This window comes from Solanum pennellii, chromosome 6 (genome assembly GCF_001406875.1).
Source record: "Solanum pennellii chromosome 6, SPENNV200".
In the NCBI taxonomy this organism is placed as follows: domain Eukaryota; kingdom Viridiplantae; phylum Streptophyta; class Magnoliopsida; order Solanales; family Solanaceae; genus Solanum; species Solanum pennellii.
In genome coordinates this window covers 54,535,080-54,603,782 of record NC_028642.1, presented here as the reverse complement: position 1 = coordinate 54,603,782, position 68,703 = coordinate 54,535,080, and the positions used below count along the sequence as shown (strand labels likewise).

Below are 68,703 nucleotides of genomic sequence, written 5' to 3'. Positions count from 1 at the left end.
TGTCTGTTGGTTTTTTTATATTCTTATTGAAGTGCAATTTTAATGATTTTTATCGAGATGCAGAACCAAAATTTGGACTTGCTAGGTTTTGTTCTTTGAAGCTCTTAGCACTGAATTTACTGACTGTTGAAATTCTAGATACAAAATCTAATCTTTTTGGTTAGATTTTAGTTTTCTTACTCATGTATTCATGTTCCGTATTTGAAAATACTGAGTTTCTATTATCTATATCTGCCACTGGTTTTTATCTGTTATGCTGTATAGCTTTGAATTCATGTTTGTTTAGAGGAAGTGTTTCTCTTGACCTGTGTGAACTGTTAGACATTCAACGGGTATTTCGTTCAGGGCCTCTTCATCCACAACCTAGGGTAAGTTCCTTATATTAGAAGAAATTGAAAATGGGTTCTTCTGGGATTTTGAATTGGTGGAATTAGTTATGAGAATTTCTACTTGTATCATTTTGTTTATCCAGTTACATTTATAGATTTTATGCTTATGTGATATTTTCCTGGTCGACCCATAGGGATCGTAAGCTTTAGTATTTATTAGCATAACATGTTCTTATGCCAAATACCTTATCTATGGAAATATCTCTTCGTCCAAGGGGAAAAAGAACTTTGAGTTTTATCCAGTGATTTCTTTGGCCTTTTTATGTTTCATGTTACTTCTGATAGAGTGTTTCGTAACCCCAAAGGTGCATAATCAACATAATGGGGGTTTGGTGAGGTAATACTTTAAGTTTTTCTATGTTTTATGTACCTTAAACAAAACCATCAATTAAACTTCAATGTGCCCTGATTTATTTGTACTGCAATTTTTATCCAATGGTATAGTGAAACTACCATTCCCCATCCTTATCAAGAAAAGAAAAAAACTAGCATTCCCGATGAAATGCCATTTCTGATCCCATTTCATTGGCAATTTCTTAATGTGATATTATCAGATATTACTACATCATTTTTGTGTTTGTTAATTTGATCATTTATCAGTAAGGTAGTTGTTAGGAAAAAAATGTGTCTTCTCTTGTTTTATACTTTAAAATTTGATTCCTTTTTTGTTATGTTGGATATGAATATTGATACTTGCTAAGAAAATGTGCTTGAAATTATGGCAGATATTGTGTCTGCATGGATCTCCAGATGGGCCGGGACAGTATGTTGGATCTTCACAGCTTCTACAATCTTCTCATTGTTAGGTTCTCTGCTGAAACATGTTCTTTTTTTGCAGATATGTTGCAGTCATGAATTCAATTTTCTCAGCTCAACGTTCGATGGTATATAGGATTTAACAATTCTTTCCTTCAATTTTCCTTCTTGATTAATTAGAAAGTTGTCACATTGTCTTCATAAATGTAGAATTTTCAAAATTAGGGATCGGGACTTAGATTTCCATATTGTGATCCTACTCTAAGAAATGCAATGCGTTTTTATTGCAGGTACCCATTGATTCATGTGTAATAGGATCTCAGCATTCTGCTTTTCTTCAGCAGGTAGCATTTCTATACCTGAAAGTTCTGGTTGAAAATCTATTCCTTCCCAGCATGAGTTATTTTCTGGCTCACTGATCTTATGGTGCATATCTATCTGGGAACAGGCTTCTTACATAAGTGGTGGTGTATATTTGAAACCCCAAGTATCAGATGGACTGTTTCAATATCTCTCTGTAAGTGTTATTAAAATTATTAATACTCAGTTTTCTCTCTTTGTAAAAAAAAATACTAAGTTGTCTCTAGCTTAGCATTTTAACTTGTCAATAGCATGGATCCAACATTGAACATCTACGGTTGTCTCCAGTGCTGCCTTCAGACATTAGTTTCTATCTGATGTGTAAGCATGTTGAACAAGTCACTATACTTTGATTTGTTTAGTGTATGCAATTTTTGTTTCCAAGGAGCTTACACTAAAAAGACCTTCCAAAAGTTTGACCTATTTTAAATCTGGTGTTAAATATTTAATATATGTGCTACTATTGTTGGTGTTGGAGATACAATGATCAACCAAAAGGCTATGACTGAAAAGTACCAATGTACTCTTTGTGGACTTAGAAAATCTTCTCCAAATGTCATCTGGACTGCCGCAGTCCGATGACTTCTCCTTTTGCCCTCTATAGTGAACTTCTCATTTGTCTATGTGAGTAGGAGATAATAATATCATGAATGAAGATGTAATTGTTGTATGACCTTATTTTCAACATTTCGTTCACGTTTCATGGAATGCAATGGACCCATTGCTAAAACCACTTCCACGACTAGAATACAGTATCTACACCAGAAGTTATATTGAAATTGATTTCTTATTCAAGATGTGCTTTCACATCAATATAATATCAAGTTGCATATTTCTGTCTGATGCGGTTGGTGTACCATGTGCTTTCATTCACCTGGTGTGATCTGTAAGATGGTTAAATGCCTTGTTTTATTTTTGAGATGTTTTATATGTAGAATGTCTTGTCTTGAGATCTAATTTTCCGTTTGAAAATACTGACAAGACTGTAATAAATACAGACAGTTTTTGCGACTGATTTACATTCTCGGAGCTTCTTGCAACTTCCCAGACCTGTTGGAGTTGACTTCCGTGCATCGTAAGTGATTAGTGTGTCTATTATTCAAGTTATGTCACATATGATGAACTGGTAATATAATAATTGGTATGTATCCTCACTAATATTTTATGTACTCTTTTTAATGGTAGTATTCAACTTTTTCTATTGTCAATGTTCAAGTTCGTTGTGTTAGCTTATCTCATTCTTCTTGAATCGTCTCAAATTACCTACGGAGCTTAAGTGTTTTATCCATCTAGCTCAATGTCATTTAAGAATGGTTGTACCACCTTTTCTCTTGCATTGTGAAAGCTCTTTCCTATTATACCTTTTTTTACTTCAATTAAACAAAAGCTTTCATCATCCACTCGTATTTTTGGCAGACAGAAATTCTCCTTGGATCTCCTTATTTGAGGTTGTTGTATCATCTGTTAATTTTGTCTTAACCATATCTTTCCCAACTCTCAGCTTTGAGTCATTACGAGTGTTACGAACTTACAACTAACTTTTGAGAGTGCAGCTTTTGATAGCATACTTATCCTGAAAAAAGAAAACAATGTTTATCAAGGAGACCTATTCTCTACTAATAGCAAAAGTAGAGTATTTATTGAATTTCCTCCTATCTGGACTCAAATAAATCTGTGCTCCAATTTCCAGTCTATTCTTACAAATTCTTGGATTTAGCCCCCAATTGGTATTGGGTACTCTTCACCCCTTCACAGTCCATTAAGTATAGCTGCTCATCTGATTATGTTGTGCGACTAATTTTCAGGTGCTTTTGCCATAAAAACACGATTGACATGGGTTTCATATGCTCTGTTTGTTTATCAATATTCTGCAAGTATCACAAGAAATGCTCAACTTGTGGGTGAGTATTCATTATAAACTTATTGAAGTGTCTCATTGATGAACTTCTCATTTTCTCATTAATTATGCTGCATTAAGAATAATGTTCCGTCCAAAGAGTTCACATGAACTTGTGATCATGTCACTGTTACTGGCAGTACTGGTTACTTTTTGATCAGTTAGGAGTTCTATTGCTGTACACACAAGGAGTTGAGGTATTCTAATGAACAGCACTCTTATATTCTAATAGGGAGAGTTGCCATGATTTACATGCCCTAGCTTCATTACATCAAGGTTTTAACACTAACGCTAGAAGATAAATACATATTTTCAATCTATGTACACTTATGTTTTCATTCAAAATCTCTAGCTTCTCACCTTCTAGACCGCCCACCAAATACGAGAAGGGAACTAGAAGTATTGGTTATTGGTTATAGTTTCATATTTTTTGCAAGGACAAGGGTGGTATGGACATAATAATGTGTATGCTAGTTATGTGATTTTCACTTATATGTTTTGCGACATAATATCTGCTAGTTTTCTGGAAAGGTTGAACTCTGAACAGCAATCATAGGGATAATAGGTGCAGTTAAAAGGCCCTATTGAAAAACATAGAAGCTGAGGCAATGTTACCTACCTTGCACTATGTTAACTATCTGAATTTCTTAAGAGAAGATACATGAACATCACTCACCTAGTAAGTGCTAATGGATAACTTGTCATTACATTTTAAGGATTCTTTTCTTGTTTCCTGAGTAAATTCCAGACAAAAACCGAAGACACAGGAAAAAGGGTTGCTTAATTCCAATTTAATATTGTAGAAGTTTATCTGTAGTAGCATCCTAACTGTTTTTTAACCACTCACTCCGCTGATAACTCAATTCATTGAGTTTGGGTATCCTAATTTTTTAGTTCATGCCATAAAATGCAGATCAAATTTTGGGGAGGCACGAAAGCAGGATCCCTCAGCCTCGGATCAGAGGAGGACTTCATATGGTAGTTGAATAGATAATCCTAAAGCCTATTTAACACCTCAGGCCATTGCCACTACTGTGTTTCAATAGATTTCTTATGATATGAACTTCCAGATGGTTATATTAAAGACGAGTCCAAACTGGACTAATGATACTAGACTATGTTTCAGCAGCAGGAAGAGGAAATTAAGGAAAGAGGGAGCTTTTTTGTAGCTGACCTTTTTCCAGTGTCAAGAATCTCCTTCTCTAGGTGAAGGAATACATAGGATGATTCTAATGAACTTGTCTGTATTTTATGAACTTCCAATATAAAAATGTTATTGTCCAAGTGAAAATTTGAGTAGAATTCCAAAACAAGTTAAAAGGTACAAATTGCAAATACATCAAACTGTTACCTGAACTCAAGATTTGATTATGTCTCTTAATGAAAATGTTTCACATTCACACTGTTCAATACATCATATAGATTTAACATATACCATATCCATAAGAATATATGCATATTTGACGTTATTTTTTTCACGTACTCAACAATACAATTTGCTCAACCGGATTTGTATACTTTATTCCTCTGCAGTAGGAGTGGGGAAAAAAAGAGATTAATTATACAGCTAAATCTATTTACTACATCTGTACAACTTCTGATCCACTAGGCATTAATATCTGTTGCAGTAATTTCTCAAAATTACACGATGGATGGATAGTTGTAACTCATTTCAAGATCATGAGGAACTACGGTTGCAGAGGCTATAACCAGATAGGATAGAGCTGAAGGCAAAAGCAATGAAAGCCAGGAAAGACATCGCAATTGATGCACTTGCCATTTCTGTGAATGCATCTTTTCCCCAATTTGTTGCCCAGTCGTCTACCCTCGTTGCAGAAGAAGATGATGCAGACATAATAAGATATGCCAGTATCTGCACAGGTACGAGAACAAAAGACTATCATCAGAGTATATATACACAGAACAGTAGCAAGACTAATAAAGCTAGATAACCAGCACAATAACAATAAACTAAACTGACCCAGAAGTTTTCAACTGGCTAAATAGAAACTATACAACTTAAGAAGCTTTGAGTAAATGTCATGAACACTGCAACATACCACAACACCTTAGGGTCCATACACACTACATACTAGGGCCAACGTATGCTTTGATAATTTTGGCAATTGAAGTAAAATTTCATTCTCAAATATCACTCGTCATCTTAGTTCCATGAAAAGTATCTAGTACCTTCCTAATGATGACTTCATCCATAAGTTATTCAGCCCCGAATTCTTGCTCTCCAAGTGCTGAAACCTCTTTATGGGAGGGTCCAAATATCTTTAGGAAGTTATGACAATGTGTTGTAATTAATTCTATAGGTTATCCGTTGTTGAGCTCATCTGCGTAGGTTTTCCAAAGCCTTCAGCCTAGATGAGGCACTGAAAAGTTTTTCTTCAACACTAGAGCTGAAAGAAGTTATCGAATAGCTCTGAACTAAAACAGTTTCCCATCTCCTAGTGGAGCTGAGCCATCTCTTTCTCTAAGACTTGTTCCCAAGGATCCAAATCATATGCCTCAGAGTGGGGAGGAAAATCTTTTTTTTTTTGACCGAGCACGACTCTAAACTAAAATCTACATAAAGATAAAAAACCAGGACTAAAGAAGCCATTGAAAAATGCTATTTTTCCTTCAAATAAGCAGCTCAATTGAATACATAGAGGTGGAATAATCCAGACTCTGCACCCTTCCCTGTTAGCAACATTCTAAGGGCCTATACGAATACCTAAAAGCAAACCATACCAGTTACCAATTTCACCTCAAACTAGAAACACACATTTATGGAAGCACACCAGTTGAAATGGTATTACTTGCCTGATCCATTGAGAAATTGAAATGATATCGCATATGGTAAGAGAGGAAGTGTTTCCCAGTTGCCAAATTTAGTGCTAGATCAAATGCTTGAAATCCAGCATATGCAAATCCAATAACATTAACAGCTACCAAATACCTGTGGCAAAAATTAGGTCTAACATTACTTAAAGCTGTGGAAAGCAAGGACACAGTTAACCAGAAAAAAAGGAAAAAACATGAGAAAGATATCAACTATGAATCCCTTGGATCAACCAAAACAGAATTACAGTCAGACCTCTCTTGGGAACCGACTTTCATATTACTCTATCCGTTTCAATTTGTTTGTCTAGCTTTGACTTGACACGAAATTTAAAAAATACAAAAACACTTCTGTATCTTATAGTGTCAAACTAAAGATATGTTGATTGTACCAAAATGTCCCTCAATCTTGTGATCCTAACACGTGAAATGTTAGAATTCAAGAATTGCCAAAAAATGAAAAGACGACATTCTTTCCGAACCGACTAAAAAGAAAAGTAAGACTATCAACGGAAAGAAGTATGCTATATTATAGTATGTTCTTTATAACAACCATGTTGTAATTAAGAGGTTTGACTGTATTTGCTTCTGATGAAAGGAAACAAAAAATTCACATTTCAGCTAAAATCTATCAGCTGTGGTGCACAGACTACTGCTTCTGTGCAAAATTTATTTCTCCACTTAAAAATGTTTTCTTTACCATTGAAACAAAAATAACAACATAAACAGAGGTATCGATATAAGCAGAAAATGGTCACCTGTATTCTTTGTAACGATCAAATGAATCACCAGTCCAACCTTGAGTTTTATCAGCTGCCATAACCGAAAACGAAATCAAGCAAAAAATAACCTCACAAACCCTAAACCCTAACGCCACCCTGTTCATCATAACATCCCTTTGCGACCTTTCAAGAATCGACTCTACAGCCGCCCTCGACCGCTTCTCACCTCCAACTTCTCCCCCTTCCACGTCAGCACCACCACCACGTACCGGACCCACCTTCGTCACCCCAGGTGCCATATCCTCCCTAACCGCCCTACTTACATAAACCAGCGGCGACCTCCTTTCCACCGCCGGCGGTGGAGTCGCCGGCGAACTCAAATTTTCCGACGAAAGTTTATGCGATGATCTGAGTGGGGAAAAGTACTTGTCTACTGCAACGATTGCCTTTGAAGGTGATTTGGGGTTTTGGGGTTCAGGGAAAGGATCATCAGAACGTAATGGCGACTCGGATCGAAGCGGTGAATGGAAAGAATCAATTTGACTGACCTGTGACTCTGTATCCGACATTGATAAATGACTACTACTCTGTTTATGAAGATTTCGATGATTTAAACTGAAATTGGGTTCTGGGTTTGGATTTTTCATGGTGGGATTCTTGAAAAATCTGATCTTTATTGAGAGATTTTTGAACAACTGTGAAGAAAAATACTTTGGAAAACAAAGTGGGTTGTCTTTGTCGATACTTTTGAATCACTGGAGATGTAGTGAACTACATATGGAGGTCTATAGGTATTATGGTGTTCTCTTCTATTAATCAATGTGAGAGTGCCAGGTGGAGATTTTTGGAATTTAGTGTGACGTGGCGAGTAATGATTGGCTGATGATAAAAAAAGTGTTCCGCTTAAGTTGTACGTGAATCTAAAAAGGAAGTGATTCTTTACGTGATATTATTGAAGGGTAATGCATGCTAAAATACGATGCTGTTCTTTTTTTCTTTTTCCATTAGAACTTTTTTATGTAAATTTGATGTCAAAATATGAAGACGTAAATACACGAAAAATTCAAATAAAATTCAACATCTATCATATACATATGATTTAATTTTCACTATTATGTAATGTGATTTTCCATTGAACGAGGTTTGGATGAATTCTCAATCTTATTTAGATCAGTCTATACTCTTTTTATAAGATTCTCTTTGTCTATATATACTTATCCATATTTAATTAAACGTCTCTGAAAAAATAAAAAAAATTACCATATTTGTAACTCGACTATAATCTAGAACACTTGCTACCTCAAGTGACTTTTCCTTTTTGGTGTTTATACCAAATTACCATAAATAAAGATAGCTAAATCATAAAAGTGAGGTAAAATGTTTGCTTAATTAATCACGAGTACTACTATAATTGATGGTTAAGTACTTAGTCTCGTGTTAATTCTTATATTTGTTTCTTGAGAGTCTAATTATGTGAATGTAGACTAGTATTTTAAAACATATGTTATTCATTTAACAAGAAAAAGGTTGTAACTAATAGTAATTGATTATCGTACAATTTTATGAATATTTAAATTTTAAATATACAGTATTAAGTTGATTAAATTCAATCTAACAAAAATGAGTCAAAATTGACTTTAACCATGACAACTAAATTTGGGTAGTTTAAATGCTGAAATTGAACTGTTAAAAGTTAAAACTATAGTCTAAAATTGTGAATCGTGATTCTTTAGTCCCAAAATTTGAACAAGAAAAAGCCAAAAAAGCTCATGTCATTTGTTTGTCCCACCTTATCTCTTTTGGTATGTTTAATAAAAGTTTCATGCTAATAATTTGCTACAACCATATCATATAAATTAAAACGAGAGAATATACTTTACACCATGCAATATCTTACACGATTTCCAAAATTCAACATTCACATCGTCTTTATAAGTGGTGGGTGATTGAGCTCTTTTTCCTTTTCTTTATGTTCCACGATATGACACCCACAAGTTTGACTCACAATCAGTCCATTCAAACAGACAAAATACCTAAAATTTGATGTATTTTCTTCAGATTCAGTAGTCTTACAAATTGTGACTTACAGAGTGTGTTGACTGCAACAAAGTGAAAGATAGTAGCAGGTGTGAGTAGGTATAAGTGGCCAAATCAAAAATTCATTAACAAACTCACGTCTCTTTGAGGGTCCATAAACTGTTTTAAATTGCCAACATGCTTTAAAATTGATGGATATTTATTTACCATTAACAGTCCCTTTCTTCAATTGATTTTAAACTTTTTTTAATTACATTTTGAAGGAACAAATGTCCTCTTCTTATTTTAATCAACCAAAGGTCAGAAACTTGTGACTCTTCTTACTTTCTTAGCACTTCAGTAGCAGTATCCAGCGGCAGCGCGAACAAGCAAAGATAAATAGAGTTTTGTCGGAGGATATAGACATACTTCAGGCCAGATATAGCATCATGTTAGGCTTTGTTGCAACAAAGACAGATTTTTGTGTATTCACAAAATATTTTTCTACTCCAAATGGAATCCTTCAAAACTATTGTCACATGAGCTCATACATAAGAGTGTCAAGAGGAAGTAAAAACTGAAAAAGTCTCTTAATGCATGTGATTCCTGGGACCTAGGTAGGTAGTCATGGCAGTTAAGCAAAGGATCACATTCTTTTCTCTCAAGTCTCTCTTACATTTCATTCTTTTTGCAATTCCAGATTGACCACGGTCAACGTTTGATCAAGATGACCTCGGATCAGTGATTTAATGATTCCAACAGGTGCATATGTGTGTGTGTATGTATATGTGAGTGTGAGTGTGTATGTATGTGAGAGAGAGAGAGAGAAGAAGAAGAGAACAATCCAAGAAGTTTTCTTTCTACAGAGTGGAAGCACAAAAGGGACTTCTTTTGAGCAAAGCTACCTACCTATATTGAAAAAAAAGTAAGCCACTAGAAGATGTGTACCACCATTCTGCCTTCCAGCTAGCTAATGTGAACAACTTTCTATGACCGTAGAGAAGAGGAACTCATTAATATATATGAATTTCAACTCCGCTAGAATACTATTATCCACATCATCTCTTAACAAAAAAAATGCATTACAAGATATGAGTTTTTAGTGTTTATGATGAAAACTGAAAGGATGTATCATATTATTGGACAGCAAAACACTCACAGCGGCAAAAAGGGAGGGGAAGGGTTGGCTTTTTTCGATCACATTGCAGGTTGAGTCCTCTCTGATAAAAACACTGCAAAAGTTATCTGGCAAAAGGGAAAAAACCTGTTGGAAGAAGGAATATGATCTTCTCCTAGCCTAACCACACAACTGGGTCCAAAGTCATACAATCAACTTGTATTTTTACTCTGGTAGTTTCAAGCGATTGAAGAGTACAAGAAAGCTGTGCTCCGGAATGACATAAAGAAAGCCAAGGTCTGCACCTTTGAGGTGTGGCCCCATTCCCTAATGAAAATTAACAAAGAAATGAATAGAAACCAGGACCTCTAACTTACACCTTTCAACAAGCTGTGAGGTAGAAAATAAGGACAAAAAAGACGAGCAAGAATTCCCAGCAGTTTTATTACCTTTCCATTGAGTTGTAGAAGCTCTCCCTCAACCCACCTTGGGTTTTTGAAACCATATTCAGCTATTCTTCCTTGACCCTTGTAACCAGCAAGCTGGAAGAAACAAACACTATGAGTCACACCTGTAATTCTGGAGCAATCTAAACTGGATCATTTGACTGTTCTAGTTCTCGATGCATAGCTGACTTCCCATATAGCCAAATTAGTTGATGCTAAGTCATGCTAAAACTAGGGCTCACCAAGAAGAGTTGCATTCATCAGTGTAATACAGTATCAAGGTTAACAACTAATGCTTTATGGGCACAAAACAAACAAACCATGCATATCGGAAACAGTCTCTCTATCTTCCAAGGTAGGGTAGGTCTTTGTACAGTGTAAGCACTACCCTCCCCATACCACACTTGTGGGATTACATTGGGTATGTTGTTGTAATAGTAGTAATATTTGTCTCCACTCTCCAAGCCACTCAATAAAAAGAATCTGGGACATCATACCAGTAGAGGTAACGGTCACCATTCACCAAGTCTTAGACGGATGGAAAGAATTCCTTTACTGTCATCTTTCATTGTATCTAAATTTCATACCAAGTAGATTTATGAACAATTTGAAATTTATCACTATGACATCAATTACTGAAAGAGACACGAGCACTTTTGAACGGAGAGTAAAAGCATAACCATCAGGAATCATCACCAAGTAGCACATATTGGATTGCTAGCTCCATCTGCCTATAGCAGTGAAGTAATTTTTGACATATTAAAATGTAGATGGTCTAAAGCAATTTCTCAAGCCTACTATGGAGGTTATTCCTGAGTCTTAAGGGTATGTCATGAACCATGCCTGCCAAGATCACAGAAGCAATCCAGAGTTGGGAGGAAGTAGGAAAGCAATCCAAGAATAGAGACAGATGGAGAATTGTCCCCGCTAGTATATGGTGGGCAATATGGAAGGAAAGGAACTCTAGAGCTTTTGATAGTGTTGAGAATAGTATGCAAAAAGTCAAACTAAATTGTATGTTTTTGGTGTATTCAATTATACTCAAATGACACTATCTCCATAATTGATGTACTAGACTCAACTTAGTAAAAGATAGTAGGATTTGAAGTACATGTTGTAAATACTGATCAGTATCAGTACTGACTTTTGAGGAATAGACAAAGTTACCAATTTCAAAAAAAAAAAAACAATTTCTCAAAACAATGCTGAATCCATTAAACAGTCTTCTTTTAGAATTACGATCACAAAAACTTTAACATTCTCTTCTTTCAAAAACAAAAATAAAAAATCAACATCTTCTATTAATAGCAACTATAAATTTCAGCAAGTATCTCTTAACCGTTCAAGGCAATCAGAGCATGGAACAAATAATAAATAGCATGAAAAGGGGGACAGTTGAAGATACTAATGGTATTTTTGCTCAACCTGGGAAAGCTAAAACACTGCTAACCACATAACATAAGAAACGTCATTCATAAAAACATTATCGACCAACTGTTACTTACCACACCAAGTTCATCTGGATACATCCCCCTGTTGGACAAGCGACTTCCTTTACTTATTTTAGCTCGAAATGTCACCTGAAAATCAAAAGCTTTACAACTCATTAGGCTTTCATACAAAAAAACAAAAAACAACCTTCAGAGTGAACAATCGAACCTCGCCAGCAGGCACATTGATATCCCCTGTTAGCTTTACCGCCTCAACATACTCAAAGAACTCCACATTAGAGGATTTCTCAGCATCATTTACATTCCAGTTACCATATTTCCGCCTTAATTGCACTACCTCAGTTCCATAAGGTCCAAATGCACCAACATATAGACCTAGAATTAAGAGAAAAAACTACATTACTGACAAAGTCCCACATATCTAGCTCTCTCCCCGTCTCTCTCTCCTAGTTTAGGATTTGATTTTAAAAAGACAAACAAAGCAATAAAGGCATAAAAACACATATTTACATGGAGGTCTAGCAAATATGGGGGGGGGGGAGATATTTAGCGCGGGACGTGGCTGTGTTTGTGTTTATATTTGTGATAACAAGAGAGAGAAGTGGTCACAGGGGAATGTCTTACCTTCAAAAGGATCTAAATCCCCAGGAGAGGTTATTCGACTAAAACTTGTGTATTCAGATAATTTGTATCGCTTCTGTGCCTGACTAACTGCAAGCTTTAGCATCTCCTTAACATCTCTAGAAACCTACAGCAAGTGTAAATTCTATGAATCAATAGGACAATACACCTAAAACTATCAAAAGCAATAAAATCTTGACAACACAAAAGCTAAATCTTAAACTAGAAGGAGAAACGTAGAACGGCTACAATCTGAAATAGACTGAGTCTCCTGACAACTTTTCTCCAGATATCTCTTCATATGACGAGGTAGCTGGTTGATTTTCCATCATTTTACTTTGTTACTGAACTCACTGTGGTATGAGATGATATCATCAAACCACAACTACAAGCAGAATGTAACGATTATATTTAGGAATATGTTTGCATACTTTTGAAGAAGCTTTATCAGAACTCCAAAATGCCTTGGCCACATCAGGAGGCATTAGTTCAGAGATACTCTGAGCTGCAATAGCTGCCTCATTAACGCTTGACGCAGTATTTTCTTCAGCATCATGTTCTCCAGGTCTCTTAGGGATGTGAAGCACAAAGGAATCCCTTGCCACATCTTTGATCTCAACAGGGAAACGAACAAACTCATCCTTTAATGGATTGTCTTCTTTATTATGTAATACACCCCCAACAAAAAGCTTGGTATCTACAGTTTTTCCTTCTTCACTTGTGCCACTATCTCCTCCTACTGTGACTCGGTCGGAATTCATGTTATCCAAATCAGTAGTTGTTTCATCTGTCTCCTCACTGGAAATAGTGTTCTCATCTTCTTCTTCCAGAAATTGCTTCACTGAATCACCATCATCTGTCATTTCTTCAGTAATATTGACTTTCATTACTTTCACTTTCAGATCAGGTATTTTATCTTTAAGAAAATTTATCACACTTCTTATTCCCTCTTCAGCAGCTCCCTCAAAATCTATGCTCTTCTCATTGCTTTTTTCTGCTTCTGCTTCTGCTTCATCTACTTTAACATCAATTACAGCTCTGTTCTCAATTTCAGCAGATGAAGGTCCCTTCATTGGCTTCAACTTGGATGACGGGCTTGAACTTGCTGCACTTCCTTTGGCTCGCTGCAACAACACCACCTGGCAGGGGTAACAGACATCAGAAGCAGCATTAACACAGTCAAGGTGACAGTATAACATATAGAATCAACCCTGAACAGCAGCAACATTTAGATAAAGTGCAAGACACTGATAGTTATCAGAGTACACCTAAATATGACTAGTAACTGAAAGCAATATTTTTTTTATTTGAATTTAGGAAAAGGTAACAGTGAGTCAGCTCATCTTGGAAACATAGTGAAACCTTCCAAGCACAATGTTCTGATTATCACGATGGATTGGTATAATGACACAAAACAAGCTATTACTTGGTGCACAAGTGGAAATCTGCTTATTGTCCACTTTATAACAAAAATACATTTAAGACTGTCAACATGAGGATTTAAATATCAAGAAATCTGAAAGGAAATCCTCATTTTCTTGGTAGCTCAGTGAAAGACAAATAATAGACACCAGCAAAGTTAAAAGATAAAAATTAATCACAGTTGCACATCACCTGCATGTTGTAAGTGTTATTTCCATCTTTGACAACAAAAATCTCAAACAGTGGAGTTCCAGGAGAGGCTTTGACCAACTGTCTGAAATTACCAACTCAATTCATCAAAAATCAAATAAATGACAGCAGCTTTAACTTCCAGCTTTGTATTCTTACTTTGGAGTAAAACTTCTGCCGATAAATCTGCCCACACCTGGAGTAATACGTATTAGTCTACCAAATGGATCATCTGAATCTTTTGAATACCCAACCCACCAACCAACCTGCAGTTTGAAGTGAAATAAGAGGTGAGGGAAGGTCAAGAATGAACTTAACATAACTATACAGGTGGTTCTAAAGTAAAAAGGTAATCTATCTCTATCGTATATAGAGATAAAAAGACTCAAACACAGATTTGATACATTATAAATAAATTTTAAAAATTGCATGCATTGTTTTATGCTAGTAATGTGGTTGTACAACAAGGCTCACTAAGGAGCCTACAGATTTAAGTGTTAGATGATAAGTATTACCAAGCCACTTCCCGTACTTTGGCACAATCTTGAAGCATCATGATAACGCTCTTCATCTATTGCATTCTGGAGGCAGAAGGAAAAAAGAAATCATTGACAATATCCAGATGCAAGTAAGGACCAGTGTCCAATGGAGACAGTTAGAAACTGTGGATAATGGGAACTTAATGCTATTTAACTGCAATTTATACCTTCAACATGGACATAATTTCAGCAACTGAGTCCTTCGATGTAGCTTCTGCAATAGATGCTTTCAATTTTGCAGCTTCTTCAAAGTCTTCCTTTTCTATAGCTTCTTCAAGTTGAAACTGTAAAACATAGTTAACATACAACCAGTTAGAACTCATAGGAATAGAGCTTCCTGGGACATTTTTAATTTAAAAAACAAAACCATCTGAATTTCTTTTACATCGGAACCACATGTTCCATAGGGAACCTTCTCAAAACATTTAAAAGAAGCATACTAAATTGCTATCAGTAATCAATAAACAGGATCTGCTCATGATAATATAAGAGGAAACATTTGGCGGTCGCTTATATGACGGAAAAGCAGCAGAAAAGAAAATCAAATATCAATTGAATATGACGACCAATCAGACAAGAACGTGTTTACCATTTTCTTGGTTGTCTAGAAGAGTTTCTTGGACCAGTGCATGGTGGATATACCAGTGGAAAGAATAGACAAATGGATCACAATGTATCTAAATTCTTCACTAGGGAACTGAAGTGTGATGTTATAAAGTACAATCAACTCGTAAGTTCCCATCTACCCACCTATTTCTAGTAATTGCAAATTAAAATATGGAGACCATATATGTGATGTCTACCTGTCCTAGAAACAACTGGAAAACAATTATTTCTCCTCTTTTATAAGAACTGAGGAGTTTCATCTGGACAAGAAAATAATGAAGAAGTGGCATGCCAACGCTGATTTGTACTGCTAAACTTGGTTTTAGAGAGTGGTTAAGCAAGATATTCATTCTTTAGGGACATATAAAGAGATGCATTGCATTATAAATTGCATGCAGACCAACTCTGTCAACTCCCTATTACTCTTTCTAAATTTTTTTTCCTGCTGCCCAGTTTCTAAAATGACACCTTTACACACTTCTAGCGGTTTTTCTGAATTGGATTGTCAAGCAGCTGGTCAGAGATAATTCAATATCTTGAATATGGAACTGTGAGTCCCTCTTTGTCAGTTGTTCATACAACAGGACCTTTTCCCATGTCCCACATTGGAAGAATACGACAGCCTCGGGTCGTTATATTCTATCCCCTTCTCTACTCCTTGAGGCAGTTTTTTTAGCACAAGACTTCCTGTCGATTCTTGCGTGAACTGTTGATATACCAACACTAAGTGGGTGAGGGAAGAATGCCTCACCGTACAAGAGACTACCTCCTCAGGGTACTCTTGGCCTTGATAGATCGGTTAGTCAACAACTTAAACATAGGACACAGCTAACTGCCCAAAGTATACAAATTCCATAACAATCAGCTGCTGAAGTTTTTTTTCTGTCCTTGGTGATATACTGGTTTCAAAATCATAAATGTGAAAGTTTAATCATAGCTAGTTAGTTCTAGATTCCTTCTTAATAACAGAAGCAACAGGAAATAATAAAATTTGTTTAATCATAGCTAGTTAGTTATAGATTCCTTCTTAATAACAGAAGCAACAGGAAATAATAAAATTTCCGAAAGCAAAATGACGAGGTGAGGGATCAGATAACTCAACTTTCTTTTAGCTAATAAAATAGGAAAAGAAGAAAGACTTGTCTTCTTGCTTTCTAGCTTGTGCATTTATGATTGTCACAAAGGGTATAAGCAGAAGGGACCAATCCAGTAGTCTTTTACTTTATTCTTCCATCAACAGTGTGGGACATATGCAATGGAGCGTACATGAATTAGAAAGGTAGGATGCACCTATTAGCGCCACTCACATCTATTAAGCTATGAACAGAAAGCATAAACCTTTCGTAACTCCTCCTTATCTTCCTATGAAGACGGCCAAACTACATTTCTCTATGGTCATTGCTCATCCTCTTTCTTTGTTTTATAAGCATGTCTAATTAGCAACAAGCAAGTGTGAAGTTCATCTCCACAAACTATGAACCATATACTTGATTAAAAACATAATTCTATGGGTATCGGAATTCAAAGAAACTACATCATAGACTTCTGAGCTTCCACTAAGATGTTGAAGCTTCCATTCTTATAGATACAGTTTCTCAAGTTCAAAAGCAAAAAAAAAAAGGAATTTAACATGGATTCAGGAAAATCTTTGGTGGTCCACAGAAGCACCTGATGCTAAAAAATATTACTTGACAAAACTGCAGCAGATATCCTTAATCCAGAACCAGTTAGAGTCAACTACATACCAACAACATATCCAGAGAAATCCCACAAGTGGAGTCTAGGGAGAGTAGAGTGCACGCAAGCCTTACCACTACCTCGTGGAGGTAGAGTGGTTGTTCCTAAAAGACCCTCAGCTCAAGTATATGAATACTCAATATCTATTCAGCTCTAATTGAGCCCATTGACTCAAATATCAAGAATTTGTGGTTATTCGGAAAAATAAGATATCTTTTACAGACTCACCAAATCTCACACTCAATATATAACAGACTGCTAACCAAACTAAAAAGTCCCGCAGCAAACAAAGACCTTAGTTAAACATAGCAACAACAACTAATACCTTGGTTACAGAGACTCCAAAAGATGCAACACATAATACCAATTTCATCAAAATACAGAGTTGATTTCAGTCCCTCAATTAATAGATATTATCTCATAAAGTCACTTTCTCAGTTGAAAAAAAGTTGGAATCGAGAAAAGTGACTTTTTGAAATAATAAGTATTAGTTGATTGACCATACGAGAAAGGGATAAGAAAGAAGGTACCTTTAACACAGAGGCATAGCTCTCAACTTGTTCAATTTCAGAGAAATAGCGAGTCCACCGATTCCAATCCCAATCTAACGATGTCGAAGAAGAAGAAGAAGCGAAGCAAGTATTGTTACAATTTTCATCAGCAGAAGGAGTTGCGGTGTTGTTTACAGTAACGCATCGGCAACAAAGCCTGGAGTTTTTGGGGTTTTTAAGAAATGATTTATTTGGAAAATTAACGAAATAAGTAGAAGAAGGTGATGAAGAAGATAGCGAAGGACGGACGGTGACGTGTCCCGCCGCAGCCCAAGCGTTGGCCATCGCCATATTTACTCTTCTTCTTCTTCTTCTTCGAAGAGATCTTCTATGGAGTCTTTGGAAATGGTGTTTGTATTTTGTGGATAAAAGAAGATAATTTACGGCTGATTAGAAAAACAGAGAGAGAGACTTAATGGTTTTGCACAAGGACCACTGGGGCCTATTCTTCTTGTTTTTCTTTCACATTTTTATTTTATCTTCATTACTAACCTCAATTGAATTGAAGTCCGATTAATCTGAATCGGCTAATTATTTTAAATTTGTGTTATATAAGACCCCGTTTAAAAGAATACGCTTTTTATCAAGCATATTTTTAATTAGATACCATGAATTTCAATCTTATATCTAAAAATATGTCAGAATTTATTAATATGCACACTAGAACATTATAACTTATACTTCATCCATTTCAATTTATATGACATAATTTAACTCGACATGAAATTTAAGAAGAAAAACAATAACTTTTGAAATTTGTGATCTAAAATAAGCCACAAATGTTAATGTGACTGTAAATTATTTCACTAAGGATAAAATGAATATTTTAAAGTTAAACTTTTATTAAATATATAAGCGTGTCATTTTTTCTAAAACTTGACTTAAAAAAAAGTGATTCATATAAACTACGACGGAGAAAATACATTATAACTTAATACAGTATAAATTATAGACAACAGCTGTACAGCAGGGCCCAAGTGTAATGTTTGTTCCAAAAAGGACAGATGCGTCGTCTATTTACAAGTGGTTCTTGAGATTAATTTAACTTTGCTAGTGCAAATCAAGTAGACTGTTTAAGTTTTAGCCCAAAAAAAAGAGAAGGTAGACTGTTGAAGTCACATCATACTTTATGATAAGAATTGGAAACCATGTGGCAAATTACATGCAGTTTCATGGCCTTATCAATTGATTTGATTTTGAAAATAGACAACATATATTCCTTGTAGCATTGAGCTGCTTGTTACACTTGAAGTTGATTATCAACATGGAGAGAGCTGTTTTTCCTAGAACACATAAAATAGTATATAACTACTTTAGTATTAACAAGTAGCACCAGATTGTGTTACTTCTGCAGTTTTAGTAATGGGAAACAAAGTCTTGAAGGTTCATTTAAACACAAAAAAAACAGTATCTGAATTAATCGATATGACTCGTGGTAAAACAAACATATATTGTTCCATCAGAACAAGCTGGCTGTGAACATAAATCATTGCTACCACATTTCCAGTTGACGAAATTTGGTTGCAATGAGAAACCACTTTGAACACTTGACAATGGCTATAAGTTGTTAGGAATCATCAAGTTAGACATTTGAAAAAGTAAAGAACCTCCTCAGGAAGTATGGTTATTGCTCCCTTGGGGACTGTTCCACTATAACTTGTACTGGTTCCACGAATCCGTGACTATGAGGTGTGGATGCTTGGTTGCTGCTATCAGCTGGATCAACCTCACTGCCCACGCCAGCATCCTGTGTGCGTACAGGGCGGAGCAAACCTTGCATTCTTAGCAGATAGCTCTGGCTGGAGGGTTGAGATCTCACATACTGTGCTGCTGTCACAACATTGGCTGTTGACCCCTCTGAATCGGTTCGGATATTGGATAAAGCACTGAGATCAAGATTTGGAAAGACAGAAGAGCGGCATCTAGGGCATTTCACGTTAAGGCGAAGCCATTCATCAATACATTCCACGTGAAAGTTGTGAGCACAAGGCAGACCACGAACCTGCATATGAAATCTTGTAGTAAGATAAAGCAATACTCCTGCCTAAATTAAGCACGGATGTAAGATTCGTATGCATACTGCTTAATCAAAATCAGTATGCATTCAACCTCAGCAATATCCCCAAACTCAAGTATAATCTGTAGGCTGAGTAATAAAAAAAAAGTGAATCGACAAGGCAGAATCTCCTCAAAAGTGAATCCAAACGCAAATTATCCTACTTAACAGTTATGCTTTTGTTTTTTTCTGAGAGTGAGCTGGGGATATGGACATTACATGAAAGAAAACACTTCCATACTAATTGAGCAGGCACCTTTAAATTATATCTCCAGTAGTCACACACAATTTGATCTAATTTACTCTGTAAGGATATTAAGGAATTAATTCGACTTCCATAAAGTTAGTGTGCTGGAGCATTGGCTAGGTACTCAAATATAATTTTGCCGGAATCATTACATCATGGTATGGATTTAAACACACTTGAGAATGCTCTACAAAATGTTTACAATTTCAGTAAAGTTATTTTTAAGGACATGATGGAAGAGAAAAGGTTAACCATAAGTTTTATTTTTTTTCAAGAAGTACAATAAAGTAGTATTTACACAAGAGGGACAGTTACCTCATTTCCCATGCGAAACTCTTCCAAACAGATAGGGCACTCGCTACAGTCAGTAGGAACAGCCTTCAGGCAGAACTTTGGCAGTTCCTGAATGAGTGCTTCCACTGCTTCTGTCTGTGTGCCAAATAGAGAGATACCACCAAGTTAGGATGATCCAAAAGGATTTCAGTTGACCAAGCGTAGCATGGAGATTTATGATGACCACTGACTAGTGACTCCAGCTATTGATAGTAAAATGTTACTTGTTACCTGAGCTTGGGTTAAGTAAAGTCCTGGATGATAAGAAGTAGCATCAGGGCCCATTGCTCTCATCTCCTGTCCTGCTGCTGCAAAAGTCCAATCTGGCACTCTGATCATGTCAACCAGCACCTGTATTGAGGCAAAGGTTAAACATGTCAACAGAAACAAATCTCTAATTACTATATCATTCTATGAGAAGCAAAATCAGACATCCATTACCGACGTCAAACTATGTGTTAAGAAAAACGAGTCGGGAGTGATACCATTTTAAGAAAAATGGGCCTTGAACTTGACTCTAAATCTAGCTCACAACGTGAAGATTGTCTAAGACCATATAAGGATATTACAGCTTATACCCTCACCTAATTTGGGACACTTGACACTACGAAAGTTCAAACTCTAAAACCTAAAAAATTAGATAGAGTCCAGTTGCACTCGGCCTCAAAAGAAGTAACAAACTAATCTGAACAACTTAAATTGTTTGAGTTCATTCTTGACATTGCCGTAACTTCCTAAAACTAGCTTACGAAAACAAAATTGTTAAAGTGCTGATTAGTGAATAAATTTACTAGATTATATCATGCAAAATATCTTACAATAAACACTTCTATTTAATTGTAAATCTCCCCGCGGAAATAGTATATATCCAGTAAAGTAACTCGGAATTGATCATCTTACTCCTGCGATGCTTGAATTGGAACAACCATCCGAACCTTAAGATCAGACCATTAGTTAAGCTAATATGTCTTATACTTATCAAGATCTATACAACAAGATGCACAAGACCGTGATATTTAACCAAAAAAATTAGAAGATATAGTAGTGACAACTACAGAGTACTACCATTAATGTGTATAAGGAAAGGAAAGACAGTTGCAGTTGCAGTTCTTGTGGCACGAGTGCTAGGAGCTTTCTGTAATCCTATTTTTTAATCACTCTGATTTCATGCCCAAGTCAGATATGACATGATAAAGTTTATGCGTTAGTATTCTAATATCATTCGTGCACTAGAATTTTCAATGGAAAGAGGCACCAATTTGCAGCTTTACACAATTTTTACAAGATCAAGATTTGTGTCAATAAGCTTAATTACAACAAATATCAATACACCAACTATGCTTCAATCAAAAACTAGTTCAGTCAGCTATATGACTCCATTGACTAAGCGGCTCATTTGAGACAGTAGTTAGCCTCAAACTTCAACTGAACTCCTTGAAGCACCAAGAAAGATCCACGTCATCTCTTTGTATATTAGACCATGCCTAATTTTCACCAACCAAAGGTCAATTCACAGACACGTAGCTTCATAGCTTAAAGAAATTCGATGTCGTTAAAGTGCATTAATCCCCATGAGATATTAGAAAAATGTATACCACTTTGATTTTCTTTTTCATTTCAATTTTTGGTACTTCTATGCAAACAGCTGGTGGAAGGGGGGTTAGGAAACTTCCAACACACAAAAATCTGAATCAAAAGAGAGCAGCTTACACAAGTCCAAAGCAAGGCTAGCAATGCAAACTACGATCATTATCTTTTCACATGTAAGCCAAGAAAATGGAGTTATGGGACCTTCAAACTTTGAAGGAAAAATCAATTATAACATCGAGAGATAGCATGGGTTACCACAAAATTTTAGCTATTAATAATGATCACGATATAACAATACAATTTAGGTTCTAAAGCATACCCCGAATTCGGAAGTAGGAATTCCTTGTTGAGCACGTAAAGAATGGGCTTGCCTTCTAGTTAACCACTGCAAAGAGAAATTTGACACTTAATAAAGTATTGGTATCACTTCAAATGCATAAAAGTCATTTGTTAGACCGTGCACTTCTATGCGTACGTACAACAAAATTACCCCAAGAAATAATAAGTTGGGGGTATTAAAGGTTACTATTTTTCTTACAGGTCGTCTCACCGATTTTTTGGGGAAGAGGAGGCCAACAATGCTGTCGAAATGAATCAGGTAATCAGTTAAACGTTTTGGACTAGTTTTTGCCCTGGAAGACTAACCTTCCCAATTGATATGCAAGCTATGCCAATGAGTCCACAGTAGCTGAACAGCAACCAAATAAGGAAACCCCACTTTTGACCTTCTTCTGGCAACTGAAAGAATTCAACAGTCATATCAATCCTAAGGTTTCAAACCAGAACATCTAAAGTCAATGAGATCTTCGGGAACTTACACAGTTTCTCGCGCTAGTGAACCATAAAGTCCCAATAATGGTCCAAGCCCAAAGAAAAGGATACAGAAACAGGGCAAGAATTGAAAGAACAACTATTCTTCCACGAAAGCGACTGTATCTCTGCTGCCAACCCAAATCCCTAAAATTTAATAACACCTATACTTCAGTCCTTGTCATCTGAAACCATGATTCATATCGAGTAAGGAAATGAATATAAGATCCTCATGTTAACCAAAATAATTTAATGAAAATCCACTAACTATTAATGTCATGTGTCACCACTAGCTTTGATTAAAAGGTGAGAGGGTTGAACATCAAACATAATTCTAAAGGATACTCCCAATCAAAGTAACAACTCCGGACAGGGACACATGAAAAATTATACTATGAAAATAGGGCAAATTAAAATGCTTTTTTTTTTCTGGGAGCATATATATAAGTTGTTGAATCCCTTTGTATGATTTTTTTTCTTTCAAACTCTTATTTGGATTCCTGGCTCCACCACTAACTCTGCATGATATTCATACTGCATGCACAAAAGAGTAGATTGTCAACCAACTAGGTAAGAGTAATATCAAAATTAACAGACTCTTAATGAGGGAAAAACTCGTAAAATTAGCTCGGGACGAAGGAGAAGACAAGTAATGACTTTTTGTAAGAAAAAATGGAAGTATATACTATAGTCCTAGAGAGGTGAACTTACAATCCCATTCCAGCAGCAAGTCCATTATCAACAAACATCAAGAGACGAAAAAGAAACACTGTTGTGTAGTCAACCTGTATCAGCAAAAGGAAAAACAACTGAATCTTCCCAAAAAAATACTACAGCAATTTTCAGTAAACAGCATTGTTTTTATACCCACCACAATCCAAATGTGCAACGGATATATACAAAGATGGTACCGCTTCCAATTTATCGCCACAATGATTCTAATAAAGAAACAGTTAAGGAAAGATAAAACAATTCAAGACAAGGAACACCAAATATACTAGCCTGGGAATCTTAGTAGCTCAGTTGCTTGGCTATCTGGCAACAGTTCCATTCCTCACCTAGTAATCCCCTACCCCCAATTTTTTTCAAAAAAAACAGAACCCCCAAGACAGTGAGACACTAGCAATGAAACTACAGATGGAAACCCCAATTCAGCATCCAGGGTACCTCCCATTTACAGAATGAATATTGAAAAAGGATACATACTGGTTGCTAACATTGACAGGAAGAACCCATCGTACCTGCAAAATTCAGTTTCAACACCAAACATACTCAACAACGTTATCTTGAATCTTTACAAAGCAAATTTTAGAGTTACTAAAAAGATGTAAAAATTTCAAGAACTGACCATTTAAAATCTGCCCCTTTCATTTCCGTAAGCAAATGTTTGAAATTGGAGCGACCAAACTGAGAAAAATTCGAACTTTTTTATTCTCCGCTAATGCTACCGTTCAGGAATCGATGAGTAGATATGTATTGAAGGAACAATTTTGAACAGATTTGAAGGCTGTCGTGAAAAAGGGAAAGTAAAGAATTCTCCAGACTGAAGAAGAATGTCTGATGTCATCCAAATTATATACTTGTCCACATATATAAAAAAAATTATGTAAAATTTTTATTTTATTTTATTTATTTATTTATTTATGGGAAAAAAGATAATGATATATCTGTCAACTTTGTCATATATTTTAGTTATTAAAGTAACTCGTATATATTCTTATTCTTATAAAAATATAATTCACATATATCTTTATCATTACAAAAGCACCTCACATATATTGTTTATTTAATTGAAGTGAAAACAAAATATATCTTTTTTTACTTTTTTCTTATTATTATTCAAGTTTGTTTTTTTTAATTTTAGTGTAAAGAAAATTTTAAAATTATATTTTTCTACAGCTATATTGTAATTTGGTTTTTATATTTATAGAAATAAAGTGAATGGGGATTCTATAATAAAATTTACAAAAAAATAGTAAAGTATAAATAAATTTAATCATCAAAATAATAAATTTAAATTAGTTATTGAAACAAAAAAAAAGTCAAAAATAATATGCGTGAGAAGGATCAAATATACCCATATGAATTATATTTTATTTTTTTTAATAATTAAAAGATTAAATTAAAATTAATGTTTTCACTTCTGTTAGAGGAAAAGGGTATATGTGAGTCATTTGTATAACAGTAAAGATATATATGAATCACTTTTATAACATGGGTATATCAGCTTTAAACGGCAAAACAAATGAATATATCATACTCTTTTCCCTTTATCAATTGTAAAATACTACTTGATACTACAAAATTTATATAGTGTATGCTATAGTATCGACAATTGTGATTTATAGTTATAGTTTATATACTATGTAGGCCCTGATTTGCATATTTCACGCGGTTTATATATGCTAATATACAAATAGGGTAAGTATATACCATTTATACATTTAGAAAAATTTTAGAACTTCATTTGTATATTTCGCTTGCAATAAAAACAGAATATAATTTTTCAATAAACATAAATAAATAGTTAGGATAAGCATATAAAAGATTATAGGAGTGGGCACAAACACCGGAAAAATGAAACACCCAACCGAATTGAATTTTTTCAGAATTTCAATTTCGATATTTCAGTTTTCGGTTCGGTATTCGGTTTACTTTTTTATATTTTTCAGTATTTCGATTCGATTTTCGGTACGTATTATTTTGATTTTCGATATTTCGATTTAAATCGAAATATTATACTATAATTTATATTACATTTATATTATATTGATTAATAATTATTAATGTTAAATAATCTTTAAAAAAAAGAAAAAGAATGTGAAACCCTGTGTAATGTCCCTATTCCTAATTTAATTTTTAATATTCATCTTGCAGCCTCCTATTCCTCTTGCAGGCAACAGCTCTTCCTCTTTTTCCTCTTCCTCTTTCAGGCAGTAGCAGCAGCCGCCAGGCGCCAGCAGCAGCCGTCGCCTGCAGCGACTTCAAGTCTTCAACCGGCGGCCAGCCAAGTCAGGTATTCGATACACAATTAATAAAAATCGAAAAGACAAAAATCGAATCGAACCGAAATACTTTGGTTTGGTATTCGGTACACAATTTACAATAACTGAAAACCGAAAAAACAAAAAAGAAAAATTCGAAACCGAATTGAAATACCGAATGCCCACCCCTAAAAGATTATAATTTATATTATCAGATGAATTATACAATTTTGAGTGAATTACACAAATTAAATTTAAAAAAATTAAGAAAACTATGACTACGAATCATAATTTTTCAAAAAAATAGCTATAACATTTAATATTATTTAAATATTAGTTATTAAGCATAATTTTTTCTATTAAATACATAATACATATTAAATTAGTGGAAAAATTACAAAAATTAATACATTTTAAAAAATAATTACTGATCTTAGCAACAATTTTTGTTTATTATCATTTATAACAATGCTTTATTAAATCTGTCATATGTATTAAAAGTGAATTATGTATGCAATATATATTAATTATAATTATTTTTTGAAATATATCATGTTTGTTTGGTAAAAAATTGTCACATTGTATTATAAGTGTATTAAAATGTGTGATAAATGTATTATTCATTATTAAAATTTGTATTGTATGTGAATAATAAATTGATCTTTGTAATATGTATTAAAAATGAATTAAAGTGATCAAGTGAAAAAAAAATTATTACTATAAATGATAAATAATTTTTTATCATAGTATATTTATGTAAGTTTCCCATAATTTGTTACACCACGTAATCGAACTTGAGAATTGGGCCGGTCTCTTTTTATCACCTGGTGGCTTCGCTAAATGGGCTGATACATGGGCTGGGCTGTCAGTCGGATCAGGTATATTTGGCCCAAAAATCTATTCATCTATTTTTAATTTTTTTTTTTAAAAAGACATGTTTTTATATTCTCAAATCTGATTTAATTAGATAATTCTACCTACTCTTTGATGCTACTTATTATAAACATAATTTTAATACGTCACTATACTTCTTTATAACTATATCTAATACATTCTACTGATTAATATACACATCAAATGCCAACAGTTCATACATATCAGAGACATAAGACAGAAATTAGACTAATTTCGAATGGTTTAATCAGGTCTATTTTTCTTAATCAAAAGTTCACAGGAAACTTCTTATAATCAAATTCTAGTAATTACTTAGTCTTTGTCCAAACTTAGGTGTCCTAAACTATGGTTTATGTCATGATCAAAGCACATAAGATATGATTTGACTCAACAGACCTCACAGATTTGTCTGTTAAGTCATTGTCATCGTTAATAAAAAAACATACACTACATCATATGAATTTATATTATATTTTATAAAATCTTTTATTTCAATATAAAAATCGTTGAAAATATTATATATCTTTTTTTAAAAGCTCATTAACTTAAAAGTCTATCAATTTTTTCTTTTAATCCGCCCTCACTATGTTAGAACTTATCTTGTGAATTGTAAAAGTCAAAAGAAGTAGGCTTCACATGTTTCATCCCTTTTGGACATCTTAATTATTCATATGACTTTGTAACATCAATTTTAGATTATATATTATATGTTTATTTATTTATAATAAAAATTTTGAATTCGTTTTTAAATAAAGATAGAAGAAAGGTTGTTGAAGAAAAAAAAAATCCAAAAATGAACAGTTGAAATGAAATACTTATCCATGCTGCATATGATATTTGTTGGCTACATCACATGATGGCTCAATTATTGCCAAAAGTGGGGAAAAGGAAAAATATAGAGAAAAAAATCAAAAAATTAGTGATTTATTGTTTATCTCAAAGAGTTGAATGTAGGTATGCAAATTTATTTGATGTAAATTTAAATTAATCGAGTAAATGGTGTAGAGTGACTTGTATGTATATATACATATATTTATATCTAATTGTCTATTTAGTTTTCTTATCTTTTTGCTTGATTAGTTAAAATTGAAAAGCGTTTATTATTTAAACAATTCAACACAAATTGATGTATAAACAATCTATTTTATACCGTTGTTTCTTTTGGTATGCGAAAAAAGCCGTTATTTAGTACTCATAAGTCATGATGGCTCGGCTAATAAGTTATCTTGAAATTATTACTTAATCCGCAATATTGGATTAAAAAGGAAAACTCACTCGGATGAGTACCTTTTAATAAATAAATTACTAATTTTAGCGATATTTTTTTATTTATTACAATTTATAACACTACATAGTAATATTATGTTAAATCTACAATATATATTAAAAATAAAAATTATGTAATATGCATTAAAATTGTATTATAAATATATTAAAAGTGATCAAGTAAAAAAATTATTATTGATATAAATCATAAATATTTTTAAAATATAATAATTTATGTAAGTTTTCCTAAAAATAATACTACAAAAATCATGGTAATTAATTTCAATTAGCTACTCCCCTCCGTTTTAAAAAGAATGAACTCTTTTATTTAATTTATTTAAACTTTCTTTTTTTTTGTAACAACTTTTCACGTGCTATGTTTAAAACCACAAGATTAAAGGACAATTTTGTATATTTAACATAACTTTAATTTATGACCACATGATTAAAAATCTTCTTTATTTTGTTAAACTGCGTGTCAAGTCAAACTAGATCATTGTTTGTAAAATGAAAGAAATATTATTTATCTCTCACACCACCAAACCAAACGAAATCTAAAATAAAATAATTTGTTTTATAAAACTTGCCCACTTAACACCTAACAATTGTCAGTAAAGTTTAAATCAAATAATGGTCAATCAAATGTTGAAATTAAAAGGGACAACAAAGGTCAACACTGACATTTCAAATAAAAAATTGCTTTCATCATTATAATTAAATTGCGAGGTTTTAACTAATCAATTTTGTTTTGTTTTTTCCTAAAAAAAAAATAATCTAAAACATGGAGGACTTATGATTTTGTTAAAAACTAAACGAGTTCATAGCAAAAGAAGATAATAAAAAATATTACCTATTCAACTCGAATTAAGAGTATATATTTATAAGTTAGAAATATTTGATATACATATTTTATTTATAGAAAAGTTGAATCTATTTTCAAATAAGGTTTGTTCTTTAATATATATATATATACATACATATATATATATATATATAATTTGTACTGATATTTTGTGTCCATTAATAAAATATTACGTGTTTTAATTTTTATGCATCCATAAAAAATAAATTATCTTTCACTCTCATATTAAACGTTTGACAACAACTTATGATTTTTTATATAGCAAATTGAAATTCAAATAAAAATAATAATCTACTAAAATTTGTTAAATCGAATTAATAATATAATTTTATTTTTTAATATATATTACAGTAGTATTTTTTTTCATATTGTTATATCATCTTTACATATCGGGGATAATTTCATTATCTTATTTACAAGATTTTAAATTGTATGAGTTATTTATTTATATTGATGACACATAAAAGAAGATTAGAATTTTTATTGGAAAAATTACTTAAATACGTTTTATTACATTCTTTATAATTTTATATCATTTTAAAAATTATGAAATTCTTATTTTATGTGATATATTAGTCGGATACATTAGTTTACATGATATATCGGGACATATGTGTTATATCAAGACATTAGTTTACATAACGTATTACTTGGATAAATCACTTTACACAATGTTTCGAGACATACATAATGAATCAAGGCATAAAGTGATATATTGAAATCGAGACGAGTGTATCATTACGTTGAGGGATGTATTCAAAATTGAGACTCATGTATAAGAACGTTTTGGGAAGTATCCAGATTCTACCAAATTTACAAGATTTTATAATTTGAAAAAGAGCAGGAATAAATTATTTTTTTGATTTTCCATTCAATGTTCGGTACCCACATTGAAGTCCGACTAAATTGGAATTCGCACCGAAAAATCCAATATTGGGAGTAAAACGCTCCGTAACAAAAAAAACTTCATACCCAAGAAGGCTTAAACCCGAGATCTTTCATTTAAGCATGAATGATAAGATGTAATCAACTTTTAAAATTTATGTAAAATCTACTTTTCTTTTTAGTGTGATATTCTATATTTATATTAATTTAAATTCATATGAAATACTTCTTCCGTCCGGTATTGTTTGTCATGGTTTCTATTTTTAGAGTCAAAATATAAAAATTTTGATTTATATTTTAAGATGTATTTTTTCATAATATTAATATGCAAAAAATTGTAATTTATAGTACTTTTTATATAGGTTTAGAATATCTAGTGTTGTTTTTTAAAATATCGAATTAATGTGATTTAATTTACTTTTGAGAATTAGTTAAATTAACTTTCGATAAACATAACATGATAAATAATTTTGAATAGAGGGAGTAAAACTTATTTAGTGTGGCAATGTATCGAAAATCGAGACATCTGATTAAGAAAGATTTAGGAGATCGGTGGGTCAAAGAGCACACATTGTCTTGAGGCAATTCCATGTGCCCACATGACATTGCTCTGCTCATAATACTCTCTTCTCTTCCCCCTTCTTCCATACAAACATATTACACCACAAACTCTACTCTTCTCTCTTTACACCATATACCCCAACCTCCTTCTTCTTTTTCAATTCTTCTACTGTGAAACTACTAAAAATCCAATCTTTACAACTTTGCAAAAGCAAAAATGGAGAAGGGCAGTGATGGGTTTGTGAGAGCAGATCAGATTGATTTGAAGAGCTTGGATGAACAACTTGAAAGGCATCTTATTAGAGCAAGAACTATGGACAAGGATAAGAATAAGAAGAAACCACAAGATGATTCTTCCATTAACTACGACATTTCTATTGCTACAGTGGCCAACCACCCCACCACCCCCAACCCCAACCTCTCTCTGTTTAGCTCATCTGTTCCTAGGCAAAGATATGAGTGGGAAATTGACCCTTCAAAGCTCATCATCAAAACTGTTCTTGCTCGTGGCACCTTTGGTACTGTCCACCGTGGCATTTATGATGGTCAAGACGTTGCTGGTCAGTTCTTGATTTTCAAAATAATCTTTTGAACCACACAATTTCTTGTATTTAGCTTTAATATGACAAAATGGTTCTTGCAAATACTAAAGATTTGATTTTTTTTTACTTGTGTGGTGGAATTTTGTGTTAAGGTCCATATTAATCTTGCGGGGTTCAGTTTTAAGCTTGTGGGGTTCCTCTAAGCTGCTGGAATAATGATACTTTTTTTCTTTCTTTCTGGGGTTGTTCTTGTTGTTAATTTTTTTTCCTTTTTCTTGATTGGTGTTTGGGGGTGGAGGGGTTTGGATTTTGCTGAATACTGGTTAGTCATTTTGAGCTTTTTCTTATGCAATCCGTGAATAAAGGCACGGGTTTGGGTTGAATTTCTTGCAAGTTGCAGATGACGGCATTAACTTGGCTGTGTCTTGCATTTGTTGCTGTATATCTGAACTTTCATGTGAACCAATCTGTTACTCATTTAAGTATTAAAGTAATGCATGACATCTATTACAATTCTGGATCTCATTGTCCTGTTCCCTCTTTATTGCAGTGTTAGTTTTATTGTCATTGTCATTGTCATAGTCATTGCTACAGGGAATTAACATTGTCCAGACTTGCTCTTTTTTCTTTTTGCCCTTTTTCCTGGTTCAACTTGCAAAGTTTGGCACCAGTTAAAAGGAAAAAAGTAACTTTTAGTTAACATGTGAGTTATTTTGTGACACTCAGTTAAACTGCTGGACTGGGGGGAAGAGGGACACAGAACAGAAGCTGAAATAGCATCACTAAGGGCAGCTTTTACTCAAGAAGTTTCAGTGTGGCATAAACTTGACCATCCTAATGTAACCAAGGTGACGTTAAGCCTCTAAAACTCATAATGTGTAGGAAGGGTTTAGAGCTTGTTGGATGTTGCTGCTTGTTGTTTAAACTTAATAGAAATATGCCTGGAGTATATGTCTAATTTTGTGCTGTAATCCTTGAAACTTTTATGGAAGTCATTTTTATTTATGTACTTGAGTCGTGAACGCCCCTATGTGTGCATCTTGATTTCTTTTTGCATGGTCCAAGCACTCGACCATAAAACTCAGGGGATTCTAATATCCTGTTCAATTGTATAAACCACCTCTTTCAACCATCAGAGGGTGATGGGAGAAAGAAACTTCACATCGGTAAAGTAACTGTTGTACGAAAAGATGCCACCAAATAAATTCAGGAAACAATAACAAAACATTACAATTCTTGAATTACGTATTATTGAAGGTCAGCTAATAAATTTGAGTTCTTATTAAATTTGCTAACTCTGAAAATTCGCTGCATTTGAGCTGTCGCATTGCACAGGGAGTGCAGAGTTCTTTATTCTTAGAACACCATTGCCAAGGCTGTAGTAGTAATGTGATTTACCTGAGATAATTCATTCATCGATGTAGCAGAAACTTATGTAAGTAAAGGAAAAAGCGTGCTCCTTCAGTGATGCCAAGAGTTATGTGAATCTTTCTCATGTCATTATTGGTAAGAAAGAATTCCAAGTCGAAGTTTACATTTGTTCTACATTACGGGCTGCTATTAATCTTTATTCATTAAGTTCGGATGATTCTTATTTGTTACTTTTTAGTAGCTTATATTGAACATGATTAAAACTATGAGAAATATAGAAATTTGTTTTGTCCAGGTTCTCATCTCATTCAAATGCCAATCATTTGCATGAGCACAATTTCTACAAGAGACTGCATACGCACTGATTGAGTGATTGTTGCTTAGATGTAATCATAGCTTATAAATAAACTGTTTATCTTACATAATAAAATCATCTCTTTCATGTGATATAGTTCATCGGAGCGACCATGGGAGCTTCTGGTCTAAATATACAAACAGAAAATGGTCATATTGGCATGCCTAGTAATATATGTTGTGTTGTTGTGGAATATCTTCCGGGCGGTGCCTTAAAATCTTACCTTATCAAGAACAGAAGAAAGAAGTTAGCATTTAAAGTTGTAGTGCAGATTGCACTTGATTTGGCCAGAGGGTAAGTTGTACCTTGTTTCTTTTCTGCCTTTCTAACGCCCAGGTCTTTATCTACGATCTGTCATTCATCTCAACCAGGTCAATCAATTGAACTTTGTAGGTTAAGTTACCTTCACACTCAGAAGATTGTGCATAGAGATGTCAAGACAGAGAATATGCTGTTGGACAAGACACGTACTGTAAAGATTGCAGACTTTGGGGTTGCACGAGTTGAGGCCTCTAATCCTAATGACATGACGGGGGAGACAGGAACCCTTGGCTATATGGCTCCTGAGGTACATATTTTAACTGGAGTAGGATTTTTACCTTTCTTACAGATAACTTCAATTTATGTCTGTATGTTTGTTCGCTGTCCATTAGTTGATAATCTAATCACTTCTAGCGCATACAGACCTATTTTCTAGCTATCTCAGTGTACCCGCAATGCACTTAAGCCTGTTGATCCATTGATCCACTATAAAATGAAATTTGATAATGTTAAACCTCTATGTTGAATATTTGTTACAACATCTTTTTTGTTTTTGCCTAATCTTCCTTTATAACTCCCGGAAGAGGAATGGTAAGGATTAAGGGCTATAGTCCCCAAAATCAAGTCAATTAATAAAAATGTGATCCAAGAATAACGCATTGCTGTATATGACGTTGAGCATTGTTGATATGTGTGCTTAAACTGCAGGTTCTCAATGGCAACCCCTACAACAGGAAATGCGATGTGTATAGTTTTGGCATATGTTTGTGGGAGATATACTGCTGTGACATGCCATATCCTGATCTCAGTTTCTCAGAAGTGACTTCAGCCGTGGTTCGCCAGGTAAAGTCTCTTAGTTTAGCACTTTTTCGAGTTCCTTTTTGTTACAAGCTCCCTTCGTTTAATGTGGTTTATGCTCTGTCACACAGAATTTGAGGCCAGAAATACCAAGATGTTGCCCAAGTTCCCTAGCTAATGTGATGAAACGATGCTGGGACGCTAATCCTGATAAGCGACCTGAGATGGATGAGGTAGTATCCATGATAGAGGCTATTGACACATCCAAAGGCGGGGGAATGATCCCTGTTGATCAACAACAGGGCTGTTTCTGTTTCCGGAAGCATCGTGGACCTTGAACACTCAGAATATGTGCAGATATACATATAAAGAAGTAGGTTAATTCTATCTCAACTACCAAATATTTCAGAGTCCTGAACTTATATACAGTACCAGATTCTCCTGGTGATTGTGGATATTGGCTGGCAAATTGCGCTGCATTTCTCAATTAGATGGTGTAAAGCTTATACCTTTCTTTTCATTTTCTTCATTTCACTTGTAGTTGTTTGATTTTACTTCTTTTAAATATATAATCTTCCCCAAGGATAATAGTCAAAACAAAATGAGGGAATTTGCAGCTTCTTGTAACATTTCAAGTGATGCAACCAAATATTAGTCCATCTTATAGCTATTGGTTCTTTTACTTCTATTTGGAATGAATTGATTGTGTCCCCATAACATTCGATAATAAAGATCCAGTAAGCTCAGGTACACCTCTTCCTTACTAGTACACCAACTAGATTCATACTCAATTACGTATATGTTCACTTAACAACGATAAGGAAGGAAATTTATAGATAACGAGATATAGAAGTCAGGTGAGATGATCAACTCTTGCCATATGAAAAAGATGTCTACAATAGGAGATCTCATACATATATTAACTGATTTGCTTTAAAGAAATAAAGTGAAAATGTAGGGTAAATACATCAAGAGTATACTGTTAAAATGGTAGACTTTTTCTTTTTCTCTCTTTATCACACCTTATGTGTATACACACACTTGGAAAACAGTGTGGGAGTTTCATCTCTGCAATTTTTGTTTATCAGACATCTGACTTGTTGGATTTGGAAGTACTTAGTTCAACTTCTTTTTCATCCTCATCCCAATTTGTTGTGCGGTAAAATGTTGCAAAGAGGATCAACTGCACTAATCCAGACAATGAACCCAATCCATTGGGGATCTGTTTTATTATAATCACACACACAAAAAAAAAAAGACATGTTAGGGACTTGAACTCTGAACATTTTCACATAAATTAGGACGGAAAGAGTAATAAACTACACCACGTACCAGGATATAAGGATCAAATTTGAGGAGTGCATAGCATGCCCAAACAATGCCATTAGCAAAGTTTGCTAGTGACAAGTAAAATGGCATGTATTTCACACTCTTGGTGGTGATCACCTTCTTCTGCTCAATACAAAAGAGATTATATTAGTGCATGTGGGGTTGCTTTTGACGTTGTTATAGAAAGATCTGACTGAATTGATAAATGTAACTTACCATGACGGTCAGTGGTGAGGTGTACATGATGATATTGAAGACTATAGCCACAATCCCAATAAGCATCGATCTATCCTTGGTTCCATGGAGGAATGTTAATGTAACAAAGATGAGGATTGCCATGAAGATTGCTTCAATAATCAAAGCAATTATGATCTTTTGCTGCAGGCAGGTACGTTGTAGCAATGTGTTAAATTCTATATGTTAGAAAAAAAAGAAAGTAATTTTTACATAGACAGTAATGTACATACTCGCTTAGACCAATCGGAGTAGATGAAGAAGATTGAGACGTAGAGTAACTCAATAGCAAGACCAAATCCGTTAATGGTGATGACAAGAAGACTGTCAGGGTGAACAAATGGCATGCCATAAAACACCCAAACTGCACAATTCAAAACTGTTGCTATATAAGGATCTGGCTTGAATTCCATCACTGACTTTGCTTTCAAAATTTTTACAAATGTTGGCCTGCGAAACATCATAAATAGCGATGTTTTTTTTTGAGCCTTGAGTAAGGAGAGAATTAGATTAGTCGATCGTGAAGAGATTAGAGATGAACTTACCCTGGGGACAAGAAGAGGAAGAAAGATATGACATTACCAATGATTCCTACAACTGTCCTAATGGTGTCTGTATCTGCCATCTTTAAATTTTTGTAACTTTATACGATGCTAGAATTACAAATTTTATTGCTAGGAGATGGCAAGTATTATTGATTATTGAAAATTGCAAATTTGCATGGAGGCTGTTATTGTTTTATTGTTTTTTTTTTCTTTTTTTGGTTTTAGGCAGCCATGCATCCAAACAGCAACAATATTTACAAAATGTTTCAGCTAATTTACTTTTATAGGCCTTTATTAAGAGGTTAGTTAATTAATGGTTGATCCTTATTACTTGCCGCTTACCCTCTTACTTAACTGATATGCCCTCTTTTTGCGATTATCTTCATCCACTAAATTAATTTACAACCAATTTTATCATAATTTTTTTTTAAAAAAATTGAAATGTTAAACTATATTATACGTGGATGATAATTCTCAACTATTTGTGATATACATTTCACACTCAGACCAAAAACAATTGCACATGCATGGTAAAAACATAAGACCAAGCTTAAGCATTTTTTCGGCTAAAAACTATGTTCATAGAGAACTGCATTACAGATTAAGAGCATCCAGATTTATCAGTACAAACGCTTAAAGGTGAAAACTAATGTTCATCGCGTTTGGTGAAACAAAGAGTGCTACATAATGGGAAATATATGAACGCAAACAGATATCTGTGGTTAAATCTTGAGAAAGAGAAACAATCCTGTGAAGGTTTGGTTATTTCTTCTCCGTGTTGCTTTCCAGTTCCCTTTTCAGTTGTAGAGAGAAATCATCATTGACATCATCATCATCCCAATCATCTTCCCACTGCTGGGTAGCTTCTTTCCCTTCCTTTTTCGACTCCCACTCTGAAAGTGAAAGATATAGACGTCAAAACACCAGATGTTAACGAGGAGGCAAAGTGACAAATTAATCAGAATATCAAAGGCAAAGCAGTCATAGAGTCTCAAACTACGATGATTAACACTTCTCCAAATTGAGAAGATGCAAAAAATCAATACCAACGTCACTTGGAACCAAGTGCCAAAATCAGACACAATGGTTTCTACGAAGTTCTTGGGAGTTAACATTTGATAAGTTAGAGGAATACCTATCTAGTGCTTGCATGACTGATGTTTTTCTAATAACTAAGAAATCTCTGGAGGGCAGTGGTGCACGATAAAACCTTGATGGCTAATGGGACCACCCCTTGACCCTTTCTAACTTAGCACCAAGCACCGGGTTCAGAACCATGCTGTTCTCCTAACTCACATATCACATGTTGCACTTTTACCACTAGACCGAAGCCCTAGGGACTAGTGCTTGCATGACTCAAGATGGGGAGATCAAGCAGTTAAGATATGTATAAGCATGAGTGAACTATTAATTGCAAAATTGTCAATCTCCAAGAGTTTGGTCTTCCTGTGCATCTTGAACTGAGAGGTTTGAAAATAAACTTGCTATCTCCAAGAGCCCTATTAGAAAACTAAACAAGAACAGACGGCTATTATTGGTGCACCATTCATCTCCATATTAAATAACTAGGACAATACACACAACTACTTACCCACCTCCACCCCTTGTGTTGACATAAAACCTCAGGGTTCAAACAGAACACTTGCGTTTCTTAACATGTAATTAAGGGTGTATCAGACATATGCAATATCCTAAACTAGTTAATAGTGTCAAGAGAAATAAAACAAACAAATTTCCTATTAATTTGATATGACTGGGTGTTGTCCCAATTTTCGGCTGTGAGGCAGCTTGAATCAACTAAACAATGACGCTCAAGACCAACAGGAACAAAATCACTTTGCAAGCAAACAAAAGGAACAAACTACTTATTCACTTATACATATCTTCATTCATATCAGAACTTCAGGTGAGCTAGGACACCAAAGACTACTAGTAATTAGTACCATACAAAACAAGCTCAAAATTCTCTTCTGAAGTGACCACAGGTATATTGTTTATTTATTTCATCTAGCAAGAATCTCTTAATTTTTAGAATCAGCAATGCCGAAATTCAAAGTATTGCAACCAGAGGCGCAATACAGCATTCATGCAAAACTCCTTTTGAACAGGACTTCATCACAAACAAACAGAGTTTGCACAGTTATGAACCAAAAATCGTCGATTTCAAACTAGTTAAGAGTCAGTCAAATGAATTCTCTTCATCCAATCAGCTCTACTCAATATTCAAAGTATTCATCATAGTTTGACTACTTCACAGTTCGATGCCAACTTACTGAATCAATCCTCCTCAATACGGATTTACTATCAACTATTATTCGCAAAACTCACATAGGCAGAGTTTGCACAGTTAGGATAAACCTTACATATAAAAGTATAATGATTCCATTAACACTCAAAAAAAAAAAAAAGAACGTTGCTAAATCTCAAATTCCAAGGCAAAGATAATCATCACGAGAAAAATTAAAAAAAAAACTAAAATTAATGAATGTTAACTCACCTTGATCAATGTCAAACTCTTCAAATTCGTCATCGTCCTCAAACAGATCCATTTTCACATCTACAGTTGCTGGTTTTGGTTGTTCGGTTGCCATTATGATTTACTAACATAGAGGACAAATTTACACTATCAACAAATAACTTTGAGATCGGAAAAAAGTAAAGGAAAATCCAGATGCTAAACCCTAGCTGCTATCAAGCGAAAACAGAAAAGAAATGCATATCCTTCAAAGTAAAAATTGAAAATCAAAGAGAAAAATGAATAATCGAACTTACAGTCTGTTGCAAAAATGGACGATTAATGGATGGCTAATTTTTCTGGGCTCTGGAAGGAAACTTTATATTTAAACTCGCGAGGTTTTCTTGCAACTATTTTAAACCGGGGAGCTAAGTAAATCTGAATTTTTTCTTTGGTGCTTTTCGTTTTGTTATTTTTGATTCTCTATTATCTCAATTATTATTTATATAATAGAAATCATAAATTTAATTTCTTTCGTTCACCGAATGAATGAATCCTACTTTGTATTTTGAGCGGACAATTATTTGTCTAAAGAAAATAAATACATAACAACTTTTTCCCATAACATAATGGAAGCAAACAAGATCGAAATGAGCGCCTACCCTATCCATCAAAGTTACTTTCTAAAATTAGAAATTTCTAAACTAAAGAACTATAGGAAAGGTAATATACTGAGCTAGTCTCCTCTTAAGCACCATCGTTTGAAAAGGGACTGTTAACCTTTATCAGAAGAAAGAAGAACTATTGGTCAGCTTCCTATAGTTGACCGATTGAGACATTAACTATGACAGATGCGATCGATGTGAATGAACTCATTCCGACCATTTACCAAACGATAAGAAATATGTAGTATGACTTTAGAAGAGGTACTCATTACACATATATCATTTAATAAATTGTCCAATTGCTAATTCACTATGTCTACATATTCAAAATAGTATGTACTTAATGAACTCATTACACATTTGAAATTATGAATTCCCAAATTTAAATTTTATCAGGCTCAGTTAAACATTGTTCAGAAGGCTGCATTTCGCCACTAATCAAATACATGATGGGTAAGTTTAACATGAGGTTTAGCATTTGATTATTATTAATGATCTATATTTAAATTAATTAATTTTTTCAGCACGTGTATGATAAAACATATAATATACGATCTTGTAAAGTACTTTTAATATTATTAAAACAAAATTTTATATTATTTATTATACTGATAATGATAAGGTTCAAATTTTTATAAACGATCAATGTGGATCACGTAAATTTTGTCGAAGTCAAAATGATAGAAGTACCACTACAGTAATAATTGCATGATCATGTAAACTTATTTCTTCTTCACATTGTTCATTAATTAAAAAAGAAAAACTTAAGCTACTTTGTAATCAACTTTAAAGATTTTATGTACTTTACTTATTCTAACTATTACCGTTCTCGATACACAAAATATCATGTGTTCACGCAGGCCACACCCTTCCCAAGGGGTTAACTATTACAATTTCATTTTCATTCTAATCTCATTTTCTATCAACCCATAATTGATGATACCTAAAGAAGGGCAAAAATGTAGAGAGTTGCAATTAAACAATCACATGAACAGATCAACATTGGTTGTGAGGCATTGGTGGGAGTGCTTCACCATTAGTCAGATGTCTCAGGTTCGAGCCCTAGGTATGGAGAAAATCATGTTGGGAGCGCAATGGGCCCTGCGGTGCGCGATCCAGATTTAGTCGGAGCTCCAATATGGGCTCCGAAAAAGAGAAACAAAAACAAAAGAACACACCAAGAGGAGCTAATTTATGTAACATCTCCGGTTTGTTTATTTCAATGCACAATGAAGGTATAAATATGAGCTAGTATAAGTTATTTTTGATCAACAAAACCTTATAACGTCAACGTTTTTTCGATACCATACAGTTAACTTATCATCCCCAGGAAGAAAGGATGCAGCTCCAAAATCACTATCTCTACACTTTTGTGGAGCCAGGAAAGCAAGGTAAATCTATGCCTAGATGATACCAGGAACCTGAAAGAGCAACATATGCTGCAATGGAACGGCGAAAATTGACTAGTTCAGCTCCTCTACAAAATGTTGCTGGACTTGGGTTCAATCAATTATAGCCTTGAGATTTTTTATGTCACTAGTCACTATGCATTTCATGTAGTCATAAGGGCAAAAGATCTTGGGGATCTCTTGAGTTCATGGACTGAATGCATAGCCAATGAGGGAGGAAAAAATATATTGCCATAAACACAAGAACTCCAAGATCAGCCTCTTCACCAACTGCTGGCCGACGAGGTTGAATCAAGTATATTTGGGTTGCACACCATAAACAGTATAAGGAAGCAATTACCAAGATCAGTTTGACAGAGTTGATAACTCGTAGTTTGAGCAGTTTGAGCGGCTTCACTCTGCAAGAGGATTACGACAAAAAATAAGACATGTTAACGACAGAGCAAGCAGCTGATATGAGAGAGAAAATCTCATTGAATAATCCATCAGCAAACACCTGTTTATGTATATAAAGTCAGCGATCAAGCAGCTACATAGAATGCAAACCACAACAACAGCATCTAGATTGATTGGTGCGCGCCCTTCCCACCAACCTGTGCTCAATATCCAAGTGTACATAGTAGACTTCCCATTTTCCTGTTACAAGAGGAACAAGGAACTTACAGAAAGGACTATCGCTGATCTCAAAGAAAAGATGCATTTTGTTGTTAAGTAAATTTTTTATCCTGCATTTATGAATTATAAAGATAAAAGCATTTGATATGTGGTCTCCAATCTTGTCTTAGTAAAACCAGGTGATTCTGAGATCAACGCGACATTTCTTGAGAGATTAAAGGGATAAGGATTAAGCCATAAGAACTACAAACAATGTCTAATAGTAATAAAGTCTCCTCCTTTGTCTACTATGCTACAAACAATGTCTAATTGCCACCTTCCTTCTTCAGGCCTTTGGAGTTTTTTCAATAACTTTACTCAAGGATTAACCTACTGCCTTGACAGGACACACTAAAACCTTCTCTCTTACAAGACAGGGATGCGTCTTCGAAAGATAATTGGAACTTATTTAATTTCTTAATGTATAATTATGTAAGTTTCCTTCGTGCTGGTGGACAGGGAAGCAACCCCTTCATGGTCCCTGTTTACCTCATTCTATGCCTGAAAGTTTACAGATGTGACTCATTTATGTTCCTCCAATTCTTCATAACCAAAGTAATTAACTTGTAGAAGCTAATTTTGAGAAGCTGATTAATCTTAGAAGTATGTTTTTGACAAGGGAAGATACTTATATCTCCAAACTATCTTTGCTACGGCAAAATTCTCTTCAGAGACGCAATTTGTTTAAAGTAGAGACTGATCTACTCTTTTTTCTTAATAACAGAAGAGTATTTATACAATGTGGACTTACAAAGCTTCTCCTCGACCAACTAAATTATTAACCAGTTCAAGAACCAAATTCAAGCCAGTATAAAGAATAAAGACATACTATCAAACATTTGCACAAATATCATACAAATTCTTGTGTGTAGCAAACTATTCAATGATCAACAAATATACAATTGTCAGGCCTCTTCACATTCTCCTTGGGCCATCGGGTTCAGTAAATTCGACTGATCAAATAAAAAGAAGAAAAAAAAAAGAAAAAGAATTTCTCTATGGAACTAGCATGGCTTTGATAGCTTCACAATAAACGAGGATCAGTGAAAACTTTTCGCAGGCACGTTAAGGATGCTACTTGTGCTAAACCTTTTTTGCAGTTCTATACTACACTGCCATCAATAACACTAACGGCTACCTTTTTCTCAGAAATTGCACCGAGATTTCATAAAAAAGGCCAGAGCAAAATGTAGCTCACAAGAAACATGACCATATATGATCAGACATTACCTCAAACAGATGGTCCAAGAAAAAATGTGACAAAGAGCCAGCAGCCACCAGGAAAAGACACTGTTTCCTTGTAAGCGGCACCTGTTTGCATAGTAAAACACAATCAGGTACGAAACAGAACAGCAAAAACGAACGAAACAGAGTCAGCCATGTCCTCCTAAAAACAGTAGCTTTTCTCAAAGGGGACATGCCAATACAATCAAAATCACTATTCAATCAATTCCCTCACACAAAATTGAACCAAATTTGTTAGTAAAACAAACATATAGAGAAGCTGGGAGATTAGAAGCTAACCCCAGAAACGGAACACAATCAGCAACGGAAGGGGAACAACAAAAATGAACAAAACAGAGTTAGCCATGTCCTCCTAGAAACAGTAGTTTTTCTCCAAGGGTACACCCCAATAGCAATCAAAATTCACAACGCAATCAATTTACACAGACGAAATCGTTAGTAAAACAAACATATAGAGAAGCTGGCAGATTTAGAGGCTGACCCCAGAAACGAACGGAATCAAGACTAAAAACACAATTCAGCTACGAAATTAAACGAAACAGAATCACCCATGTCCTAAAAACGGTAGCTTTCTCAAAATTCACAATTCCATCAATTCCCCCACACAAAATTCTATCAAGAAAAGCTAAGGAGGCTAACCCCAGAAATGGAATCGAGCAACCCCTTCTTTAGGAGAAATTTGGAGACAGCGCTGTAAAGCATGGACATGGGGATACCAAGAATAAGTATATAATAAAAGGGGTCATGGATCCAGGGCTCAATTGCATAACCCAAAGCACTTCCTAACCCAAGGGTTGATGTAAGCCACTCAGAGAAAGATCCAATGTCCGGTCCAAAGAAAGCGTTAATGGAATAGGTAACGCAGTGATGAGGACTAAACCGGCCATTAGATACACTCATCAATCCTAATCCTGAACCCAATGTATACATCATATGCGGTCCCGGCCCTGGCATCTCTGTTTATTTTCAGAATTCCGCCGCAATACCTGTGCATATACAGTGAAACAATTTCTACACAGCAAAAAAAAATTTGATCGTTCGTTTTTTGATCGTTCGTTGAAACAGGCCAGGTAATGGTAAGCTGCAGAGGTTCATATATATTACCTACGCTATCGGAGGATTACATATACCTACAGAATAAATTTTGGTCTTTGCCCATATTTTTCGGCCTTTTGGTCATAAATTTTCAGCTCTAGTAACTTAAAAACTTTAATCCACGGCTTCCGTTTTATTTTATTTTACTTGATCTATATTAATTAAAGTAAATTAGTGATAATATTCAGCATTAGAGTAAATTTTTCTAACAAAAATGAATTTATATTTAAAAATAGTGAATTCAATACTTTTTAATTAACTATGAAGAAGTATTTATCCGTACATCACAATCTTTGTTGATAATGCTATTGTTGCTCAACAACAAGTTTAAGATTTAAATAATAACACTTCATTTGAATTGATTAGGAATTATAACGAAAAGCTTTCTAAGTTAACAATAACACTGTTATTAAGGCGTGACTTTTAAGTTACAATTTCATAATTAAGTCCATACAACTATCGCATAATATTCATAATTAAACACAAAATAAATATTTATATCTCTAATAACAAAAAGATGTTAATATCGAATCCAAAACATAAATATGAAAAATTCCAATGAATCAAATTAGATATTTCATATGTATCTATCTACCCAGAGGGCCCTTTAAAAACTTGGATTACATCATTTCCCACCAAATATACTCATCACCCAAACTTCTATTATTAAGCGCTACCATTTTTTTTCTTTCTCCTCCTTCTCTAATCACCAGCGAATGCATATTTCAATGGCAGATTCTGAATTTCCTCACGCATATCCACAAACGCCAAGTATCGATAATTCCGAAACGCTATTTCAACGACGTAGCCGTTGCTTCTGCTTCCCATCTTTCCGTTCTCCGAATCAATTAACAAAATACGTTAAGTTTGACTGGTGGCATAGGTTACGTAGCGGTGCGGTTAAGGAGGGATCTGTATGGGCTAAAGGAATCAACGCTTTGAAGAAGCTTCGTGAATGGTCGGAGATCGTCGCCGGACCTAGATGGAAGACTTTCATCCGGCGGTTCCATCGGAACAAAAGCGGTAATAGGAATGCGAAATTCCAATACGATCCTTTGAGTTACTCACTGAACTTCGATGAAGGACGAGGGAATAACGGAGAAGAGGAGGAGGAATTGGTACTCCGGAATTTCTCGACGAGATACGCATCGATTCCGGCGTCTAGTAGCTTCGGCAAAGATGGGCCCAGTTTCGTTTGAGTTGCAAACACAAGTACTATACTATTTGACAGTGATTGGACCGATCGATAAATTTATATTATCGTCAATCATAAATTAGTCTCAGCGTATAATTTCGAGACAATTCAGTCCCCCTTACAGTTCAGTAGTGGGGCAAAGAAAACAACAGCTCATCATAAAAGATAAGTAGGTGCGTGCAAGTTTTCTACTTTTTCTACCAACAAAAAAAATATTATTGTGGTTTGGTGTTATTTGTCTAATGTCTTTTTCTTTGTTTGATTTAATTTTCTTCTCTTGTCTCTACTTGTTTTTGTCTTTAAGCACTGTACATACAATATCCATTTTTTTTGTGTGATGATTGCTGAGTTCATACTAGGTAATTTTTAAAAATATTAAGTGTATAAATTGTTGTTGAAAGATCAATTTTAGCTACACAGAGGTAATAAAGTTGCTAGATCGATATCGAGCACTTATCTTTGTTTAAAGGGAAACTGGGTTCTGAGATCCATCCTAGAGACCAATTTCTCTCCCCACAACCAGAACAAATACAATCAGCTAGGCCTATAACATGATTCATCGATGCCTTGTGTTTGCTGCATCTTACAGATCAAAATCAAATACTTCAACAGATATATGAAAACGAATGTGACGAGTTAAGTTTATTTGTATTCCAAAAGCACTTTGGTATTGAATGAAATTATGTATCTCTCACTGGACTCTGCATCGATGAAGAACTTGTTATTTTACAATAGAGACTAGAGTTGAAAGGCGAAGAGGGGAAATCAATTAAGTTAGTAAGATGCAACAAACCATAATCCACAAATAAGCAAGCATCAAAAAGAGTGCAACATTTTGGTCATTTCTTAATATAGGGCACCTCATGAAAATGACCAGCCAACTGCAAGTCCACATAGAGATGCCAAAGCTGGCCGATCCTGGTGAACTAGCTGGAGCAGGAAAAAGAAAAGGTAGACGAACAGACAAGTCACAAGCATATGAGATTTATGGAGAACCAAAGCAGATATACCAAATACAAGGGATGCAAACGGCTGGTTATGTCTTAACTTAACCTCCCACAAGGCTTTGGTTCAATAATACTCGTGGAGCAAGACAGAGGTGGTGAGTTTCAAGGCTGACTGAGGTTAGGCTACCTAATTCACATGGAATTTCTAGGATACCGAAGACAATATTAGAGATTTACTCATTCCTTTTTCCCACTCCGATAATTATCAGCCAACACAAGGGAAGAAACCATCACACAATGTAGACTTCGATAACCTATGCTCCAAATTCTACACCTTTTGGTTCCTATGCTCTCAAGAATCATTTTGTACACAAATAATGGCGCTAGAAGGTAAAACAGACTTCTCCCCACAGCATTGATAATATAACCTTGAAGTAGTCTTTTTATCTGTGAATCAGACTAAAGCTATAGTTAGGAACCAAGTGAATTTAAGGTACAATGCAGCTGTATTAAATAAAAGCATGGCAGATGGACACTTTAGTACCAAAATTTGGTGTCAACCTCTTTATACTTATGTAATTGCCAAAAAAGAGGAGCGAACAACCAAGAAAGTAGGGGAGCAAGAAAGATCATTAGCAACAAAGAACATAGAAGGCATTCCATTTTACTCTGTCCAGAAATCCAACCTCCACTGGCAATATCTTGGCCAAGGATAAGACAACTTATCCGCAGTTGCCGGGTGTTGCAGATCTCAAGCCTTCCAACAGTTAAAATATTTACAGAGGGAAGACTCATCTATGTCCACCCAGACAATACGGTTGACAAAAGTGCTCACAAACCCATTGAAATCCTCCTTTCTTTCATACATTGAGAGAAATAGTGGTTGGGGACTGAACACATCATTGGTCACATCACACAACCACAAGAGCATACTAGAAGCTGATACTTGTGAGGAGCCCACCATAGTCCATCCTTGACAACTGCAAGAAGCAAGGAAAAAAGGAAGTGTCATACAAAATAGGCAGCAAATATACTTCATCATGCTTAAATTCAAAATATGGTACTAAGAATTATGCACAAGCTCTTAACACTTCAAAGCATTACTTTCCACAGAACGAAACTACTCATTCCTCTGTTTAAAGATGACACAAATCCTAACGGCATATTAAAATCACATTTTCAGGAGGGAGAAACACCCCAAGTGTTAATTGATAATAGGAGAAAGATCCCAAATATATATATCCAAAATTTTGACTTATCTTCATTTTCTCCCGATCAATTAAAACTACAATTAAAAGATTATGTGTTGTCAAACACCTTTATAGATCTTGCATGTGTACAAGGCCGGCAGAAGGGATGCTAGTTCGAAAAAAGAGCAAAAACTACATGGCAAAAGGAATTTTGACGAAGTATTTCCAAGCACATCCCTAGAATCTAATCACTTTCCAGTGCTTATACAACATAATTGACAAAAATGGTTAACAGTTTAAATCATAAAGAAGACCATCATAACCACAAGTAAATGAATCTCATATCACCTTCAAGATCGCCAAGTTGCAGTTTTTTTGCATTCCTACTGCCACGGTGATTGCTTGAACCTGTAGCTCTCACTGTCCCATCCTCCCTCGGGTTCCTTCCTCTTCAGTAGACCTCCAGCTACAGGATACATCCTCCCATGCTCGTCCAGTTGCCTCGATACCAACGACTCTTCTTTCCCTTCCAAGTCAACAGCTCCAGGACCTGCATTCAGATCCAGACCTTGCCGGCTCCGTTTTCTGTTGTGGTCGGTGGCTCCATTGCTGTTAGCATCGGGAAGGGAAACCATATAAGGCCTTGGGTATTGAGGTGCCACAGCACCTAGCAACTGTGAATTCATAGGCGGAGTGAAAAGTCTTCCACCCGAGGATGAATCAATATAAGAGGTTGATCCAACAGCATATGTTCCAGAGGGAAGTGGGAAAGTAGTTCCAAAAGGGAACACAGGATACTGGAATGGGGCAGCGGGGAATGGCATAGCAGGTGATGATGACAATACCGAACCCCTGAAAACATCTGGAGTATAAGGGGAACCAGCAGCAGATGGACCTAACATTCGTGGGGCACCGGGTGGGATTATTGGAAATGGTGGCTGCTCCCCCCGATCAGGCAACATTGATGGAATTGTCATCGTTGAGTAACTATTCCCTGGAGCAAACCAAGATGATAAGTTTCCCATTTCTGGATTGTTCACTCTGAGGCTAGAAGCATTTAGTTGGGATCGCATGTTTCCCTGATGACTCTGGTGGAATAGAGGCTGTTCTGCACATGAATCATCAACACCAGGCCCATTATTCAAATCAAAGTCCCTCCTCACTTCTGCAGTTGGCAAGATACTGGATGAAGATGCTCTTGTGGGAAAAACAGCACCCTCTAATCTATGACTGCTACTCAAGGAGCATTGACCTACATCATTAGGTTCATCAACTCTATTCAAATCGAGATCAAGTCCTCCAAAACTACGAAGAGGAGGGCCTGAACATTTATTTTTTGATGAAACAAGATTAGTTATATGGTCCACCGCAGAACCTATTGCTAAAGCACAATCCTGAGAATTTATATCCTCCAAAACTCTTTCATCAGCTACATTCAGATCAATATCTAGTGGAGGTCGACCATGCTTGCTGGTAGAAGCTTCAGTAACAGAGATGGTCATGGAATTTGAATGCATGTCAGGGGGTTTTCTTGGCTCAGCCGGACGAAATGCACTTGTGGCTGCTGATCCTTTCCATCCAAACTCCCCTTTGACTCTCAATAGATCTTCTGGTGGGACAAAAGGTCCTTTGGCAGCAGCAGCCACCGTAATGGAAGCAGGAAGGCTACTGGAAACAGAAGAGACAGCAAATGTTGATGGGCTCATTATTTGGACATTTGACAAACACCCAGGGCCTGTCGAGTTGATTGACTCCCCATATTTCCCCTCATCAGAAATAAAACCTTCATTTAAGTCAAACTTCATCTTTGAAGCTGAATCTGGGGCAGCAGCAGCAGAGCTTGAAGAATTTTCCCCTTTGATGGATACGCATTCCTTTGGTCTATCTGCCTCTACACCAGAGTATTTAGATTCTCTTGATTCCACATTTTCCACTTCTGCATTAGAAAATCCAGGTGTCTCTTTCTTAGTAAGTAATCCACTGCCAGAATCATGCTTCGTCATCTCTTCAGCTTTAGGTTCATCCTTTGTCAAATTCCTTATAGCTAAATTACATTCAGATGCGGCTTTATCCTCAATAACTGAAGTATCAACAGTCTTTTTATCAGAATTTGGCTGTTCTGACTTAAAAACACTATTTGCATCCATTTCATCAGAATGTCCACCTTTCCCTGCAATAGTGTCTCGACTATAACCAGTTTGTTGCAGCTCTTCCTTGTCACCTCTCTCTTTAGCTTCAGATTTCACCACAACCGAAGGCGGTTTCACCTCTGTACTAGCAACACCTAACACCCTACTCACATCATTCTTGTCGTCGCCCTCATATTTAAAAGCAGAAATTCCAACTGGTCGTTTCAAGCCTTCTATGCTTACAAGGCCATTAATGACTTTGTCCTCTCCTATTGAACTACCATGTCCAACTGATTCGCCATCTAGAACATTATCAAGTGTCTTAGTGGAAATTACTTTTTCCTCATGGAATTGTCTGCTCTGTTCACCATCACTTGCTTTTTCGAATACATTGCAAGGAGCCGCAGCAGACTTTTCCATCTCAACTAACTTCTCATTAACACCTGATTTCAAATTTCCAGCCATCTGTGAATCAGTGCAGGATGAATTAAAGCACTCTCCCGTGGTTGTTTCTTCAGAAGGAGATGAAGAGGGCCTTCTTTCTCTGTTAAAATCCGTCATTGCACTTCTATTAGCATGTAGTTTACCCTCAGACCACGACGTATTAGCAACAACAAACTGTTTCTCTTTATCACCATTAGCATCACCGTCATTTCGCCCACTATGGTCACCTGAAGAACTATCTACAGGAGATGTCTTTGACTTAAGCTCATCACCTGTGCAGGTCTCCCCACCTGAAGGGCTATCTCCTTGGGGAGAAACAAAAGGTGAAACCCTCCCAGACTTGGACATTTCTTCAGTAGCTACACTGGCTAGCAGATTCATTCCAACAGCATCACTTAGCGACATGGATGCATTTGCTTCAGAATATTTTGCACAGCTCTCAATCAATGCATTCATGGAGCTGAATGAAGCTTCGTGCAGCTTTCCTGACTTCAATTCAGTTCCTGATGATGAAGAACCAGGTTTGGCAACTTCAGCTGATTTCCTGCCCTCACCAGCAGTTTTTCTCCGTTCTTCCTCCAGAACAGCAACAGGTGATCCATCACCCTCATCAGATCCAGTGAGTACATCTTTCAAAACATTGCTCTGCCATGATTCTGTATTCACGTTAATAGTAACATCTGATCGATATGCATCTTTCTTCTCCTTAAAATTACGATCAAGCTGATCATTCTTTTCAGAAAGCACAGGAGAAGAAGCTCGGCTGCTCATGATTGAAGGGTCTTCACACGATCCTCCACTGACACTCCGCGCAGGACTGCGGCCTTTGTTTGGTATCTTTACTATCAATTTGTGACAACTCCCTTCTACAGCTGGCACATCAACCGCTTTTTCACCACTCAATGCAGACTGCAGCGACTTCTCAGTGGTAGGATTCCGGTGCAATGAAGAACTTCTGTTTGTAGAACCTTCTTTTTGACCTGCAGAAACCGACGGTCCAGGACCACCATTTATCGACTTGCGGTGCCGAGAACCACCACTAGAGATCTTGATGCTGCTCATTGAAACAGCAGTTGAACTCCTTGCATCCTCCTTCCCTGATAAGGACTGACTGTGATTGTGAGACTGACTAGAACTGCTGCTCTTATCTTCCCTAGCCAGAGGAACATCACTGGAACCAAAAGCTGAAATTCTTGGCTGACCCACTTTTCCGGATGAAGGAGGTGATGCTTGTTTTATTGGGCCTGGAGAAGAGCATGCAGACTTCATATTAGTTTCCACTGGTGTAGGCTTGATTGAGGTTGTCTTGGATGCAGAAAACTGTGTAACTGAGCTCCTTGTTGCATCAGTGGAACCACCAGCATTTTTCTCACCACTATGATAAGCCTCAGGCAGTCGTGCTTTAGAGGGCCACGTGACAGCTTGATTTGAGCCAGACTTAGAATCAATCATGTTCATTTCAGCTTCGACGCGTTTCTTCCATGTGTCAACTAAGCTTCGCGCCTTCCTCTGAATCTCCATGTTTTTATGTTGGCGCAAGTGATTAACAGATTTACCAATATTGCACATCTGTAGTGCTTGAAGATTCACAGGAAGCCTATCGAGTGCTCGAAGCAAAACCAAGAGAAATTCCTCAATGGAGATATCACCGTCCTTACTATTACTAACTTCAACAATCCTCCCTCTATGAACATCTTGAAGCCATCCATCTAACACAGGCAAACCCTTTAACTGTACAAACTTAGCAAGGCAATCAAATTTGTCGGTTGCAGCAACAACACTTGCAAGCATCGAACGACTAGTCAAATCCATTTTCCTGTCCACTCTATCCGGTTGCATGAGCTGAACAAGCTTTGCAGCCCCTTCACAGTCCACAAGTCCTCCTTCCTCTGTTATTTTAGAAATTTCAGATTTTAAGACGCTTTCACTATCATCAGATTTAACTGAACGTTCCCGTTTGATGGACTCAGAGCCCTGTTCTCCTCGCTCCCTTTTCTTTCCCTTGACTTGTGAAGGAAAAGAAGCTACACTACTTTGTATATTATCAGAACCAGTTTTCAATTGTGACGACGATATAGAGCCATTCATCGGTTTAGGAGAACGACCACCCGGCTGCACTGTTGCATGCATCTCTACTTGTGTCTTGTATAACAGCTGATCTACCTCTTTTTGTTGTTCCTGCAGAGGAAATATAATATTTGATAAGTGAAACAATATGCGAGATCACAAAAAAAATGCCTGAAAGTTTCGCAATTCCTCTTGTTCTCGCACCATTTCAAGCAACCACCCCATGAAAAACATATCCAAGAACAAGACAGACTCTCTCTCCCTTTTCCATTCAACATTTCAACCCTATTTATCTATTTCATCTGTAAAACAAATTACCTGCCCATAGTTTAGCAGAGGAATACTGAACTGTCAAGCAATGAAATGATAACTTACGTTAATATAATCTCGATCAGTTAACCAACGTAAGCACTTGTTTGAAATGTCATAAACCCGCCTACAGATAAATGAAGATATCCCTGTTGGAAGTTCAGCCCCTTTAGGAAGGAATGCAACTTTACATGGATGGAGTAATGATGCAGCTGGAGTCTCATCCCTATGGAAGGAATAAAAGATTTCGTTGGGCGTGGTGTCCAGCAAGATGCCCTTGCTAAGCTTCAGCTCAGCGGGACGATAGAGCCAATTAAGACCTAATTGCAAGTTATTATCTTTACCCAATCTAAGCCTACGTATTATTCCAATGAAAGGCGGTGAATCATGCGGTGGTTTGAACAAAGCGCAATCTCCCACACGAATTTTGCGACCATCCTGCAGAGAGAGGATAACATTCACTTCACCAAGAAAACCAGAATAAAAAATACCAATTAAACTAACAGAATATACAAAAACTACAAACAGCATAAAAACATAAGAAAATTACACAGAAGATAACTACATATATGAACTAAAAAGCAATAGTGAGAGATGTTGATAGAGTTGAAGACATAGAAGGGGGGGAAACCCTTATCCTCTTCATTCTGAACAAAAAATGATAGTAACACACTTCCATAGTTTCTAGGCACTTTTTTGTATTGACAGTACTTCATCATTGTAGAACCAACACTTATCTACCCCGAATTTGGAGAACACTAGTTTCAGGTATATTAGCAATTTAACTGCTTGCTTTATCTAATCCCAGTATCTTCACCCAAAAAGACGCAACAACCAAGTAGTTAACAACCAAACACGACCACCACCAAGCTTTCAAGATGCACAAGTGCGGATGGTGGATGAATAGAAGCTAACATAATCCTAAAGAACACATTCCCGCACCAAATACCAAACTATACACCTCTCTGCAAAATATAACCAAACAGAAAGCAAACAAATGAGCATATTATCACATAACGCCACAAGAAGCTAAGCTAAAATGATATAACGTCAAAAAAAACTCCAACCGGAACAAAAAAGCTATCTTTTTTATGCACTATTACAGAACTCCCCTCAGTGAACAGACGGGCACATAAAAGAAAACGAAATAGAAAAAAAAAAAAAAGCAATCAAGATAATACCTTACAGAAGGAATCAGCAGTAACAGTATTAACAATAGATGAACCACCGACGTCTACAGTCCTCCTTGTAGTCGTCGCCGGCATGTGCTGACCACCGCTTCCACTCCCCTTTTTACAAACCTGACCTTGTTCCCTCTGTATCCTCCCATGCATAATAGAACTCCCCTTGCATTTTCCCCACTTACTTCACTCTCAACCATCAATTAAACCATCCAATTCCTCAAACAAAACCAAAATCCCCAATTTTCCTCAACCCTAGAACCCCAATAAAAACCTCGATCGCCCAATTAACACCCCAAAACCCTAACTTCCTTCACTCAATTTCAACACCAACACATCAATTCACCGATCTGCAAACATCAAATTGTTAGATCCAATTCATACACAAACAACTCCTCCTATCTTTCCACATAACAAACAAACACCAACAAACAAACAAAAAAAACATAAACAAATACTGTAATAGTATACAAACCTTAATTTAATTAGTGAAAAAATACGAAGTAGGAGTATTTGAGGAAGAAACTGAAATGGCCAAGTGTTTATGAAAGGAAAAGTGTTGTTTGTTCGAGTTGAGAAGTTTCGGGTTGTAGAGATTAGGGGAAAACGGGCAGGGGATTTTGGGCAGATCGGGCAGACGCATTGATAACGCTATGTGGGACCCACAAAAGATGAGTTAAAAAGACTGAAATGTTTTTGTGACTGACTGCTACAACTGATGATGTGGTGCTATAGAATGTGACTGGACTCACTAAAAAATAAAATATTTTTAAACTAAAAAGGCTAATTCTATACACACCTGGCAGGCCTTTTTTTTTTCCTTTTTTTTTTTTTTTATGATCGTCGTATTTAAGAGTGTTTTCTATGATTGGCGTTCAAAGGTTTTGGTTAAAGAAAAAGATAGAGATAAATCGAATTAGTATTTGCTATAAGTAGTTTCGATTATAGGGGTGTTTTTAGTGGTCGTGTTTCAAGGGGGAGAGAGTGCACATGCGTTGCTCAGTGATTGGATGAATAATTTTTCAGCTTATGGAGCTTCGATTATAGGAGTGTTTTTTGGGGTAGGTGTTTCAAGGGGTAGAAAGTGCACGTGCGTTGCGCGGTGATTGGATGAATAATTTTTCAGCTTATAGCGCTTTGATTTGGATTTGTGGATGTTCTAATTGGTTCTTTGATTCTTTTGAAGTCATGTCGGAACACTTTCTTGTACACTTCATAGGTCAGCCATGAGATCATAGACGATCGTCGTTTATTCGAGGAAGATACGATTGTAAGTTCTTTCTTTTATTCTACTATTGCTTGGATTTCAATGTGATAAGTTCTTTCTTCTATTCTACTCTTGTTCAAATTTCAATACTAAAAATAGAGGTAGCACTAGATATAAGGATTTCTGACTATCTCAATATGAAAAAATATCTGGTGGATTTGCCTACGACACAAGTCAAACTCTTCTTTCGTAACGGGCATTAATGAAGTAACATTTATCATCATATCAACCGATTTTAATTATATACGTGTGACTGACAGACGTGATTATTAGTAGACATAAGTCAATTATTTTTTCACAAAGGACATTAATAAAGTAACAATTATCGTTATATCCACCAATTCAAACCCTATATGTGACGCTGACAGACATTATTATCAGCATCGAACATCAATCAATTATTCTTCCACAAGGGACATTCAGAAAGTAACAGCTATCACTGTATCCACCGACTCAAATCATATATGGGTCTCAGATGATGTTAACTCAGTATGAAACAAACTTTCATTACAAAAGTCAAAACCAAATTCACTCTAAGAAATTTTTCAATATTTAGAAAAATAATCTCAGTAAAAAATTCGAACAATATAGATACACGGGTGAGTTGACAGATGCGAGTGAGATGTGGCGTGAGGCATTTGACTTTTAATTTCTCTAAGAAAGCAACTCTCTCTCTCTCTCCCTATTTCTCACTTTTCATTCATTTTTTTCCTTATATTTTGTTTGGCATCAGATTCACCACTGACCCATTGTGTTTTCTAGTTCCGTACGCATGTGGGTGGGTGATTAATTTGGTAGCTTATTCTACAAGGGCAAAAAAGGGAATAATTATCCATTTTCATAGAGGGCATATATGTAATTTGGCAATGAGGTTCCTAATATTGTTTAACCATGCGTTTTACAAGCTTGTTAAATGTAGGATCGATAAACAGTTCATCGAATTTCATGTGTCTATCACTCTATTTGTTGTTTCCTTTGTTTATGCACGATGGAAGCTGTTATGTTATGTCACGTCGTAGTTCTCAACTATTACTTAAATGATGTTAAAATTAATTGTGTCAAAGAAACTCAATTCATTTTGGTAACAATGAAAACAAGAGCCCCTAAAAAAAAAAAAGAGGGCAAATGTCAGCAGTTAACCCTCTACCTAAGCAAGAATAGTAATAAATAGTTCATTTTTACCCTTCGGGATGGCCCAGTGGTTTGAGTTTTGGACTTTCATGTTGGAGGTCTCAAGTTCAAAATCCCTTACCGGCGAAAGCAAGGGATTTGTCTTTTGGGTCGAGCTCGTCGCACCAGATTTGCCTAGTGCGGGTTACTTTTCCTATATAGTTTGTGAGCTATTGCATTGGAGTGGGGGTTTTACCCTATATGCACCAAAAAGATAACGGCTACGAGTTTCCATTGTCATAAAAAAAATAGGATTAAAGGAATAGTCTGCTGCCAAAGAAGTTGCTTTGCTTTAGGCAGTAGCTACCAAATCTGCTTTTAGTCAGAAAAAAGCAAGAAAGATAGTACAAAAGCACTACGTACCCTTGTAAAAAAAGCTGACTCATACACATGGGCTACTTGCCCATGTCTTTTTATATAATACACACACGTTGACACCAGATTTTGTGCCAAACAATGACCACTAATTTAATGATTCTCACGTTTATATAACATGAAGCCAACTTACATATCATCAAACACCAGTCTTGTTTGGTTTTCACATCTATCACATAGAAAGAATATAAGAAGCTAAGCTTGAATCTTGTCCTCATTCGGATGGATCGCTCATACAACTTCTGCACCTGGTTCCGAGGTTTTAACTGATAATTGTATAAGGGGATGAGCAGAACTATGCTCGCTATAATATCACACTATCACGCACACACTGTAAAACTGAAATATATGAATAGAAAACAAGCATTTTTTTACCTCTTCTCTCAAGAGGCATGAAAGAGAGAATCCTAGTTGTGGACTAAAATTTTGAGTTCATTTCTTCTGCTGCCATTGATGAGAAAGAGGTGCACATAATCTTTGTTCATTCATTAAACTGCCATTCACTACGGCACATGGGACAATGTGCTTGAGCAGATTGAGAATTCACCTACTTCAAGATACAATGAAGATGAAATGCATGGTTGCAAACACCCCATACTGCAAAGACAAGTAAATTATCGAAACATTAATAGCTTTAGAAAAGGGCCAGACTCCACAGAGGTCATATAAATACTATCCACGGAAAGATGCTGAACCCTAACCATATCAAAAAATCAATAGTCACTGTTCTCATCCAATCAAATGCCACTTTCTCCACATTTTCAAAATCCAGTGAACTCCTAATCTGCTGTCTAATTAACATTATTATGAATTTGTTAAATAAACAGAACAAGGGAAAAATGGGAGAAAGTAAATTGACATGTGTACACAGTCTTTTAGCAATCATCATGCCTCCCCTGTAATTAAAATGCTTCTTTCAGGTTAACTTACTACTACTGCAGACAAGAACTTGAGTATTGCTAGTAAAAACATGGCATCTGATGGACTTGCCACTCGCAATTTCGGGTTGGGTAGGCATATTTCATCACCTTTTACCAGCCTTGTACAGGCACAGAGAGATACCAAAGACTACCTTTTTCTCTTGTTTTTCTTTCTTGGGTTTAAGGGTGGCCAGGGCTAAGGGTTTGTGAGATTAGGATGCAGAGCTAAGTAAATAATTTTACTTTTTGTTCTATATTCTAAAAATATTGGAAAATTGTATAAAGAAAATGCAGATTTCACATGGTCTCTTAAAAGAGTCAACGTGATGATCTTATTGGAGTTTGTTTTGTCCACGTAAGTTAGTAGTTGTACTAGAGACAACTTTATAATCGAAACTTGTGATACATCCAATAGCTGTCCAATTATCCTCCATTCCATCATCTCTGTGTCTGGCATCTTAATATGCCAACAAAAACTTTCTCAAGACAACTTCTCTCCCCTTTTGAATTTGCAGATAACACAAGTGAACCTTTTAAAATATAGGCTTTGAAAGAGACTTTGAAGATAATTTGTTAATATAGAGTGTGTTATAGCAGCTTATTGAGTATTTTGGTCAAATATTTTCAGCATAAGCTGTCAACAAAAAAATACTACTACAAATACTTGCCATGGGTCTTGCATTTTTTGAGAATCAGTATTAGTATATTATATATCTGTGTTACAGAGCATTTCACCTGCTTGACTACATCTTGCTATAACTAGTTCATATTGTTGACTCAAATTTGAAAAAAAAATGTCAAGTACCTATTTGATTTGCCCTAGCTGTGAGATGTTTGTGATACTGATCATGCTTCAATGTCTATCTACTCTAATATAAGCTCTGTATCACTAACTTAACTTTTATCCATGTTAGAGATTGATTTCTATTTTAGGCATGAATATAGGCTTCAAGTGCCAGTAATACTTGAATAAGTTCCCATAGATGCAGGAGTTTTCAGATAATCACAGTTTCTCCTCAACAGTTTCCACAAACGTGCTTCTGATTCTTAGAAGTACTTATCTTAATTTCTATGCATATTTTTTGCCATTTTTTCTGCAATACAAGTTGGATATGTAATTTCGTTGATGTTGGATAAGAAAAAGTAAGAGCACCTAAGGGTGTGCCCTAATGGTAACTGAAGTGGGGGAAGAACCATGAGGTCTCAGGTTCAAACCCTATTGGAGACAAAAATACTGACACTAGGTAATTTTTCCATTTGTCTAGGCCTTGGGTGGAAGAGTTACCTGGTAACTGTTCCGTGTAGAAGGTGACAGGTATTCCGTAGAATTAGTCGAGGTGTGCAGGTAGCAGGTATTTCGTAGAATTAGTCGAGGTGCGCAGGTAGCAGTATTCCGTAGAATTAGTCGAGGTGCGGGCTAACTAGCCCAGACACCATCATTATTAAAAATATAAAGTTATTCATAGAATAAAACCAATGTAAACTACTTTTATCTTGTGATTTATAAAATTCTGCTAGCAAGACAGGCCGATCCTAATGACCTTCGGTTTATGGAAGAGAATAGATGGGTATAGGGAGAGACAATATTTTAAATACTACTAGCAAGACAAGTGTTCATGCTTCATAGGACCATGTAAATATATAAAAATTGGTGTAACTCATTGGATATACAGATACACTAGGTTTACATGATAATGGTGTTTCAGTAGCTAACTGAGAAAATTTTCAGTGAGGGATAAACAGGCTTACTTAGTAGACAATCATCACCAGGGAGTTTGCAATCAGGACAACAACCATCCAAAGCCATCCTACATATACCACAAGTTTCATCTTGAGGGTCCCATGTCCATGAAGCAACTGTGTGTCATCTGCAATATCCAAGGAAGTAATCACATCATGCAATTCTAAAGTCAGACAACTACTTATTGAACTCCAAATGTCATGAAGAGGACGTACTCTATTCACAATCCCAGCAAAAAAACACAACAGAACTGGTTAAGGGAAAATTCATGATATAGTCTATATCCCAAAAGAATATCACAACATATCCTTCTGTCAAAGCATCTAATCAACTTGAAACATAAAGCTTAAACTCCATTTACTTAAAAAAAATTAGAACATGCACTTCTTCACCTCATAAAAACATGAAATAATTGATGGAATATAAATTGAAGTCACCGTTGAGGTGAAAGGTTCAAACCTAATAACTTTTTTTTAAAAAAAGTAGATTTTCAGAAGAAAAAGACCAAAGGGCAAGTGAGAATGCTTCTTTATAATCCTAAGAAGTTCAATGGCTCTACATTATCCAACAAAATTCTGAAATCAATGATACTAAATTCCCAAGATCACATGATAAGGCATATCCAATCACTAATTACATATTTACAACAACGTACTCAGCGTAATCCAACGAAGTGGCAATCAAACTAGTTGCATATTCAGACTGTAAAAATATGTTTTTATAACAGAAATTATTTCCTAACATTTGCTATAATTCACTGCACTTTAATCTGCTCCAATTAAATTAACATATATGCATTTCATATCCTTCGTTTAAGCATTTCATATCAGTGATATAACCACAAAAAAACTGGTAAGGCCATGAAAATGGAAATTCTAAATTCTTTACTGAAACAAAAATTGGAAAAAAATTTCATCGAAAAACAAATTAAAGTAATTTGGAAGAGATATTAACCTTTTTCTGAGACAAAATTGATGCGTTAATCTATGGATTATGAGTTGAAAATTGAACTAATATTATCTTTCTTAGGGCTTTATACAAACTTAGAAAATGGCGGAAAAACTAGTGAAAAATATGATATGGGCCTGCCTTGTAAGCAAGACTGAACTAAGCCCATATCTTACAACTCACATGGCCCGTTAATGATTTTAGGACTTGTTTGGTTAGAGAATAAGTTATTTCAGAATTATACTATTAAAAGTATTGAAAATATATTTAAATTTGATGTGAATTATTAATTTAATCTTGAACTATTGAAAGCTTTTAAAATATTTCCTTACTTGATTAACTGAACTTAAATATACCATATGATCTTGAAACATGAGTGAAATACACTCCTAAATTCTCATCATATTTAGGAGTGATTTCAACACTTCTTTCGTTTCTTTTATTAAGAGCCCCATGCACTGTGTTTCTAAGTTTAGTAAGTAAAGTAAATGAATGTCTTTAAGTCTGTCAATAGAAGGGAGACGAAGCTAATAACTTGTGTCAAGCTTAGAAATATTTTATGTCTTATTAGACCCTTTAGACTTGTTTGATTGAAGATTATGTTATTCATAATTAATTATCCCAATATTAGTTATTTCAAGATCGTTTTTCTATTCTCAATGTGGAATAAAAAAGGCAACTTTCACATATAGCAAACAAAAAATTCATATTTGTATGCTATAACAAAGTTTGCATAATTGCGCTCCATAGCAAACATAAAACTGTATAATTCGCTATACATATACAATTGTATAATTCGCTGGCCTAAATTGTATAATTCACTGCCTATTTCGCTGCAATTGTATAATTCGCTATCCTATTTCACTGCAATTGTATAATGCACAATTGTATAATTCGCTGCCTATTTCGCCGCAATATTTTTATAAAATTTGTTTTGAATACAATTGAATCGAATTAAAATGTATGTATATTGCATTATTATAAGTGTATAGCAAGAAGATATATGTTTTTCTCTCGCTTTATACAAAAACAGAAACACAATATATACACTTCTGTTGTATAAAGCTAGAGAAAATTGTATTTCACTGCAATTGTATAATTCGCAATTGTATAATTCGTTGGTCTTTTTCTCTTCAATATTTGTATAAAATTTGCATTTGTCTACAATTGAATTGAAGTAAAATGTTTGTAAATTGTATAATTAAGTGTATAACACGAAGATATATGTTTTTGCATGTGTATATACAATTTTCTCTCGCTTTATACAAAACAGAAACAGAATTTATACACTTCTGTGTATAAAGCGAGGGAGGCGAGCAGAGGGAGAGTGGTGAGCGAGAATGGGAAAGTGGCGAGCGAGATTTTTGGGAGAGAGGTGCCTGACAAACTTTGGCTAACGTTTGCTATGGAGCACAATTAAATCAAACCCTAGCTACTCCATTTATTTTAGGTTATTAATTTGCTATTATATACAATTTTTCCGAATAAAAATAAGCTCAAAAGTATTTTCAATATTTATCTCTCATTTCACCCTTTAGACATCTAAAAACAATTCATTTTTGGACTAGGGTGCTTGTTTATTTCTTCTCAACTAAAGTTGTCCAAATGAGCTCGGCCAAGCGGGTCGGCCCAATCCAACTATTTAATTAAGAGACATTGGGCTTAACTTTTTCAGCTCATTTAGAAACGAGATTTTTTAGTCCATCTTCATTTGGCCCGCTAACCTCGTAGGCCCAACCCGCAAGCCTCATAGGCCAACCCGTGTGTTTTAAATTTTAAAAACATTTATTATATATATTTTTTAAGTAGTGATTTATTTCTTAAGATTTTGAAATAAATAATTTTGAAATATAAATATAAAAAACAAGTTTAACTTCTTTGCGCATCTTTTACATTTTAGGGTCATTAACCCATAAAATTTTCCTATTATCCTAAATTCATTACTCCATTATAACTATGAATAGTTGACCTCTTTTACTTGTATTTTTACGCCTAATTTTTCATTTCTCTTTTATTGTCTCGTTTATGATAATAGTGATCATGTAATATTTTTTGCTTAGAGGAATTTTATCAATGTTGTATTTTGGCTATTATGTAAGTATTTATTGAAGTATGCATAATTTATGGATGAATTTATGTATGTATTAATGCCGTAATCATCAAACATCAATGTTTTATTCTCAATATAAGAGACCAATATTGTCCATTTTTTGGTTGAAGGATCAACCTGTTTGAATCCGTGGCCTGCTTAGGACTGCTATTTTATTGGTCCTTTAATTAAAAGGTTCAACCCGTTCTAGCCCATTTAACTCTCTAACCCGTTAGGATTGGGTTGGATTGAGCTAATCCATTTTGACAACTTTATTCTCAACAATTTTTACATCAACTGGCTAAAGAAGCCCAAATTATACAAATGTTAGCTGGCCCAAATTAGGATAGACAAGTTAAGTTTTGCCTAACAGTAGGGTTTCCTTATAAGAGTTCTTTTTGTCTCTCCTACTCCGCCTCTATGTTTCTTGTCCCTTTTTCCTCATCTTTGATCATTCGCTGCCTCTGGACCATAATATTCTACATCCATGATCAACGAAGTGATATTTCAGCTCACAAAGGCATTTTCATCATATTTTGTGTCTTTTCCAACTAGTTTTCCTGTTAATTCTTTTTTTGTAGATGTGTACCCTGGTGAAGACGTGTGGAATTCACGCAGTCAATCATGAAGCTCCTTCTGAAGGGTTTGAGTTACCGGCCTGAGGCGCGAGTTCAATAGCTCTTAGGTAAGTAAGCTTTAATACAACTAGGTCGTCTCTTAATTGTATTTTCCACCAAAGGACAGAAATCTATTTTGCCAAATGAAGATTCTGGCCACAACCTTCTTAATTAGCCCTTCAAAGTAGTTTTTCTCATTTCGTCCATAGTATATAGGACATGAGGTATGTAAAAGGAAAATTTTCAGGCCTAAAACCAGACCAACTTCCTTATCTTTATTATTACTATCAAATGGGTCTTTTCGTGTAAGTAAAAAAAACTCTTTTCTTTGTTGACCTTTTGCCCCCCAGTGTTTCATTATCCCTCAAACCCTGTATTATTTGAATCACTGAATACCTCGTCTCCTGATCCAAATAATACTGCGTCATTTGCATAGTCTAAATAATTTATTTTAGGACTCTATTTTGACATTCCTAGTCCTTTAAAAGATTCTTACTAATTGAGTTGGCCAAAAGACTTCTAATAACACCTCTCCAGATATAATGAACAGGGTTGGAGACAATGTATCTCACTTGCTTTAGTCCCCTAGTTGAGTGGAAGAAGCAATGAGTCTGTCCATTAATTAGTACAGAGTACCAATTAGCCGAAATTCATCTCCAAACAATATTTATTATCACCTCTAGAATGTAAACTTTCTTAGCTCTTTTGTTAAGAATATCCAAGCAACTCTATCATATGCCTTAGCCATATCCAACTTTACCACTACATTAATCTTTTTATTTTTAAGTTGTATATCCCGTATAATCTCCTGTACTAACAAAATATTTTTCATTATGCTTCTTCCTTTTACAATAGCCGACTGATTAAGAGATATAATATTTGGAAGCACTCTAACAATCCTCTCATGAAGCAGTCTTAAAATCACCTTATTAGTAAAATTGCTCAAACTTATGGGCCTCAATTCTTTGAATTCTTGCACAAATTTCTTTTTGAAATCAAAACAAGGTTAATATGTGTAATGAATTCGGGCAACTCCAACCCACAGAAAAATGCTTGAACTAATCTTGTGAGTTCCTCACTCTTTATTTATGATCAAAATAAAAACAAAAAGACATAATCTTCTAAATTGTCTTTTTATTTTCTTCTTCTTATGAGATATGTTGAGAATGTCTCCGAAAAATAAATAGCGAGTACTGTGACCTTAATTCATTAAACTACTTTACTCCTTTTTTATAGAAGGTGTATACTTTTTATTTTACACGATAATTAAAAATTATTATTCTCTTTATCCTTATTTAGTTGTCCATTAAGTAAAGACACACATATTAAGATAACAATGATTAACATAGTGAAGTTACAATCTTACCCTTATTAAATATGGTTTCAAAAAGGATGAATTAAAATTTAGAAATTTTCAAGAAGTTTAAATGAGGGTATAATAGGAAAAAAAAGTAAAAAACTGTCCTTTCTTGATTTGTCAAAATGGACAAGTAAATAGGTTCATCCAAAAGAGGAAATATGAATAACTAAACAGGGACAGAGGGAGCAATCAATTGATCATTTTAAAATGTATTAACGATTTTGCTCTTAGTTCATACGACCTCTGACCCTATTTCCTCTTTTAGTTGTCCCTATTTACTTGTCCATTTTGATAAATTACAAAAGGAAAAAAAAAATTCCTAATATACCCTCATTTAAACTTCTTGAAAATTTCCAAGTTTTAATTCATCATTTTTTGAAATCATAATTAATAAGGGTAAAATTATAACTTCACTATGCTAATTATTGCTATCTTGATATGTGTGTCATTTCTAAAGTGAACAACTAAATAGGAACAGAGGAAGTATTAATTAGCTTTTTCTAAAAAAATATTCTTGGACTTCGAAATTTCTTTAAACTTTCAAATGTCATTATAAATTATAAGGGTAAAATTGAAAAAAAATAATTAATTATGTCATAATTTAATAAATTATCGAATAAAATGAAATAAGTAATTTCAATAAGTAATTTCAATAAAGTGCTCATCTAATATGGGACGGAGCGGAAATCAATTAGGTTTGAAACATTTTTAAATTTCAAAATAAAATTGTGTGTTTGGGAATCTTGCATTAACTTTCTTTGTCTTGCATTGGAATTTGTGCTTAATTTAATTTGAGATTGTTGTACGAACAAATCCGTCATTAGAATAAATGTTAATCCTCTTTTTATTTGAAGTATATAAAAATTAAATACAAGGCTTAGATTAAAAAAAAACCTTAGTCAGATTGCTGACAAAAGATAAACTATTTTTATTGAAAGTAATAAAGATAATTTATCACTTAAACTAATACACAGAATGGGGGAGGGGGGTTTCAAGATTCTTTTCATTAATTTCTATTTCTTACAAATATTTGTTTATAGATTTTTTTTTTTTGGAAAAATAATAATTCAAATTTATATATTTTTATTCGGTTTTAAACTTATAAATTTTTTTTAACAAGCAAAAAAGGTTAAACTTATTCTTGTAATATGCGAAATAATCCATATTTGCTTATAAAAATTGTGAATTAGCACTTTTTTTTAGTCATCAAATATCAATAATTTATCGTTTTAAATCATTAAAGAGAAACGTTTTTCTTTAATATTTCTTTGATGTATAGTTTCGTTTTCTTGAGGTTCTTTTAAATTTTGAAAAATTAATATATTATTTCTTTTATTCAATTTATAAGTGATTATAAATCGTAAAATATAATGATGAGCGTAGAATATAATGATGAGTTAAATTTCCTTATTATTACATTAATACAAAAGCGAGTAGTACACCATGTGGCCTGGCTGCTCCATTCTTGTCACTCTTCTTCCTTTTTGAGCTTCATTTTTTCCATTTCTCTGTACTATAAAACCTTTTTCTTCAGTCTTTTGCTCTCTTGGTACTTTCACAAACTTTTTTTTGTGACATTTTTTTCTTTTTTCATAGTGTTTTCTGAGAGATTTGCTGATTTGGGTGTGCTGTAGATTTGGGGTGTTGCACTTGTTTGTGAAAAGAGAGAGAGAGAGAGAGAGAAATGGCAGGAGGTGGAGGAGGAGGAGCAGCTCCAGCAGCAAAGGCAAGTGAACCAGTGCCACATCCACCAAAAGATCAGCTTCCTAATGTTTCTTACTGCATTACTAGTCCTCCCCCATGGCGTAAGTTTCTTTACATCTCTTTCCCTTTTATGCTACCCCACTACATTGCTTTGTGTTTTTATCATCTTTTTTGATTTTGGGGGTTTGATAATGGGTACTTGTTAGTTTCTTTGAGCAGACGACTGAGTGATGAGTGGTTCAGGTTCAGGTTCGAATCTCAGCTTAATGTGAGCTCATAGGAGCTAAGGGTTGGGACAATGTGGGATAGTATGGCTAACAGGTGGATTAATCGAGGTGCATACAAGCTAGTCTAGATGCATATGGTTTATGGGTTATGATTCTTGTGAACCCATTTTCTTTCTTTCTTGAAGATTGCACTGTACTACTTGATAACACAATCACTTGTTCTGGTTTCACATTTTCTATTTTCTTCAAAGGTGTGTGGCATGTTATGCTTTGGGTTCATGGGGTTTATGTTTTTAGCTAGCAAATTGGAATCTGAAACTGGTCTAGCAGCTCCCAGAATGTGCATCCTATTGAAAAGAATAGTAAAAGTTACTAATTCCACTTGAGGATGCCATTTTTGCCTATAAATCAGTCATTTGGTTCACCTCTCTGAAACAATGGCGTACTTATGTTTCATCTATGTCCATGTTGAGCCTTATTTCCCTGATGATCTCTTTGAGTTTAAGGTTGGAATTGTTCTCTTCTTTTATCATGTTAGCAATAACCATAGAGTCCATCTCCAAGTCCAGTTGATATTGTTTTGATTGCACCATTGAACACCATATCTAACAGCTTCAGCTTCTACTTGATTGTTACTTTCACAAAATATTGGAATTGAATAGGCCATTACAAGATCTCCAACTGCATCTCTAATGATACCCCCAATTCCAGCTCTGTTATTGCTTCTTAAAAAACTACCATCACTATTGAGTTTGAATCTTCCCTCAGTAGGTTTTTTCCAGACAACGACCTTACAACTCACCACTAGTTTCATTCTTTCCACAGTTTGACAAATATGTAGCCATGTGTAGTTATCATCAAACACTTTGCATTTAGGGAAAGCTATACCAATAGCAGCTTTAATACTCCACAAAATTTAGTTTCCGTTCTTTTAGTATTGAACTTCTTGGTGAAGAATCATTGGATTGTATTTCATTCAACAAATTGAGGCTAATTTGGTTGTATTGTGGATGGAGTCTATTTTATTTATACATCTCAAGGGTGTGTGTATCTTATACATGAAAAACTAATGTAAGATATTAGGTAGGATGGGTTTGCTAGGCCTGGGTGCCATATATCATAAGACAATAAGGGGCCGTTTAGTTACGGTATAAGAGGGCATGTTATTAAACCCAATGTGTATTGACCATCACTTGTTCTGGTTTCACATTTTCTATTTTCTTCAAAGATGAATTACTGGCGATTTGTTTGTGTCATGTTATGCTTTGGGTTCATGGGGTTTATGTTTCTAGCCAGCAAATGGAATCTAAAACTGGTTTGATATGGGAAGCAGCTCCCAAAATGTGCACCCTATTTTCTTGGTACTGGTTGGTGAAGAATAATTAGATTGAACCTATATGTTATAAATTGGTTTCGCCATGTGTTGTGGACCAAGCTGATTTTGTGTAATTGTTGGAATGCAGCTGAAGCTATTCTTCTTGGATTTCAGCATTATCTTGTTATGCTTGGTACCATTGTTATCATTCCTACAGCTCTAGTTCCCCAAATGGGAGGTGGAAATGTGAGGCCTCCAGACACATTGAACGACTTAACTACTTAAGATATGAGTTTCTCTTTTGACCTCATTTAATGTTATACATTTTAACTGGAAGACTATCTGCCCGTTGCAGGAGGAAAAAGCCCAAGTTATTCAGACATCGCTATTCGTGGCTGGGCTGAACACCTTGTTGCAGTCTATCTTTGGGACTAGATTGCCTGCTGTGATTGGAGGGTCTTATACCTTTGTTGCACCTACAATCTCGATTATCCTTTCTGGACAATGGAATGACGAAGATCCTGTGTCGGTTAGTGTCCTCAAACACCAGTCATTTTCTCTTTATTCTTTGGATCATCTAGTGAACTTATTGGTTGATTGTCAAGGACAAAAGTTGAGATATTGGTTAACTTATATACTCAAAAGCCAGCTCCCAAAATCCTTTTCGAAAAGTTAGAAATTAAATTACAGCCTTCCTTGTTTTTCCCCTCTTGGGTCATTTAGGTTCCCAGTTCTAAACCAATTTTTTACACTCCCTGTCTGATCAGATTTCTTGGCACAATCACTCCATCACTTTTCTTCTTTTCTCTTTATTTGGTCCATATGGTGTAACAACTACTTTTTGTTACCTTTTGACTATTCGTAAGTATGTTTAGTCCATTTTTTCTCATAATTTCAGCAATATGAAAGTGTGTACATTGTTTTAGGGTTGTGATGGTATTTCTCCAAACAATTGAATCAAAATCACAACTTCTCAATTTTGTAAACAATATACAAGTACCAATTTTTTCAATAACCAAATCCATACACTAACAATAATTTTCCATAATATCACTTTGAGAAAACAAATTTATATACCATCCAATTGTCAAAAGAAGCTGATGCACAAATTTAAACCTTTTTGGAGTAATGTGGTCATGCCAGGAGATGTTAAAAGTTTACTACCGAGCAGTGTCTAGGGTTGATAAAAGACTGAAGTTACTAAAGAAGACAGTTACTCTACATATTTTGTGGATTGTTTGGATAGAAAGAAAAAGAGATGTTTTGAGGAAAAGGTAGAACACCTTTATTTTCTTAAAAATAGATGCTTACAAATTTATACTCATGGTGTAAGGGTCGTATCGTATGACAGACGGTTTAGTTCAGCTATTTTTTTCTTTTCTCTATCTTCTTGGTACTGAGATATAATTAATTTTACATTACCTTATCTAAAAAAAAGGAAGAATAAAATACTGATGCAGAAATAGTTTACTTTCAACTTGATAATCATGTCAGTGCATATTCCTTTAACTTCTTTAATAGCCAGGAAGACGCTTAGAGACACAAAGGAGGTGGTCATCCAATGCATCTTGGTGATATTGGATCTTAGTTTATTGTTAATATTTCTCTGTTTATTCAGAAATTCAAGAAGATAATGCGGGCCACCCAAGGTGCCCTTATTGTTGCTTCAACCCTTCAGATTGTCCTAGGCTTCAGTGGTCTCTGGCGCAATGTTACAAGGTTTGTTATATCACAAGATTTCTCCCTCCATTTGAGCGACTTCTCATAATGCTACCTAACTTTATACCATCAATTAAGCACGTTCTTGCCTGCTCTTGGATATTCTTATGCCATACTTTGTGAGCAAGTTCTCTAAGTCTAAGGGTCACTTTCTTGTGGTTTAAGGTCTGTTCAGTTAAGTGCTTTGTGTTCGTACAATGTGCTAGCTCTGATTGTCATTTTACTTCATGTGGATTCTTAGGTTTCTGAGCCCACTTTCAGCTGTTCCTTTGGTTTCTCTTGTTGGCTTTGGTCTTTATGAGTTTGGTTTTCCTGGGGTAAGCAGAAACTCACCACACTTATCTTGCATTGATATTCATCCAATGATGATTGTTGAATTTTGTTTCGTCTCTGTTTAGGTTGCCAAATGTGTTGAAATTGGGTTGCCAGAGCTAGTCCTTTTAGTCATTTTCTCTCAGGTAAGTTGCTTTGTCGAGATATCATATATATCTCGTAAACATCATATCATATATCATATCATATATATATATATATATATATATATATATATATATATATATATATACGCACTTTATTCCTATGTGTGTATATATATATATACACACACATATATATACACACACACACACATATATATACACATATATATACACACACATACACACACACACACACACACACACACACACACA

At 35.0% G+C, this 68,703-nt stretch overlaps 11 protein-coding genes and 1 pseudogene across 13 annotated transcripts in view; 4 read left to right on the top strand and 8 right to left on the bottom strand.

The window, feature by feature from the left end:
• The window catches only part of LOC107023808 (general transcription and DNA repair factor IIH subunit TFB4), a 5,447-nt gene extending 689 nt beyond the window's left edge, over nt 1-4,758 (top strand). Inside the window, exons 4-11 of the mRNA XM_015224618.2 lie at nt 322-368; nt 1,115-1,152; nt 1,228-1,273; nt 1,436-1,489; nt 1,594-1,662; nt 2,504-2,580; nt 3,311-3,406; nt 4,316-4,758. Of these exons, the coding sequence (XP_015080104.1) occupies nt 322-368; nt 1,115-1,152; nt 1,228-1,273; nt 1,436-1,489; nt 1,594-1,662; nt 2,504-2,580; nt 3,311-3,406; nt 4,316-4,388 (500 nt within the window). The 3' untranslated portion in view covers nt 4,389-4,758. The remainder of the gene's footprint in view (nt 1-321; nt 369-1,114; nt 1,153-1,227; nt 1,274-1,435; nt 1,490-1,593; nt 1,663-2,503; nt 2,581-3,310; nt 3,407-4,315) is intronic.
• A 7-nt stretch (nt 4,759-4,765) lies between these two features.
• LOC107023807 (CASP-like protein 4A3) lies at nt 4,766-7,906 on the bottom strand. Its single transcript, XM_015224617.2, has 3 exons — nt 6,993-7,906; nt 6,217-6,352; nt 4,766-5,275 (listed from the first exon to the last, which is right to left on the bottom strand). The coding sequence occupies exons 1-3, from the start codon at nt 7,601-7,603 to the stop codon at nt 5,081-5,083; spliced, it is 942 nt and encodes a 313-aa protein (XP_015080103.1). The 5' UTR covers nt 7,604-7,906; the 3' UTR covers nt 4,766-5,080.
• Nucleotides 7,907-9,962: 2,056 nt separating this feature from the next.
• LOC107023163 (protein EXECUTER 2, chloroplastic) lies at nt 9,963-18,075 on the bottom strand. Its single transcript, XM_015223755.2, has 11 exons — nt 17,631-18,075; nt 14,925-15,041; nt 14,734-14,799; nt 14,378-14,484; nt 14,222-14,303; nt 13,039-13,746; nt 12,611-12,734; nt 12,195-12,361; nt 12,041-12,115; nt 10,539-10,631; nt 9,963-10,416 (listed from the first exon to the last, which is right to left on the bottom strand). The coding sequence occupies exons 1-11, from the start codon at nt 17,940-17,942 to the stop codon at nt 10,315-10,317; spliced, it is 1,953 nt and encodes a 650-aa protein (XP_015079241.1). The 5' UTR covers nt 17,943-18,075; the 3' UTR covers nt 9,963-10,314.
• Nucleotides 18,076-18,949: 874 nt separating this feature from the next.
• Nucleotides 18,950-24,257, bottom strand: LOC107023663 (E3 ubiquitin-protein ligase SIS3-like). The gene is made up of 10 exons (XM_015224423.2): nt 24,036-24,257; nt 23,890-23,928; nt 23,559-23,625; nt 23,399-23,472; nt 22,696-22,834; nt 22,523-22,615; nt 22,197-22,262; nt 20,519-20,638; nt 20,270-20,383; nt 18,950-19,653 (listed from the first exon to the last, which is right to left on the bottom strand). Exons 1-10 carry the CDS (start codon nt 24,056-24,058, stop codon nt 19,276-19,278), a joined length of 1,113 nt encoding a protein of 370 aa, XP_015079909.1. The 5' UTR covers nt 24,059-24,257; the 3' UTR covers nt 18,950-19,275.
• Nucleotides 24,258-30,092: 5,835 nt separating this feature from the next.
• Nucleotides 30,093-34,154, top strand: LOC107023797 (serine/threonine-protein kinase STY13-like). Its single transcript, XM_015224605.2, has 6 exons — nt 30,093-30,699; nt 31,408-31,529; nt 32,505-32,701; nt 32,801-32,975; nt 33,377-33,511; nt 33,598-34,154. The coding sequence occupies exons 1-6, from the start codon at nt 30,357-30,359 to the stop codon at nt 33,802-33,804; spliced, it is 1,179 nt and encodes a 392-aa protein (XP_015080091.1). The 5' UTR covers nt 30,093-30,356; the 3' UTR covers nt 33,805-34,154.
• A 159-nt stretch (nt 34,155-34,313) lies between these two features.
• On the bottom strand, nt 34,314-35,988 carry LOC107023798 (bidirectional sugar transporter SWEET5-like). Of its 2 annotated transcripts, none has more exons than XM_015224606.2 (5): nt 35,575-35,988; nt 35,263-35,479; nt 35,012-35,173; nt 34,799-34,918; nt 34,314-34,688 (listed from the first exon to the last, which is right to left on the bottom strand). In XM_015224606.2, exons 1-5 carry the CDS (start codon nt 35,652-35,654, stop codon nt 34,551-34,553), a joined length of 717 nt encoding a protein of 238 aa, XP_015080092.1. In that variant the 5' UTR covers nt 35,655-35,988; the 3' UTR covers nt 34,314-34,550. The 2 variants fall into 2 exon arrangements, with proteins under 2 accessions (XP_015080092.1, XP_015080093.1); XM_015224607.2 differs by having other exon boundaries at nt 35,263-35,393; nt 35,575-35,838.
• Nucleotides 35,989-36,105: 117 nt separating this feature from the next.
• Nucleotides 36,106-38,709, bottom strand: LOC107021701 (protein DELETION OF SUV3 SUPPRESSOR 1(I)-like). Its single transcript, XM_015222406.2, has 3 exons — nt 38,347-38,709; nt 38,072-38,174; nt 36,106-36,467 (listed from the first exon to the last, which is right to left on the bottom strand). Exons 2-3 carry the CDS (start codon nt 38,163-38,165, stop codon nt 36,337-36,339), a joined length of 225 nt encoding a protein of 74 aa, XP_015077892.1. The 5' UTR covers nt 38,166-38,174; nt 38,347-38,709; the 3' UTR covers nt 36,106-36,336.
• A 1,173-nt stretch (nt 38,710-39,882) lies between these two features.
• LOC107021783 lies at nt 39,883-43,100 on the bottom strand. Its single transcript, XM_015222488.2, has 4 exons — nt 42,642-43,100; nt 41,988-42,068; nt 40,600-40,739; nt 39,883-40,501 (listed from the first exon to the last, which is right to left on the bottom strand). The coding sequence occupies exons 1-4, from the start codon at nt 42,954-42,956 to the stop codon at nt 40,255-40,257; spliced, it is 783 nt and encodes a 260-aa protein (XP_015077974.1). The 5' UTR covers nt 42,957-43,100; the 3' UTR covers nt 39,883-40,254.
• Nucleotides 43,101-43,618: 518 nt separating this feature from the next.
• On the top strand, nt 43,619-44,650 carry LOC107023028. Its single transcript, XM_015223587.2, has one exon. It carries the CDS (start codon nt 43,814-43,816, stop codon nt 44,294-44,296), a length of 483 nt encoding a protein of 160 aa, XP_015079073.1. The 5' UTR covers nt 43,619-43,813; the 3' UTR covers nt 44,297-44,650.
• A 980-nt stretch (nt 44,651-45,630) lies between these two features.
• On the bottom strand, nt 45,631-53,181 carry LOC107023027. Its single transcript, XM_015223586.2, has 5 exons — nt 53,035-53,181; nt 52,560-52,909; nt 51,445-51,816; nt 46,778-51,180; nt 45,631-46,219 (listed from the first exon to the last, which is right to left on the bottom strand). Exons 2-4 carry the CDS (start codon nt 52,710-52,712, stop codon nt 46,813-46,815), a joined length of 4,893 nt encoding a protein of 1,630 aa, XP_015079072.1. The 5' UTR covers nt 52,713-52,909; nt 53,035-53,181; the 3' UTR covers nt 45,631-46,219; nt 46,778-46,812.
• Nucleotides 53,182-55,365: 2,184 nt separating this feature from the next.
• Nucleotides 55,366-58,155, bottom strand: LOC107022690 (annotated as a pseudogene).
• A 6,323-nt stretch (nt 58,156-64,478) lies between these two features.
• LOC107023465 (nucleobase-ascorbate transporter 6-like) overlaps nt 64,479-68,703 on the top strand; it is a 10,147-nt gene continuing 5,922 nt past the window's right edge. The window contains exons 1-7 of one of the 2 annotated variants that reach the window (XM_015224166.2): nt 64,479-64,595; nt 64,681-64,851; nt 66,441-66,538; nt 66,648-66,821; nt 67,911-68,011; nt 68,253-68,328; nt 68,410-68,469. In XM_015224166.2, the coding sequence (XP_015079652.1) occupies nt 64,731-64,851; nt 66,441-66,538; nt 66,648-66,821; nt 67,911-68,011; nt 68,253-68,328; nt 68,410-68,469 (630 nt within the window). In that variant the 5' untranslated portion in view covers nt 64,479-64,595; nt 64,681-64,730. Of the gene's footprint in view, nt 64,852-66,440; nt 66,539-66,647; nt 66,822-67,910; nt 68,012-68,252; nt 68,329-68,409; nt 68,470-68,703 lie in introns of both variants that reach the window. The other variant, XM_015224165.2, reaches the window with a different exon arrangement.

Bases quoted from the DNA above. Each gene is read 5' to 3' on its own strand.
- LOC107023807 (XM_015224617.2), bottom strand. From the start codon at position 7,603: ATGAAAAATCCAAACCCAGAACCCAATTTCAGTTTAAATCATCGAAAT. The intron at 6,353-6,992 runs GTGACCATTTTC...TTTTTGCCACAG, and splicing joins GATCGTTACAAAGAATACAG to GTATTTGGTAGCTGTTAATG. The intron at 5,276-6,216 runs GCAAGTAATACC...GTACCTGTGCAG, and splicing joins TCAATTTCTCAATGGATCAG to ATACTGGCATATCTTATTAT.
- LOC107023163 (XM_015223755.2), bottom strand. From the start codon at position 17,942: ATGGCGATGGCCAACGCTTGGGCTGCGGCGGGACACGTCACCGTCCGT. The intron at 12,735-13,038 runs GTATGCAAACAT...CACTTGCTGTAG, and splicing joins CTGATAAAGCTTCTTCAAAA to GTTTCTAGAGATGTTAAGGA. The intron at 12,362-12,610 runs GTAAGACATTCC...TCTTAATTCTAG, and splicing joins GGATTTAGATCCTTTTGAAG to GTCTATATGTTGGTGCATTT.
- LOC107023663 (XM_015224423.2), bottom strand. From the start codon at position 24,058: ATGAAAGGGGCAGATTTTAAATG. The intron at 23,473-23,558 runs GTGGGTATAAAA...TTGCTGATACAG, and splicing joins CGTTGCACATTTGGATTGTG to GTTGACTACACAACAGTGTT. The intron at 22,616-22,695 runs GTAAGTTCCCGA...GAATTCTTTCAG, and splicing joins TCACTAGCGCGAGAAACTGT to TTGCCAGAAGAAGGTCAAAA.
- LOC107023797 (XM_015224605.2), top strand. From the start codon at position 30,357: ATGGAGAAGGGCAGTGATGGGTTTGTGAGAGCAGATCAGATTGATTTG. The intron at 32,702-32,800 runs GTAAGTTGTACC...TGAACTTTGTAG, and splicing joins GCACTTGATTTGGCCAGAGG to GTTAAGTTACCTTCACACTC. The intron at 33,512-33,597 runs GTAAAGTCTCTT...TCTGTCACACAG, and splicing joins CTTCAGCCGTGGTTCGCCAG to AATTTGAGGCCAGAAATACC.
- LOC107023798 (XM_015224606.2), bottom strand. From the start codon at position 35,654: ATGGCAGATACAGACACCATTAGGACAGTTGTAGGAATCATTGGTAAT. The intron at 35,480-35,574 runs GTAAGTTCATCT...GATGTTTCGCAG, and splicing joins TTCCTCTTCTTGTCCCCAGG to GCCAACATTTGTAAAAATTT. The intron at 35,174-35,262 runs GTATGTACATTA...ACCTGCCTGCAG, and splicing joins ACTCCGATTGGTCTAAGCGA to CAAAAGATCATAATTGCTTT.
- LOC107021701 (XM_015222406.2), bottom strand. From the start codon at position 38,165: ATGGCAACCGAACAACCAAAACCAGCAACTGTAGATGTGAAAATGGAT. The intron at 36,468-38,071 runs GTGAGTTAACAT...TTTCACTTTCAG, and splicing joins AGAGTTTGACATTGATCAAG to AGTGGGAGTCGAAAAAGGAA.
- LOC107021783 (XM_015222488.2), bottom strand. From the start codon at position 42,956: ATGCCAGGGCCGGGACCGCATATGATGTATACATTGGGTTCAGGATTA. The intron at 42,069-42,641 runs GTTAGCCTCCTT...CTATGCAAACAG, and splicing joins TGCTCGATTCCATTTCTGGG to GTGCCGCTTACAAGGAAACA. The intron at 40,740-41,987 runs GTAATGTCTGAT...CTCTTGTAACAG, and splicing joins TCTTGGACCATCTGTTTGAG to GAAAATGGGAAGTCTACTAT.
- LOC107023028 (XM_015223587.2), top strand. From the start codon at position 43,814: ATGCATATTTCAATGGCAGATTCTGAATTTCCTCACGCATATCCACAA.
- LOC107023027 (XM_015223586.2), bottom strand. From the start codon at position 52,712: ATGCATGGGAGGATACAGAGGGAACAAGGTCAGGTTTGTAAAAAGGGG. The intron at 51,817-52,559 runs GTATTATCTTGA...CTCTCTCTGCAG, and splicing joins CTGCTGATTCCTTCTGTAAG to GATGGTCGCAAAATTCGTGT. The intron at 51,181-51,444 runs GTAAGTTATCAT...TTTCCTCTGCAG, and splicing joins CTGATCGAGATTATATTAAC to GAACAACAAAAAGAGGTAGA.